Below are 72,089 nucleotides of genomic sequence, written 5' to 3'. Positions count from 1 at the left end.
TCCCTGTGGAATGAGACAAGATAAAGTTTTAGGGGCTAGTGATTAAATATGATTATGAAGATGATGATAAAAAAGGTGATTTCCAAATGAAAATTCAAGCAGACCAAGGGAAATATCCAATGACTTCACTAATTTGTGGTCCATGAGGAATAGCATGGACTTGAGTTATAGTAAGGTAAAATGGAAGGAGAAGAAGTCAGACAGGGAGACGCACCCGGACAGACACAGGAATTTGGGGACCAAGCTGAGGGATAGAGGAGGATAAGATATGCCATAAAGAGGGAACTGGTTCATTGGTATGGAGGTGGTGTGGCATTATATGAGGATGAGCACTTGGTAGTATATGCAATTAAAGAATCAGGGAACACTCTGTCAAAAAACGTAGGATGGATGAAAGACTGGCTTGCCGAATAAAAGAAAAAATAGTGAATAGAAAGCAAAACAGGCCGTTTCACATGGAGTTGAAGAAAAGAGAAGACAAATGAATTCTAGTTTTATTATCTTACTGATTAGAATTGCATGCAATTGGTTTCCTCTAAGGTCCTTATATGAATTGTGTCTTTGGACATTGTAAATTAGAGTCTTCCTTCTTCCTACATTTTGGGAATAGATGAGATAAGCCCGCATTACTATTAATGTCTCGAATTGTGGACCTGGGAATTGATTTGAACCTGGCTTTCTGTGTGTTGGGAGATGTTTGAGGACTGCTTCAAAAGCCACAAAAGCTGTTTCAAAAGGCATTACCTGAGTCTTCAGATATGTATGTCTTATGATCTTGTCATGGTAGTGCGTGTGTGTCTTGGAATTTATCCTTTTCTTTCCAATATTGGATTTGCTGGCATACTAGAGTGGAGGGGACAACGTGAGACAGGAATCCATCAGAATCCTAGAGGAGAACATAGGCAGTAATCTCTTCGATATCAGCCACAGCAACTTCTTTCAAGATATGTCTCCAAAGGCCAAGGAAACAAAAGCAAAAATGAACTTTTGGGACGTCATCAAGATCAAAAGTTTCTGCACAGCAAAGGAAACAGTCAACAAAACAAAAAAGGCAACCCACGGAACGGTAGAAGATATTTGCAAATGACAGTACAGACAAAAGGTTGATATCCAGGATCTATAAAGAACTTCTCAAACTCAACACACACAAAACAGATAATCCTATCAAAAAATGGGCAGAAGATATGAACAGACACTTCTCCAACGAAGACATACAAATGGCTATCAAACAGATGAAAAAATGTTCATCATCACTAGCCATCAGGGAGATTCAAATTAAAACCACATTGAGATACCACCTGACACCAGTTAGAATGGCCAAAATTAGCAAGACAGGAAACAACGTGTTTTGGAGAGGATGTGGAGAAAGGGGAATCCTCTTACACTGTTGGTGGGAATGCAAGTTAGTGCAGCCACTTTGGAGAACAGTGTGGAGATTCCTGAAAAAATTAAGAATAGAGCTTCCCTATGACCCTGCAATTGCACTGCTGGGTATTTACCCAAAGATACAGATGTAGTGAAAAGAAGGGCCATCTATACCCCAATGTATATTGCAGCAATGGCTATGGTCACCAAACTGTGGAAAGAACCAAGATGCCCGTCAACGGATGAATGGATAAGGAAGATGTGGTACATATACACAATGGAGTATTATGCCTCCATCAGAAAGGATGAATACCCAACTTTTGTAGCAACATGGACGGGACTGGAAGAAATTATGCTGAGCGAAATAAGTCAAGCAGAGAGATTCAAGTATCATATGGTCTCACTTATTTGTGGAGCATAACAAATACCATGGAGGATATGGGGAGATGGAGAGGAGAGGGAGTTGAGGGAAACTGGAAAGGGAGATGAACCATGAGAGACTATGGACTCTGAAAAACAACCAGATTGTTTTGAAGGGGCGGGGGGGGGGGGTGGTAGGTTGAGGAACCCGGTGGTGTATAATAGGGAGGGCACGTACTGCATGGAGAACTGGGTGTGATGCCAAAACAATGAACACTGTTATTCTGTAAATAAACAAATAAACGAATAAAAAAAAAGCGTCAAAAGCTGCTTCAAAGTCAATAACTGAGACGTCAGATATGTATGACTCATGATGTTGTCATGGTAGTGGATATGTGTCTTGGAATTTATCCTTTTCTCTCCGGTATTGGATTTGCTGGCAGACTTCTGTGTAGGGGTCTTTTAGGTATGGTTGTTTAATTAATTAATTAGTTGATTAATTAATTAATTAATTCTTGATAGGTTAGGAGTTAACTTATCCTGATTCGACCGGTTGTTATTTTGATTCTCTAAGCTTTTTTTTTTTATGGTATTTTTTCTGAATTTTGCTTGCATGAGTGCTATTCCTAATTTGCTCCCTAAATTCTGTGCGACTATTTTATGTGTGTGTGTGTGTGTGTGTTTATGTGTCTGTGTGTTCTTAAAAACGCTAAGAATGATATTTTAAGCGATATGAAGCTGCTCTATTCCAAATCACAATTCACCTTAAAACACAGTGGAAACTCACGTTACTTCCGTTCGGCCACATTTCCTGCATTGAATGTCCTATTTGATCCACTTTCCAAAACGCAGATTCTGACTACCCTGCCTGGAACAAACACCAAATTTTTTGTGCCTGGTTAAAGTCTAATTGCCTGTTATTTTTCTTGCTTTTTCACATGTTTCTTTACTTCCATGAGCGAGGGAAATCGTATGGTAGTTGTCTTTCTGTGACTGACAGATATGACACAGCCCAATGCTCTTTCCCTTTCTGCCACATGTCACAAGGAGCAAGAATGCCTTCTTGCTTATGGCTCCATAAGAGTATACAGTGTATTTGCAGGACAGGGAGATGATAGTCATTTCTGGGAGCTCCAGGCTTGTCTTAGCCATCAGCACAACCGAAAGAAGAACACATCACTGTAAACAGGGCATAAATAGACCTGAAACCTAGAAATCACAGTCCACAGTGAAAGAGAGAAGTCACAGAGACCATGGGAGAAAGATGTAGACAGGGCTTATGGGAGAATTGGACGTTTGATGCTTCAGAGGCAGGGAGTCATGAACAAAGACAAAGGCCCAGGGGTGAGGAGCTCACTTAGAACCCACAATTTGAATGTTGACCCATAGTTGTTGGCTGAGTAAACGAGAGTGTCTGAAGGACACGAGTTCTTGAAACCCAAGGACTTGAGGCCTAGGGATTCCAGATCAGCATGCTTTGAAGACAGAAAATCCAGAGAACACTGTGTATCTCCTGGAGAGGTCACCAGCAAGCAACCAGGTGCAGACAGAATGGAAACCATGGTCAGACACCGTGTTACGATTCTTATTTCTTTGTGTGCATTCGCGATGGGAAGTTTTGGTTGAGATGACTCTATGGGCGCCTAAGACACTTGGGCTCTACGACCGCCAGCATCAAGACTGAGAAGTGGCTATAGCCAGGACTGTGAGGACATTAGCTACAATCACGGAACACCAAACCTGGAACACTTGTGACTATCTTCTTCAGGCCACTTTGCTTAATCCCTGGAGAACAGAAAATCCTGCAGGGGACTGGAAGAAAGCCCTGCTCACATATTCTCACCTAGCCACAGAATTCAGCAGGCCTTAAATTTTGTGGAATGTGTTTAAGTTCACGTCTCACAGGCAAAACACACCCACGAAGTTTAACCTCACCATATTTGGCCCAGACACCACACACTCTGAATGGAAGGCAATGAGAACCTCTGCAGAAGATGAGCCCACAGGAGTGTGGACAGCCACAACACAACCCAGAAGGCCTGTCACAAACACCTGAGACTCTCTCAAGTGCCAGCCCTTGGGCACTCCATGAGCTCTTCTTCCTAAAGAAATTATCTTCAGGGTAGATAACAGAATGCCCTCTTTGAATACACAGAAGACAGAGACCTTTTTTAGATTCATGATGTATTCCTAAAACTGGCCGAAAGCCTTTTCAGATGGCTTCACATGGGGATTGGTTCTCTTCCAACATGCTCCGTGCTTGCTCCTGTGAACTCCAAACAGATGAGTCTGTCCTGGGCCTAAGCTTCTAGGGTGTAAGGTCTGCCTTTAATGTTTCGGTCTGTGGGAGAATTGGGAGGCATTTGTGGCACGATTTCTGGAGATGCAAGAAGAACACCTGTCCTCACTGTTGAAGACTCCAGACATGTCTTTGGTATGCTTTCCGATGTTAACTCTGAGCTTTCCTCGGAGGGCGTGGGGCGCTTTTCCTGGTCAGAAGCATCCTGACTGGGGGGAGAATTCAAGATGACGGAGAAGTAGTAGGCTGAGACTACCTCAGGTAGCAGGTGATCACCTCAATAGCATTTCTAAACATTGCAAACACCTACAAATCCAATGGGAGTTCGAAGAGAAGAAGGACAGAAATTCTAGAAACTGAAAATCAACCATTTTCTGAAAGGTAGGACTCGCGTAGATGTGAATCTAAAATGACAGGAAGATAGTCTGCAGGGGAGGGGCCGGCTTCCGTCAAGTGCCAGAGCAACAGAGCACACAATCAGGACTTTTAAATGTCTGTTACACTGAGGGACATTGCTCCAGAGACTAAACAGGGGTGAAGCCCACTTGGGGTCAGCATGGCCCCAGGTCCTGCAGGGTCACACAAGGATCAGGGGTGTCGGAGTGTGGCAGAGCTCACAGGTATTAGAACAGAGCAGCCGGCTACAGAGACAGAGCCGAGGACTGAACTCTCAGGTCGGGGTTACCTTGAACTGGTCACCGGCTGGGTGAGCTCGTAGCACGGCTGGAGGCTGGGGATATGGGAGTCATTTAGTGCTGTCCTCTGGGGGTGCACTGAGGAGTGGGGCCCCTGGCTCTCGGCTCCTCTGCACTGGAGACTAGGAGGCCGCCATTTTCATTCCCCAGAACTCTACGGAAAGCGTTCAGAGAACAGAAGCTCCCAAAAAGGGAATCCGAGGGGATGACTTAATCTGGCCCACGGTAAGGGCAGTGCAATCCAGCCTCGGGCAAAGACAATTGAGAGTCACTACAACAGGCCCCTCTCCCAGAAGATCAACAAAATATCCAGCCAGGATGAAGTTCATCTATCAAGAAAAGCAGGTTCAATTCCTAAGACAGCAACGGAATTCCAGAGGAGGAGAAAGCAAAGCACGGAACTCATGGCTTTCTCCCCATGATTCTTTAGTCTTGTGGTTAATTCAATTTTTTTCTTTTTTCAATGTTTTTTCTTTCTTTTTTCTTCTTCTGCTAATTTTTAAAAAACTTTTACCCTTTTCTTAACGTTTTTTGACTAGTTTATCATCTATCTATCTACCTATATTTTTATCTTTCTTTTTTATACTTTTTCTATATTTGTTTTACTTTTTAAATTTTTTTCTTTTTTTCTCTGAACCTCTTTTTATCCCCTTTCTCCCCCTTCCCCACAATTTGGGGTCTCTTCTGATTTGGTTACAGAGATTTTTGGGGGGTCTTTGCCACCCTTTTTAGTATTTTATTTGATCCTTCATATCCCCTTATCTGAATAAAATGAAAAGGCGGAAAAAATCACCACAAACAAAAGAACAAGAGGCAGTACCAAGGCTAGGGACCTAATCAACACAGACATTGGTAATATGTCAGATCAAGAGTTCAGAATGACGATTCTGAACGTTCTGCCGGGCTTGAAAAAGGCATGAAAGATATTAGAGAAACCCTCTCTGGAGATATAAAAGCCCTTTCTGGAGAAATTAAAGAACTAAAATCTAACCAAGTAGAAATCAAAAAAGCTATTAATGAGGTGCAATAAAAAATGGAGGCTCTCACTGCTAGGACATTGAGGCAGAAGAAAGAATTAGTGATATAGAAGACCAAATGACAGAGAATAAAGCCGAGCAAAAGAGGGACAAACAGCTACTGGAACACGAGGGGAGAATTCAAGAGATAACTGACACCATAAGACGAAACAACATTAGAATAGTTGGGATTCCAGAAGAAGAAGAAACAGAGAGGGGAGCAGGAGGTCTATTGGAGAGAATTACTGGAGAGAATTTCCCTAATACGGCAAAGGGAACAAGCATCAAAATCCAGGAGATGAAGAGAACCCCCCTCAAAGTCAACAAGAATATGTCCACACCCGGTCAACTAATAGTAAAATTTACAAGTCTTAGTGCCAAAGAGAAAATCCTAAAAGCAGCCCGAGAAAAGAAGTCTGTAATATACAATGGTAAAAATATTAGATTGGCAGCAGACTTATCCACGGTGACCTGGCAGGCCAGAAAGAGCTGGCATGATAAATTCACAGCACTAAATGAGATATACATGCAGCCAAGAATACTCTATCCAGCTAGGCTATCATTGAAAATAGAAGGAGAGATAAAAAGTTTCCAGGACAAACAAAAACTGAAAGAATTTGCAAACACCAAACCAGCTCTACAGGAAATATTGAAAGGGGTCCTCTAAGCAAAGAGAGAGCCAAAAAGTAGTAGATCAGAAAGGTACAGAGACAATATACAGTAACAGTCACCTTACAGGCTAATAATGGCACTAAATTCATATCTCTCAATAGTTACCCTGAATGTTAATGGGCTAAACAGGGTATCAGAGTGGATAAAGAAACAAAACCCATCAGTATGTTCCCTACAAGAAACTCATTTTAGACGCGAAGACACCTCCAGATTTAAAGTGAGGGGGTGGAAAACAATTTACCATGCTAATGGGCATCAGAAGAAAGCTTAGATGGCAATCCTTATATCAGGTCAATTAGATTTTAAGCCAAAGACTATAATAAGAGATGAGGAAGGACACTATATCCTAAACAAAGGGTTTGTCCAACAAGAAGTTCTAACAATTTTAAATATCTATGCCCCTAATGTGGGAGCAGCCAACAATATCAACCAATTAATAACAAAATCAAAGAAACAACTCAATAATAATACAATAATAGTAGGGGACTTGAACACTCCCCTCACTGAAATGGACAGATCATCCAAGCAAAAGATCAACAAGGAAATAAAGGCCTTAAATGACACACTAGCCCAGATGGACATTACAGATATATTCAGAACATTTCATCCCAAAGCAACAGAATACACATTCTTCTCTATTGCACATGGAACCTTCTCCATGTGAATAGATCACATCTTGGGTCACAAATCAGGTCTCATCCAGTATCAAAATATTAGGATCATTCCCTGCATATTTTCAGACCACAATGCTCTGAAGCTAGAACTCAATCACAAGAGGAAAGCGGGAAAGAACCCAAATACATGGGGACTAAACAGCATCCTTCTAAAGAATGAATGGATCAACCAGGAAATTAAAGAAGAATGGAAAAAATTCATGTAAACAAATGATAATGAAAACACAACGGTTCTAAATCTGTGGGACAAAGCAAAGGCATTCCTGAGAGGATAATATATAGTGGTACAAGCCTTTCTCAAGAAACAAGAAAGGTCTCAAGTACACAACCTAACCCTCCACGTAAAGGAGCTGGAGAAAGAACAAGAAAGAAATTCTAAACCTAGCAGGAGAAGATAAATCATCAAGATCAGAACAGAAATGAATGAAATAGAAATGAAAAAATAAACAATAGAGAAAATCAATGAAACTAGGAGTTGGTTCTTTGAAAGAATCAATAAGATTGATAAACCCCTGGCCAGACTCATCGAAAAGAAAAGAGAAAGGACCGAAATCAATAAAATCATGAATGAAAGAGGAGAGATCACAACTAACACCAAAGAAATACAGACAATTATAAGAACATACTGTGAGCAACTCTACGGCAACAAATTTCACAATCTGGAAGAAATGGATGCATTCCTAGAGACATATAAACTACGTCAACTGAACCAGGAAGAAATAGAAAACCTGAATAGGCCCATAACCAGGAAGGATATTGAAACAGTCATCAAAAATCTCCAAACAAACAAAAGCCCAGGGCCAGACAGCTTCCCAGGGGAATTCTACCAAACATTTAAAGAAGAACGTATTCCTCTTCTTCTGAAACTGTTCCAAAAAATAGAAATGGAAGGAAACTTTCCAAACTCATTTTATGAGGAGAGCATCACCTTGAACCCAAAACAAGACAAGGATCCCACCAAAAAAGAGAACTAGAGACCAATATCCTTGATGAACACAGATGCAAAAATTCTCACCAAAATATTAACCAATAGGATTCAACAGTACATTAAAAGGATTATTCACCACGATCAAATGGGATTTATTCCAGGGCTAAAGGATTGGTTCAACATCGGCAAAACAATCAATGTGATAGAAACATTAATAAAAGAAAGAACAAGAACCATATGATACTCTCAATAGATGCTGAAAAAGCATTTGACAAAGTACAGCACCCCTTCCTGATCAAAACTCTTCAAAGTGTAGGGATAGAGGGCACATACCTCAATATTGTCAAAGACATCTATGAAAAACCCACCGCAAATATCATTCTCAATGGAGAAAAACTGAAAGCTTTTCCACTAAGGTCAGGAAAACGGCAGGGATGTCCATTATCACCACTGTTATTCAACATAGTACAAGAAGTCCTAGCCTGAGCAATCAGACAACAAAAGGAGATTAAAGGCATCCAAATTGGCAAAGAAGAAGTCAAACTATCACTCTTCACAGATGATATGATACTATATGTGGAAAACCCAAAAGACTCCACTCCAAAACTGCTAGAACTTGTACAGGAATTCAGTAAAGTGTCAGGATATAAAATCAATGCACAGAAATCAGTTGCATTTCTGTACACCAACAACAAGACAGAAGAAAGAGAAATTAAGGAGTCAGTCCCATTTACAATTGCACCCAAAACTATAAGATACCTACGAATAAACCTAACCAAAGAGACTACGAATCTATACATAGAAAATTATAAAGTACTCATGAAAGAAATTGAGGAAGACACAAACAAATGGAAAAATGTTCCATGCTCTTGGATTGGAAGAATAAATATTGTGAAAATGTCTATGCTACCTAAAGCAATCTACACATTTAATGCAATCCTTATCAAAATACCATCCATTTTTTTCAAAGAAAGGGAACAAATAATCCTAAAATTTATATGGAACCAGAAAAGACCTCGAATAGTAAAAGGAATATTGAAAAAGAAAGCCAAAGTTGGCAGCATCACAATTCCAGACTTCAAGCTCTATTACAAAGCTGTCATCATCAAGACAGCATGGTACTGACACAAAAACAGACACATAGATCAATGGAACAGATTAGAGAGCCCAGAAATAGACCCTCAACTCTATGGTCACCTAATCTTCGACAAAGCAGGAAAGAATGTCCAATGGAAAAAGACAGCCTCTTCAATAAATGGTGCTGGGAAAATTGGACAGCCACATGCAGAAAAATAAAATTGGACCACTTCCTTACACCACGCACAAAAATAGACTCAAAATGGATGAAGGACCTCAATGTGAGAAAGGAATCCATCAAAATCCTTGAGGAGAAAGCATGCATTAACCTCTTTGACCTCAACCGCAGCAACATCTTCCTAGGAACATCGGCAAAGGAAAGGGAAGCAAGGGCATAAATGAACTATTGGGATTTCTTCAAGATCAAAAGCTTTTGCAGAGCAAAGGAAACAGTTAACAAAACCAAAAGACAACTGACAGAATGGGAGAAAATATTTGAAAAACGACATATCAGATAAAGGGCTAGTGTACAAAATCTATAAGGAACATAAAAATCTCAACAGCCAAAGAACAAACAATCCAATCAAGAAATGGGCAGAGGACATGAACAGACATTTCTGCAAAGAAGACATCCAGAGGGCCAACAGACACATGAAAAAGTGCTCCACGTCACTCCGCATCAGGGAAATACAAATCAAAACCACAATGAGATATCACCTCACACCAGTCAGAATGGCTCAAATGAACAAGTCAGGAAATGACAGATGCTGGCGAGGATGCGAAGAAAGGGGAAACCTCCTCCACTATTGGTGGGAATGCAAGCTGGTGCAACCACTCTGGAAAACAGCATGGAGGTTCCTCAAAATGTTGAGAATAGAACTACCCTATGACCCAGCAATTGCACTACTGAGTATTTACCCTAAGGATACAAACGCAGTGATCCGAAGGGGCACATGTACCTGAATGTTTATAGCAGCAAAGTCTACAATAGCCAAACTATGGAAAGAACCTAGATGTCCATTAACAGATGAATGGATAAAGAAGAAGTGGTATATATACACTATGGAATACTATGCAGCCATCAAAAGAAATGAAATCTTGCCAATTTCGATGACATGGATGGAACTAGAGGGTATCATGCTTAGTGAAATAAGTCAATCGGAGAAAGACAACTATCATATGATATCCCTGATATGAGGACATGGAGATGCAATATGGGGGGTGAGGGGGGCAGGAGAAGAATAAATGAAACAAGATGGGATTTCGAGGGAGACAAATCATAAAAGACTCTTGATCTCACAGAACATTCTCGGTGTTGCTGGGGGGAGGTGGGATTGGGAGAGGGGTAGGGGTTATCCACATTGGGGAAGGTATGTGCTATATTGAGTGCTGTGAAGTGTGTAAACCTGGCGAATCACATACCTGTACCCCTGGGGATAAAAATACATTATATGTTTATTAAAAATAAACTGGAAGGGGAGACGAACCATAAGAGACTGTGGATTCTGAAAAACAACCTGAGGGTTTGAAGGGTCGGGGGTGGGAGGTAGGGGGAAGAGGAGGTGAGTAATATGGAGGGAACGTATTGCATGGAGCACTGGGTGTTGTGCAAAAACAATGAATACTGTTACACTAAAAAAATAAATTAAATAAATAAAAAAGTTTAAAAAAAGAAAAAAGAAAAGAAAAGAAGCATCCTGATAGGGTGTGAGGACCATGAACATGTGTATAAGGTGGAGTTCTCAGTGTGAGAGTGCTTGTACTCTTGACTAGTTCTTGGCCTTACATGGGTAAGATGGAATTGTGGACTCTTGCCCTTCTCAGGAGTCCAGAAGGGTGGTGGTGACAGTCACGGAAAAAGATTACTAATTCAGCCATGGAGAAGGTGACCCCAAATCGCTTCACAAACTGTCTTGCGGAAATCCCCAGGTGGCTCCAGCGAATTGGAGTGATTTTGATACTCCTGGCTGACCAGAACTACTCGACCCAGATGAAATGTTGAGGCGTGGTGTGGTGAGGAGTGGTTGCTAGGACCTCAGAGCTTTGTGACGTCACAGAAGCTGACTTCACTGAAGCACCATCCCATTCTCATGACATATGAGTCCTATGGTTTTAAGTAGAAAGACCTGGGAAGGAAAAAGGAAGAGCCCTGTTAGCCTGATCATGAAAAGAGGTGGTCTATTCTGTTTCTTTCCCACTTCCAATTTCTATACAAAGAGAAAAGAAAACGATGTTCTGTATACCATTCTTTAGACCAACATTTCTCCAGAGAGAGCAAGTTGTTCCTATTTCCACTGCAATTTCTACAAATCTCAATAAACAGAGAGGCCTCTAAGCTACCATTAGGTCCCCGGGAGGTTGGATATCCTTGAGTGAGAGGGTCCAATCCTACGTTCTGTTCCATATGTAAGGTCTGCCTTTGTTTCTTGGTCAGCTTGGAAGGTGAGGGAAGGAAGAAGGGAAGGAACGTCACAATTCCAGGAAAATTCCCAGGGCAAAGATGCATTGTGCTGTTCGTGTCCGTAACTGATAGTGCCTGAAACACCAGTCCCAACAGAATCACAGAAGGCTCTGTCTACCTGACATTACCTTAAACATCATTGCAAAGGCTTCATGGAGAGTGAAATTCTGCATGATTGCTACCCTTAAATAAAGAGCCCTGGTTAGCACACCTTGTCATCATTAGTTAACGCTACATGCCATAGTCATGGGGAGAGCCATGATGAGCAACTCAATTTATTCAGATGAAAATGAACGGCCAACATAGATGGCTTGCCTTGCCCACTATAGCATACCTGTGGAAGGAGCCAAGATACCTTTTAAGGGCTAGTGGATAAAGATGATTATGAAGATGATGATAAAGAAGATGATTTCCCAATGAAAATGTAAGCAGACCAAGGGAAATATCCTATGGCTGCACTCATATGTGGCAAGTGAGGGATATCATGGACAGGAGTAGTAGTAAGGGAAAACGGAAAGAGAAGAAGTCAGACAGGGAGATGCACCAGGAGAGGCTCAGGACTTTGGGGACTTAGCTGAGGGTTACAGGAGGATAAGTCCTGCCATAAAGAGGGAAGTTCTTAATGGGTATGGAGTTGGTGTGGCATTATATGAGGATGAGCACTTTGAGATTTATGCAATTAAAGAATCAGGGAACACTATGTCAAAAAACGTAGGATGGATGAAAGGCTGGCTTGCCGAATAAAAGAAAATACAGTGAATAAAAAGCAAACAGGTCATTTCACGTGGAGATGAAGAAACAAAGAGAAGAGAAAAGAATTCTAGTTTCACTATCTTACTGACTAAAATTGTATGCAATTGGTTTCCTATAAGGACCTTATGTGAATTGGGTCTTTGGACATTGTAAATTAGAGTCTTCCCTCATCCTATATTTTGGGAATAGATGAGAAAAGCCGTCATGACTTTAAAATGTCTCCAATTGTGGACCAGGGAATTGATTTGAACCTGGCTTTCTGTGTGTTGGGACATGTTTGAGGACTGCTTCAAAAGTCTCAAAAGCTGCTTCACAAGTCATTACCTGAGACATCAGATATGTATGACTCATGATCTTCTCATGGTAGTGCGTATGTGTCTTGGAATTTATCCTTTTCTATCCGGTATTGGATTTGCTGGTAGATTTCGCTGTAGGGGTCTTTTAGGTAATGTTGTTTATATAATTAGATAATTAATTAACTAATTCTTGATAGGTCAGGAGTTAACTTATCCAGTTTGGACGGTTTGTTACTTTGATTCTGTAAGCTTGTTTTTTATGCGACATTTTCTGAATTTTGATTCCATGAGTGCTATTTCTCACTTGCTCCCTAACTTCTGAGGGACTCCTTTAAGAGCGTGTGTGGGGCGGGGGTGGGGGGTGGGGGCCGGGGTCTGTTTTACAAAAAGCTAAAAATGATATTTTAAGAGACATGAAGCTGCTCTAATCCAAATCAGAATTCACCTTCTAAAACAGTGGAAACTCACGTTACATCCCGTTCGGCCAAATTTCCTGCATTGAATGTCCCATTTGATCCACTTTCAGAAAGGCAGATTCTGAATACCCTGCCTGGAACAAACACCAAATTCTGTGTGCCTGGTTATAGTCTAATTGCCTGTCCCTCTTTCTTGATTTTTCACATGTTTCTTTGCTTCCATGAGTGAGTGAAATCGTATGGGAGTTGTCTTTTTGTGACTGACAGATATGACACAGCCCAATGCTCTCTCCCGTTCTGCCACAAGTCACAAGGAGCAAGAATGCCTCCGTGCTTATGGCTCCATAAGGGTCCGCAGTGCATTTGGAGTACAGGGAGATGGTAGAAGTGTCTGGGAGCTCCAGGCCTGTCTTCAGCCATCAGCATAACCAGAAGTTGACCATATCAATGTAAACATGGCATAAATGGACCTGACCCTAGAAATCACACTCCACAGCGAAAGAGAGAAGAAGTCACAGAGACCATTTGAGATGGGTGTAGACAGGGCTGATGGGAGAATTGGACGGTTGGTGCTTCAGAGGGCATGGAGTCATGCCCGAAGCCCAAGGCCCAGGGGAGAGGAGCACACTTAGAACCCGCAATTTGAATGTTGACCCATAGCTGTTGGTGGAGTAAAGGAGAGTGTCTGAAAGACACAAGTTCTTGCAACCCAAGGACTTGAGGCCCGGGGATTCCAGATCAGCATGCTTTTCAGACATAGACTCCAGAGAACACTGTATATCTCCTGGAGAGGACACCAGCAAGCAACCAGGGGCAGACAGCCCGGAACCATGATCAGAGACAATAACTGTTGACACCGTGGTAAGATTATTATTTCTTTGGGTGCATTGGTGATGGGCAGTGTTGGTGGAGGTGCCTCGAAGGGCGCCAAAGATACTTGGTCTCTACCACCGCCAGTCTAAAGAGTGAGAAGTGGCCACAGGCAGGACGGTGAGGACATTAGATGTCCAAACTGCAATCACGGATCCCAAACTTGGAACACTGTAGGGACTGCCTTCTTCAGGCCATGTTGCTTAGTCCCAGAAGAACAGAAAATCCTGCAGGAGACTAGAAGAAAGCCCTGCCACATCTTCTCATCTTGGCCACAGAATTCAGCAGGCCTTAATTTTTGGGGAGTGGGTTGAAAATCACGTTTCACAGGCACACCAGACCAACGAAGCTAAACCTCACCATTTTTGTCCCAGACACCACACACTCTGAATGGAAGGCAAGGAGAGCATCCACAGGGGACGAGCTCACAGGAGAGTGGACAGCCAGAACACAACCCCAGAGGGCATGTCACACACACCTGAGACTCTCTCAAGGGCCAGCGCTGGGCACTCCATGAGCTCTTCTTTCTAAGAAACTAACTTCAGTGTAGATAACAGAAGGCGCGTTTCAAATACAGAGAAGACGGAGACCTTTTTTAGATTCACGTTGTATTCCTGAAACTGGCCTGAAAGCCTTTTCAGATGGCCTCACATGGGGATTGGTTCTATTCCAACATGCTCTGTGCTTCCTCCTGTGAGCTCCAAACAGATAAATCCGTCCTGGGCCTGAGCTTTTAGGGTGTAGGGTCTGCGTTTAATGTTTGGTCAGCTGGGAAAATACGGAGGAATTTATGGCACGATTTCTGGAGATGCAAGAAGAACTCGTGTCGTCACTGTTGAACACTCCAGACAGGTCTTTGGTAAGGTTGCGGGTGTTAACTCTGAGCTTTCCTCGGAGGGCGGGGGGCGCTTTTCCTGGTCAGACACATCCTGATAGGGTTTGAGGACCATGAACATGTGTATGTCATGGAGTTCCCCGTGTGAGATTGCTTGTACTCCTGACTCTTTCATGACGTTCCGTGGGTAACATGGAATTATGGATTCTTGCCCCTCTCAGGTGTCCAGAGGTGTCGTGGTGAAAGTCCCGGCCAAAGACTACAAATTTGGCCATGGAGAAGATGACCCTAAATCGTTTCACACACTGTCTTGGGGAAATACCCAGGCGACTCCAGCAGTTTGGAGTGATTTTGATACTCCAGAACTACTCCGGCCAGGTGAAGTGATGAAAAATGGTTTTGTGAGGAGGGGTTTCTAGGACATAAGAGCTTTGTGACATCACAGAAGCTGACTGCACTGAAGCAGCAATCCCATTCTCATGACTTATGAGTCCTATGGCTTTAAGTAGAAAGACCTGGGAAGGAACAAGAAAGAGCCCTATTAGCCTGATCATGAACTCAGGTGGTTTTTTTCTGTTTCTTTCCCACTTTCTCTTTCTATACAAAGAGAAAAGAAAACGATGTTCTGTATACCATTCTTTAGACCAACATTTTTCCAGGGAGAGCAAGGCGTTCCTATTCCCACTGCAATTTCTAGAGTTCTCAATCAACCGCGAGTCCTCTGGCTACCATCAGGTCTCTGGGAGGTTTGATAACCTTGGGTGAGACTGTGCATTCTTAGCTTCTGTTCCCTAAGGTTTCTGTGTGTAAGATTTGCCTTTGGTGCTTGGTCAGCTTTAAATTTGAGGGAAGGAAGAAGGGAAGTATAGTCACAATTCCAGGAAAATTGCCATTGAAGGGATGCATTGTGCTGTCTATGTCCTTATCTGCTAGTGTCCTGAAACACCAGTCGTAGGGATGAAGGCTCTGTCTACCTGACATTACCTTATACACCGTTGCAAAGGCTTCATGGAGAGTGAAACTCTGCATGATTGCTACCCCGAAAGAAAGAGCCCTCGGCAGCACTCCTTATCATCATTAATTAATGCTACATGCCATAGTCATGGGGAGAGCCATGTCTAGCAATGCTCTTTATTCAGAGGAAAATGATCGGCCAACATCGATGGCCTGCCTTGCCCACTCTAGCATCACTGTGGAAGGAGCCGAGATACCCTTTTAAGGGCTAGTGGATAAAGATGTTTATGAAGATGATGATAAAGAAGATGATTTCCAAATGAAAATGCAAGCCGACCAAGGGAAATATCCTATGGCTTCACTCCTATGTGGCCCATGAGCAATATCATGGACATGAGTAGTAGTAAGGGAAAACGGAAGGAGAAGAAGTCAGACACGAAGACACACAAGGAGAGACTCAGGACTTGGGGACCAAGCTTAGGGTTACAGGAGATAAGTCCTGCCATAAGGAGGGAACTGGGTCATGGGTATGGAGGTGGTGTGGCATTATATGAGGATGAGCACTTGGTGGTATATGCAATAAAAGAATCAGGGAACACTATGTCAAAAAACGTAGGATGGATGAAAGACTGGCTTGCCGAATATCAGAAAAAAAATAGCGAATAGAAAGCAAAACAGGCCATTTCACATGGAGATGAAGAAAGAATGAGAAGAGAAATGAATTTTAGTTTTATTATCTTACTGATTCAAATGGTGTGCAATTGGTTTCCTATAAGGTCCTTATGTGAATTGGGTCTTTGGACATTGTCAATTAGAGTCTTCCCTCTTCTTACATTTTGGAATAGGTGAGAAAAGCCAACATTACCCTTAAATGTCTCAAATTGTGGACCAGGGAACTGATTTGAACATGGCTTTCTGTCTGTTGGGATATCTTTAAGGACTACTTCTAAGCCTCAAAAGCTGCTTCAAAAGTCATTACCTGAGACGTCAGATATGTATGACTCATGATCTTGTCATGGTAGTGCGTATTTGTTTTGGAATTTATACTTTTCTCTCCGGTATTGGATTTATATCATACTTGTGTGGAGGGGTCTTTTAGGTAAGGTCGTTTAATAATTAATTAATGAATTAATTAATTCTTTATAGGTAAGGATTTAACTTATCCAGTTTGAATGGGTTGTTACTTTGATTCTCTAAGCTTTGTTTTTTTTATGGTATTTTCTCTGAATTTTCCTTCCATGAGTGCTATACCTCACTTCCTCCCTAACTTCTGTGCGACCCCTTTTCAGTGTGTGGTGTGTGTGTGTGTGTGTGTGTGTGTGTGTGTGTGTGTGTGTTTCACAAAACGCTGAAAATGATATTTTAAGAGATATGAAGCTGCTCTATTCCAGATCATAATTCACCTTCAAACACAGTGGAAACTCACTTTACACCACATTCGGCTATAATTCCTGCATTGAATGTCCCATTTGATTCACTTTTAGAAAGGCAATTTCTGACTAGCCTTTCTGGAACAAACACCAAATTTTGAGTGTCTGGTTAGTGTCGCATTGCATGTCCCTTTTTCTTGCTTTTTCACATGTTTCTTTACTTCCATGAGTGAGTGAAATTATATGGTTGTTGTCTTTCTGTAACTGACAGATATGACACAGCCCAATGCTCTCTCCCCTTCTGCCACATGTCACAAGGAACAAGAATGCCTTCTTTTATTATTTTTTTATTTGTTTATTTACAGCATAACAGTGTTCATTGTTTTGGCATCACACCCAGTGCTCCATGCAGTACGTGCCCTCCCTATTATACACCACCGGGTTCCTCAACCTACCACCCCCCCCGCCGCCCCTTCAAAACAATCTGGTTGTTTTTCAGAGTCCATAGTCTCTCATGGTTCATCTCCCCTTCCAGTTTCCCTCAATTCCCTCTCCTCTTCTTCTCCCCATATTCTCTATGTTATTTGTTATGCTCCACAAATAAATGAGACCATATGATACTTGACTCTCTCCTTGACTTATTTCGCTCAGCATAATTTCTTCCAGTCCCGTCCATGTTGCTACAAAAGTTGGGTATTCATCCTTTTGATGGAGGAATAATACTCCATTGTGTATATGTACCATATCTTCCTTATCCATTCATCTGTTGAAGGGCATCATGGTTCTTTCCACAGTTTGGTGACCATAGCCATTGCAGCAATAAACATTGGAGTAAAGAATGCCCGTCTTTTCACTACATCTGTATCTTTGGGGTAAATACCCAGCAGTGCAATTGCAGGGTCATAGGGAAGCTCTATTCTTAATTTTTTCAGGAATCTCCACACTGTTCTCCAAAGTGGCTGCACTAACTTGCATTCCCACCAACAGTGTAAGAGGGTTCCCCTTTCTCCACATCCTCTCCAAAACACGTTGTTTCCTGTCTTGCTAATTTTGGCCATTCTAACTGGTGTCAGGTGGTATTTCAGTGTGGTTTTAATTTGAAACTCCCTGTGGCTAGTGATGATGAACATTTTTCATGTGTCTGATAGCCATTTGTATGTCTTCGTTGGAGAAGTGTCTGTTCATATCTTCTGCCCATTTTTTGATATGATTATCTGTTTTGTGTGTGTTGAGTTTGAGAAGTTCTTTATATATCCTGGATATCAACCTTTAGTCTGTACTGTCATTTGCAAATACCTTCTCCCATTCCGTGGGTTGGTTTTTTTTTTTTTTTTTTTTGACTGTTTCCTTTGCTGTGCAGAAACTTTTGATCTTGATGAAGTCCCAAAAGTTCATTTTCGCTTTTGTTTCCTTGGCCTTTGGAGACATATCTTGAAAGAAGTTGCTGTGGCTGATATCGAAGAGGTTACTGCCTATGTTCTCCTCTAGGATTCCGATGGATTCCTGTCTCACGTTGAGGTCTTTTATCCATTTCGAGTTTATCTTTGTGAACGGTGTAAGAGAATGGTCGAGTTTCATTCTTCTACATAGAACTGTCCAGTTTTCCCAGCACCATTTATTGAAGAGACTGTCTTTTTTCCATTGAATATTTTTTTCCTGTTGTGTCGAAGATTATTTCACTATAGAGTTGAGGGTCCATATCTGGGCTCTCCACTCTGTTCCACTGGTCTATGTGTCTGTTTTTATGCCAGTCCCACGCTGTCTTGGTGATCACAGCTTTGTAGTAAAACTTGAAATCGGGTAACGTGATGCCGCCAGTTTTGTTTTTGTTTTTCAACATTTCCTTATCAATTCGGGGTCTCTTCTGATTCCATACAAATTTTAGGATTATTTGCGCCAGCACTTTGAAAAATATCAGTGGACTTTCGATCAGAATGGCATTAAAAGTATAGATTGCTCTAGGCAGTACAGACATTTTAACAATGATTATTCTTCCAATCCAAGAGCATGGAACAGTCTTCCATCTTTTTGTGTCTTCTTCAATTTCTTTCATGAGTGTTCTGTAGTTCCTCGAGTACAGGTCCTTTACCTCTTTGTTAGCTTTATTCCCAGGTATCTTATGGTTCTTGGTGCTATAGTAAATGGAATCGATTCTCTAATTTCCCTTTCTGTATTTTCATTGTTAGTGTATAAGAAAGCCACTGATTTCTGTACATTGACTTTTTATCCTGCCACGTTACTGAATTGCTGTATGAGTTCTAGTACTTTGGGGTGGAGTCTTTGGGTTTTTCCATATAAAGAATCATGTCATCTGTGAAGAGAGAGAGTTTGACTTCTTCCTTGCCAATTTGGATACCTTTTATTTCTCTTTGTTGTCTGATTGCCATTGCTATAACTTCTAATACTATGTTGAACAAGAGTGGTGAGAGTAGGCATCCTTGTCTTGTTCCTGATCTCAACGGGAAGGCTGCAAGCTTTTTCCCATTGAGGATGATATTTGCTGTTGGTCTTTCATAGATAGATATTATGAAGTTCAGGAATGTTCCCTCTATCCCTATACTTTGAAGCGTTTTCATCAAGAACGGATGCTGGATTTTGTCAAATGCTTTTTCTGCATCAATTGAGAGGACCATGTGGTTCTTCTCTCTTCTCTTATTGATTTGTTCTATCACATTGATTGATTTGCGAATGTTGAACCAACCCTGCAACCCAGAGATGAATCCCACATGGTCATGGTGGATAATCTTTTTAATGTGCTGCTGGATCCAGTTTGCTAGAATCTTGTTGAGAATCTGTGCATCCATATTCATCAGTGATATTGGTCTGAAATTCTCCATTTTGGTAGGGTCTTTGCCTGGTTTGGGGATCAGGGTAATGCTGGCTTCATAAAAAGAGTCTGGAAGTTTTCCTTCTACTTCAATTTTTTGGAACAGCTTCGGGAGAATTGGTGTTATTTCTTCTTTGAAAGTTTGGTAGAATTCCCCAGGGAATCCGTCAGGTTCTGGGTTCTTGTATTTTGCGAGGTTTTTGATCACTGCTTCAGTCTCGTTACGAGATATTGGTCTATTCAGGTTGTCAGTTTCTTCCTGGTTCAATTTTGGGAGTTTGTAGTTTTTCAGGAATGCATCCATTTCCTCTAATTTGCTTAGCTTATTGGCATATAACTGTTGGTAATAATTTCTGATGATTGTTTCTATTTCCTTGGTGTTAGTTGTGATCGCTCCTTATCATTCATAATTTTATTAATTTTGGCTTTCTCTCTTTTCTTTTGGATTAGTGTGGCCAATGGTTTATTGATCTTATTGATTCTTTCAAAAAACCAGCTTCTAGTTTCATTGATATGTTCTACTGTATCTCTGGTTTCTACCTCATTGATCTCTGCTCTAATCTTGATTATTTCCCTTCTTGCATGTGGAGTTGGTTTGATTTGTTGTTGATTCTCCATTTCTTTAAGGTGTAGAGACAGCTGGTGTATTCTGGATTTTTCAATTTTTTTGAGGGAGGCTTGGATGGCTATGTATTTCCCCCTTAGAACCATCTTTGCTCTATCCCATAGGTTTTGGACTGAAGTGTCTTCATTCTCATTGGTTTCCATGAATTGCTTAGGTTCATCTTTGATCTCCTGTTTGATCCAAGCATTCTTAAGCAAGGTGGTCTTTAGCTTCCAGTTGTTTGAGTTCCTTCTGAACTTTTCCTTGTGATTGAGTTCCAGTTTCAAAGCATTGGGATCTGAGAATATGCAGGAATAATGTCAGTCTTTTGGTATCGGTTGAGTCTTGCTTTGTGACCCAGTATGTGGTCTATTCTGGAGAAGGTTCCATGTGCACCTGAGAAGAATGAGTATTCTGTTGTTTTAGAGTGGAATGTTCTGTATATGTCTATGAGATCGATCTGGTCCAATGTTTCATTCAATGCTCTTATTTCTTTATTAATTTTCTGCTTTGATCATCTGTCTATTTCTGAGAGAGGCGTATTAAGATCTCCTTCTATTATTGTATTCATATCAACATGACTCTTTATCTTGATTAATAGTTTTCTTATGTAATTGGTTGCTCCCATATTGGTGGCATAGATATTCACAATTGTTAGATCATCTTGGCGGATAGTCCCTTTAAGAATTATGTAGTGTCCTTCTGTATCTCTGACTACAGTCTTTAGTTTAAAATCTAATTTATTTGATATGAGAATCGCTACCCAGGCCTTTCTTTTGAGGCCCATTGGCATGGAAGATGCTTCTCCATCCCTTCACTTTCAGTCTGGGTGTATCCTTAGGTTCAAAATGGGTCTCTTGTAGACAAAATATGGATGGGTCCTGTCGTTTTATCCAATCTCCAACCCTGTGTTGTTTTATGGGCGCATTTAAGCCATTCACCTTGAGAGTGATTATTGAGAGATAGGTTTTTATTGACATTGAGTTGCCTTTGAAGTCTTTCTGTCTGTAGATTGTTTCTATTTTTCTGTTCAATGATATTCTTAGGATTTTTTTCTCTTTTATAGGAACCCCCTTAATATTTCCTGCAGTGTCGGCTTGGTGGTTGCATAGTCTTTTAAGCCTTGCCAGTCTTGGAAACTCTTCATCTCTCCATCCATTTTAAATATCAGTCTTGCTGGATAGAGTATTCTCGGTTGCATGTTCTTCTCATTTAGTACTCTGGATATATTTTGCCAGCCCTTCCTGGCTTGCCAGGTCTCTGTGGAAAAGTCTGACTTTATTCTAATGGGCTTTCCTCTGTATGTAAGGAGCTTCTTTGTCCTAGCTGCTTTTAAGAGGGTCTCTCTTGAAACATAATTCCTCATTGTAACTATAAGTTGTCGTGAGGACTTTTGAGAATCTAAAATCTTGGGAGGAAATCTCTCTGCCTCTAGCACATGAATGTTGTTTCCATTCGTGAGACTGGGAAAATTTTCATAGACAACTTGTTCCACTCTATTTTCTAGATTTCTTTCTTTTTCCTCCCCTTCAGGGATTCCAATAATTCTGATGTTGGAACGTTTCATGGCATCGTTTATTTCCCTGATTCTGTTTTCGTGGCTTCTGAGCTGTTTGTTCCAGGCTTCCTCCTGATCCTTTCTCTCTATCTTTTTGTCCTCCAGATCACTAATTCTATCTTCTGTCTCAGTTACCCTAGCTTTTAGAGAATTTAGATTAGATTGGAATTCATTGAGAGCATTTGAACATCATCCCTGGTGGCTTTCAGTTCTACCCTAACATGTGAACATCATCCCTGGTGGCTTTCAGTTCTGCCCTAATCAATTCTGTTTGGTCATCCATGGCTTTCTCCAACCTAGCTATTGCCTGGATAATTGTTAGTCTGAATTCCTTTTCTGACACATTGTCTATGTCGATAACCATTAGCTCTGTTGCAGAAGGTTCATCCTCTGTATTTTTCTTCTGTTGGGTATTCCTCCTCCTAGTCATTTTGGTAAGATGACTGAACAGATGCAGCTGGACTTATCGATTGTGGTGCAGTCAATGTGCACCCTGGATCGGACTCCTCAAGAATGGGTTCTTAATTATGGCTCTATAAGAGTCCACAGTGCATCTGGAAGAGAGTGAGACAGTAGAAGTGTCTGCGAGCTCAGCCATGTCTTCAGCCATCAGCAAAACAAGAAGATGACCACATCAATGTAAACATGGCATAAATTGACCTGAAGCCTAGAAATCACACTCTAGAGTGAAAGAGAGAGGAAGTCACAGAGAACATAGGAGAAGTGTGTAGACAGGGCTTATGGGAGAATTGGACGGTTGGTGCATCAGAGGGCAGGGAGCCATGGCCAAAGACAAAGGCCCAGGGGAGAGGAGCACACTTAGAGCCCACAATTTGAATGTTGACCCATAGCTGTTGCGGGAGAAAAGGAGAGTGTCTGAATGACATTACCTCTTGCAACACAAGGGTCTTGAAGCCCAGGGATTCCAGATCAGCAAGCTTTGCAGACAAAGACTCCAGAACTGCAGAACACTGTGTATCTCCTGGAGAGGACAACAGCAAGCAACCAGGTACAGACATCTAAGAAATCATGATCACAGGCAATACGTTGACACCATGGTAAGATTATTATTTCTTTGTGTGCATTCATGATGGGCAGTGTTGGTAGAGATGCCTCGATGGGCGCAAAAGAAACTTGGACTATACGACCGCCAGCATTCAGACTGAGAAGTGGCCACAGTCAGGATGGTGAGGACATTAGCTGCCCAACCTGCAATCACGGATACCCAAACCTGGAAAACTGTTGGGACTGCCTTCTTCAGGCAACGTTGCTTAGTCCCAGGAGAACAGAAAATCCTCTAGGGGACTAGAAGAAAGCCCTGCCCACATCCTCTCACCTGGCCACAGAATTCAGAAGACCTTAAGTTTTGTGGAGTGGGTTGAAAGTAGGTTTCCAGACACACAAGACCGACGAAGCTTAACCTCGTATAGTTGGCCCAGACACCAAACACTCTGAATGGAAGGCAAGGAGAGCCTCTGCAGAGGACGAGCCCACAGGAGAGTGGACAGCCACAACACAATCCCAGAGGGCATGTCACACACACCTGAGACTCTTCCAAGTGCCAGCCCTTGGGTACTCCAGGAGGACTTCTTCCTAAGGAAATTATCTTCAGGGTAGATAACAGAATGCGGGTTTCGAATACAGGTAAGACAGAGACCTTTTGTAGATGCCACATTGTATTCCTGAAACTGGCCCAAAAGCCTTTTCCGATGGCTTCATATGGGTATTGGTTCTTTTCCAACAGGCCCTGTGCTTGCTCCTGTGAGCTCCAAACAGATGAGTACGTCCTGGGCCTAAGCGTCTAGGGTGTAGGGTCTGCCTTTAATGTTTGGTAGGCTGGGAAAATGGGAGGCATTTATGGCATTATTTCTGGACATGCAAGAAGAACTCTTGACCTCACTGTTGAAGACTCCAGGCATCTCTATTTTATGGTTGCGGGTGTTAACTCTGAGCTTTCCTCAGAGTTCAGGGGGTGCATTTCCTGGTCAGAAGCATCCTGATAGTGTGTGAGGGCCATGAACATGTGTATGGCGTGGAGTTCCACATGTGAGGCTGCTTGTACTCCTGACTCTTTCTTGACCTTACATGGGTAAGATGCAAATGTGGATTCTTGCCCTTCTGAGTAGTCCAGAGCGTCAGTGGTGACAATCACGGAAAAGTCTACAAAATCGGCCATGGAGAAAATGGCCCCAATACTCTCCACAAACTGTATTGGTGAAAAACCCATGCCGCTACAGCTGTTTGGAGTGGTTTTGATATTCCTGGCTGACCCAGAACTACTCCAGCCAGGTGAAGTGATGAGTCGTGGTTTGGTGAGGAGTGGTTTCTAGGCCCTCAGAGATTTGTGAAGTCACTGAAGCTGACTTCACTGAAGCAGCAATCCCATTCTCATGACATATGAGTCCTATGGCTTTAAGTAGAAAGACATGGGAAGGAATACGAAAGAGCCCTGTGAGCCTGATCATGAACTCAGGTGGCATTTTTTGTTTCTTTCCCTCTTCCACTTTCTATACAAAGAGAAAAGAAAATGATATTCTGTATACCATTCTTTAGACCAACATTTCTCCAGAGAGAGCAAGGTGTTCCTATTTCCACTGCCATTTCTAGAGATCTTAATCAACAGCGAGGCTCCAATTAGGTCTCTGTGAGGTTTGATATCCTTGGGTGAGAGGGTCCATTCTTAGCTTCTGTTCCCTATGGTTTCTCGGGTGTAAGTTCTGCCTTTGGTGCTTGGTCAGCTGGGAAGGTGAGGGAAGGAAGAAGGGAAGGAAAGTCACAATTCCAGGAAAATTGCCAGGGCAGGGAAACGTTATGCTGTCATTGTCCTTATCTGCTAGTGTCCTGAAACATCAGCCCTAAGGGATGAAGGCTCTGTCTACCTGACATTACCTTATATGTCATTCAAAATGTTTCATGGAGAGTGAAACTCTGCATGATCTCTACCCCAAAAGAAGGAGCCCTGGTCAGCACCCCGTGACAGCATTAGTTAATGTTACATGCCATAACCATGGGGAGAGCCATGTTGAGCACCTCTCTTTATTCAGATGAAAATGAACGGCCAACATCGATGGCCTGCCATGCCCACTCTAGCATCACTGTGGAAGGATCCGAGATACCCATTTAGGGGCTAGTGGATAAAGATGATTAAGAAGACGATGATAAAGAAGATGATTTCCAAATGAAAATGCAAGCAACCAAGGGAAATATCCTATGGCTTCACTCATATGTGGCCCATGAGGAATACCATGGACATGAGTAGTAGTAAGGGAAAGTGGAAGGAGAAGAAGTCAGAAAGGGAGACTCACTAGGAGACACTCAGGACTTTGGGGACCAGGCTGAGAGTTACAGGAGGATAAGACCTGCCACAAAGAGGGACCTGGTTAATGGGTATGGAGGTAGTGTGGCATTATATGAGGATGAGCACTTGGTGGTATATGCAATTAAAGAATCAGGGCACACTATGTCACAAAACATAGGATGGATGATAGGCTGGCTTGCCGAATATAAGAAAACATAGTGAATAGGAAGCAAAACAGGCCTTTTCACATGGAGATGAAGAAAGAAAGAGAAGAGAAATGAATTCTCGTTTTATTATCTTACTGATTAAAATTGTATTCAATTGGTTTCCTATAAGGTCCTTTTGTGAATTGGGTCTGTGGACATTGTAAATTAGAGTCTTCCCTCTTCCTACATTTTGGGTATAGATGAGGAAACCCGACATTACCATTAAATGTCTCGAATTGTGGAACAGGGAATTGATTTGAACCTTACTTTCTGTGTGTTGGGAGATGCTTGAAGACTGCTTAAAAAGCTTCCGTCTTTACCAGAGACGTCAAATATGTATGACTCATAATCTTTTCATGGTCGTGCGCATGTGTCTTGGAATTTATCCTTTTCTCTCCGGTATTGGTTTGCTGGCAGACTTGTGTGTGGGGGTCTTTTAGGTATGTTTGTTTAATTAATTAATTAAGTTAATTAATTAATTAATTACTTCTTGATAGGTAAGGAGTTAACTTATCCAGTTTGTAGGTTTTGTTACTTTGATTCTCTGAGCTTTTGTTTTTTATGTTCTGTATACCATTACTTAGATCAACATTTCTCCAGAGAGAGCAAGTTGTTCCTATTTCCACTGCAATTTCTAGAGATTTCAAGCAACAGCGAGGCCTCTTTACTACCATTAAGTCTCTGGGAGTTTTGATATCCTTGGGTGAGAGGGTCCATTCTTAGCTTCTGATCCCTATGGTTTCTCATGTGTAAGGTCTGCCTTTGGCCCTTGGTTAGCTTGGATGGCGAGGGAAGGAAGAAGGGAAGGAAAGTCACAATTCCAGGAAAATTGCCAGGGCAGGGATGCGTTGTGCTGTCTGTGTCCTTATCTGCTAGGTCATGAAACACCAATCTGAAGGGATGAAGGCTCGGTCTACTTGACATTAACTTAAACACCGATGCAAAGGCATTTGAGAGTGCATGATCGCTACCCTAAAGAAAGAGCCCTGGGGAGAGGAGTCAAATGGCGGAGAAGTAGCAGGCTGAGATTACATCAGGTAGCAGGAGATCAGCTCAATAGCTTTTCTAAGCATTGCAAACTCCTGCAAATCCAACGGGAGTTTGAAGAAAAGAAGAAGAGCAATTCTAGAAACAGAAAATCAACCACTTTCTGAAAGGTAGGTTTGGCGGAGAAGTGAATCTAAATCGATGGGAAGATAGACTGCGTGGGCAGGGGCTCCCTGCAATCGGTGGAACAACGGAGTACAAAATCAGGAATTTTAAAAGTCTGTTCCACTGAGAGACATTGCTCCAGAGGCTAAACCGGGGTGAAACCCATGCAGGGTCAGCGTGGCCCCAGGTCCCGCAGGGTCACAGAAGGATCGGGGGTGTCAGAGTGTCACAGAGCTCGCAGGTATTAGAAGAGAGAAGCCAGCTACAGAGACAGAGCCGAGGACTGAACTCTCAGCTTGGGGTTACCTTGAACTGGTCACGGGCTGGGTGATCTTGGAGCATGGCTAGAGGCTGGGGATACGTTAGTGATTGGATGCTGTCCTCTGGGGGCACACTGAGCAGTGGGGCCCCAGGCTCTCGGCTCCTCCGGGCCAGAGACTGGGAGGCCGCCATTTTCTTTCCCATCCTCCAGAACTCTACAGAAAGCGTTCTGGGTACAGAAGCTCCCAAAAGCGAACCCAAGCCTATTACTTAGTCTGGCCCCCAGTAAGGGCAGTGCAATCCCTCCTCAGGCAAAGACAATTGAGAGTCACTACAACAGGCTCCTCTCCCAGAAGATCAACAAAATATCCAACCAGGACGAAGTTCATCTATCAAGGAAAGCAGGATCAATTCCTAAGACAGAAGCGCAATTCCAGAGGAGAAGAAAGCAAAGCACGGAACTTATGGCTTTCTCACCATGATTCTTTAGTCTTGTGGTTAATTCAATTTATTTTCTTTTTTCAAATTTTTTTCTTTCTTTTTTCTTCTTCTGCTAAATTTTTTAAAACTTTTACCCTTCTCTTTTTTAACGTTTTTTGACCAGTTTATCTAAATGTATTTATATTTTCTTTCTTTTTTATACTTTTTCTTTATTGTTTAATTTTTTAAACTTTTTTCATTGTTTTCTGAACCTCTTTTTATACCCTTTCCCCCCACCACAATTTGGGGTCTCTTCTGATTTGGTTACAGCGCATTTTTCTGAGGTCTTTCCCACCCTATTAGTATTTTATTTGATCCTTCATATCCTCTTACCTGGACAAAAGGTCAAGGCGGAAAAAATGACCACAAACAAAAGAACAAGAGACAGTACCAAAGGCTAGGGACCTAATCAACACAGACATTGGTAATATGTCAGATCAAGAGTTCAGAATGACGATTCTGAACGTTCTAACCGGGCATGAAAAAGGCATGGAAGATATTAGAGAAACCCTCTCTGGAGATATAAAAGCCCTTTGTGGAGAAATTGAAGAACTAAAATCTAACCAAGTTGAAATCAAAAAAAGCTATTAATTAAGTGCAATAAAAAATGGAGGCTCTCACTGCTAGGATAAATGAGGCAGAAGAAAGAACTAGTGATATAGAAGATCAAATGACAGAGAATAAAGAAGCTGAGCAAAAGAGGAACAAACATCTACTGGACCATGAGAAGAGAATTCGAGAGATAAGTGACACCATAAGATGAAACAACATTAAAATAATTGGGATTCCAAAAGAAGAAGAAAGAGAGGGGAGCAGAAAGTCTATTGGAAAGAATTATTAGAGAGAATTTCCCTAATATGAAAACGGGAACAAGCATCAAAATCCAGGGGTGGGGCGCCTGGGTGTCTCAGCGGTTTAAGCCTCTGGCTTCGGCTCAGGTCATATCTCAAGGTCCTGGGATCGAGCCCCGCATAGGTCTCTCTGCTCAGTAGGGAGCCTGTTTCTCCCTCTCTCTCTGCCTGCCTCTCTGCCTACTGCGACTTCTCTCTGTCAAATAAATAAATAATATATTAAAAATCCAGGAGATGCAGAGAACCCCCCTCAAAGTTAACAAGAATAGGTCCACATCCCATCACCTAATAGTAAAATTTATAAGCCTTAGTGACAAAGAGAAAATCCTGAAAGCAGCCCGGGAAAAGAAGTCTGTAACATACAATGGTAAAAATATTAGATTGGCAGCAGACTTATCCAAAGAGACCTGGCAGGCCAGAAAGAGCTGGCATGATATATTCAGAGCACTAAATGAGAAAAATATGCAGCCAAGAATACTCTATCCAGCTAGGCTATCATTGAAAATAGGAGAGATGAAAAGCTTCCAGGACAAACACAAACTGAAAGAATTTGCAAACACCAAACCAGATCTACAGGAAATATTGAAAGGGGTCCTCTAAGCAAAGAGAGAGCCAAAATTATTAGATCAGAAAGGTACAGAGACAATATACAGGACAAGTCATCTTACAGACTAATAATGGCACTAAATTCATATCTCTCAATAGTTACCCTGAATGTTAATGGGCTAAATGCCCCAATCAAAAGACACAGGGTATCAGAATGGATAAAAAAACAAAACCCATCAGTATGTTGCCTACAAGAAGCTCATTTTAGACGCGAAGACACCTCCAGATTTAAATTAAGGGTTGGAAAAAAATTTATCATGCTAATGGGCATCAGAAAAAAAGCTGGGGTGGTGATTCTTATATCAGATCAATTAGATTTTAAGCCAAAGACTATAATAAGAGATGAGGAAGGACACTATATCCTACTCAAAGGGTCTGTCCAACAAGAAGATCTAACAATTTTAAATATCTATGCCCCTAACGTGGGAGCAGCCAACTATATCAACCAATTAATAACAAATAAAAGAAACACATCAATAATAATACAATAATATTAGGGGATTTTAACACCTCCCTCACTGAAATGGAGAGATCATCCAAGCAAAAGATCAACAAGGAAATAAAGGCCTTAAATGACACACGGAACCAGATGGACATCACAGATATATTCAGAACACTTCATCCCAAAGCAACAGAATACACATTCTTCTCTAGTGCACATGGAACCTTCTCCAGAATAAATCACATCCTGGGTCACAAATGAGGTCTCATCTGGTATCAAAAGATTAGGATCATTTCCTGCATATTTTCAGACCACAATGCTCTGAAGCTAGAACTCAATCACAAGAGGAAAGCTGGAAAGAACCCAAATACATGGAGACTAAACAGCATCCTTCTAAAGAATGAATGGGTCAACCAGGAAATTAATAAAGAATTGAAAAATTTCATGGAAACAGGTGATAATGAAAACACAACGGTTCTAAATCTGTGGGACACAGCAAAGGCAGTCCTGAGAGGAAAATATATAGCGATACAATCCTTTCTCAAGAAACAAGAAAGGTCTCAAGTACACAACCTAACCCTACACATAAAGGAGCTGGAGAAAGAACAGGAAAGAAACCCTAAACCCAGCAGGAGAAGAGAAATCATAAATATCAGAGCAGACATCTATGAAATAGAAACCAAAAAAACAATAGAAAAAATCAATGAAACTAAGAGCTGGTTCTTTGAAAGAATCAATAAGATTGATAATCCCCTGGCCAGGCTTATCAAAAAGAAGAGAAAGGACCCAAATCAATAAAATCATGAATGAAAGAGGAGAGATCAAAACTAACACCAAAGAAATACAGACAATTATAAGAACATATTATGAGCAACTCTACGCCAACAAATCTGACAATCTGGAAGAACTGGATGCATTCTTAGAGACATATAAACTACCTCAACTGAACCAGGAAGAAATAAAAAACCTGAACAGGCCCATAACCAGTAAGGAGATTGAAAAAGTCATCAAAAATCTCCAAACAAACAAAATCCCAGGGCCAGATGGCTTCCCAGGGAATTCTACCAAACATTTAAAGAAGAACGAATTCCTCTTCTCCTAAAACTGTTCCAAAAAAAGAGAAATGGAAGGAAAACTTCCAAACTCATTTTATGAGGAGAGCATCACCTTGATCCCAAAACCAGACAAGGATCCCACCAAAAAAGAGAACTACAGACCAATATCCTTGAAGAACACAGATGCAAAAATGCTCGCCAAAATACTAGCCAATAAGATTCAATAGTACATTAAAAGGATTATTCACCACGATCAAGTGGGATTTATTCCAGGGCTGCAGGGTTGGTTCAACATCCGCAAATCAATCAATGTGATAGAACACATTAATAAAAGAAAGAACAAGAACCATATGATATTCTCAATAGATGCTGAAAAAGCATTTGACAAAGTATAGCATCCCTTCCTGTTCAAAACTCTTCAAAGTGTAGGGATAGAGGGCATACACCGCAATATTGTCAGACATCTATGAAAAATCCACCGCAAATATCATTCCCAATGGAGAAAATTGGAAAACTTTTCCGCTAAGGTCAGGAACACAGCAGGGATTGCCATTATCACCACTGCTATTCAACATAGTACTAGAAGTCCTAGCACAGCAACCAGACAACAAATGAAGATTAAAGGCATCCAAATTGGCAAAGAAGAAGTCAAACTATCACTCTTCGCAGATGATATGATACTATATGTGGAAAATCCAAAAAACTCCACTGCCAAATTGCTAGAACTTTTACAGGAATTCAGTAAAGTGTCAGGATATAAAATCAATGCCCAGAAATCAGTTGCATTTCTGTACACCAAGAACAAGACAGAAAAAAGAGAAATTAAGGAGTCAGTCCCATTTACAATTGCACCCAAAACTATAAGATACCTACGAATAAACCTAACCAAAGACGCTAAGAATCTATATGCAGAAAGCTATAAAGTACTCATGAAAGAAATTGAGGAAGACACAAACATTTGGAAAAATGTTCCATGCTCCTGGATTGGAAGAATAAATATTGTGAAAATGTCTATGCTACCTAAAGCAATCTACACATTTAATGCAATCCCTATCAAAATACCATCCATTTTTTTTCAAAGAAATGGAACAAATAATCCTAAAATTTATATGGAACGAGAAAAGACCTTGAATAGCCAAAGGAATATTGAAAAAGAAAGCCAAAGTTGGTGGCTTCACAATTCCGGACTTCAAGCTCTATTACAAAGCTGTCATCATCAAGATAGCATGGTACTGGCACAAAAACATAGATCAATGGAACAGAATAGAGAGCCCAGAAATAGACCCTCAACTCTATGGTCCACTCATCTTCAACAAAGCCGAAAGAATGTCCAATGGTAAAAAGACAGTCTCTTCAATAAATGGTGCTGGGAAAATTGGACAGCCACATGCAGAAAAATGAAATTGGACCACTACCTTACATCACACACGAAAATAGACTCCAAATGGATGAAGGACCTCAATGTGAGAAAGGAATCCATCAAAATCCTTGAGGAGAATGCAGGCAGCAACCTCTTCGACCTCAACCGCAGCAACATCTTCCTAGGAACATCGGTAAAGGAAAGGGATGCAAGGGCATAAATGAACTATTGGGATTTCATCAAGATCAAAAGATTTTGCACAATAAAGGAAACAGTTAACAAAACCAAAAGACAACTGACAGAATGGGAGAAGATATTTGCAAACGACATATCAGATAAAGGGCTAGTGTCCAAAATCTATAAGGAACATAAAAATCAAAACACCCAAAGAACAAACAATCCAATCAAGAAATGGGCAGAGGACATGAACAGACATTTCTGCAAAGAAGACATCCAGAGGGCCAACAGACACATGACAAAGTGCTCCACGTCACTCGGCATCAGGGAAATACACATCAAAACCACAATGAGATACCACCTCACATCAGTCAGAATGGCTAAAATGAACAAGTCAGGAAATGACAGATGGTGGCGAGAATGCGGAGAAAGGGGAAGCCTCCTCCACTGTTGGTGGAATGCAAGCTAGTGAAACCACTCTGGAAAACAGCATGGAGGTTCCTCAACATGTTGAAAATAGAACTACGCTATGACCCAGCCATTGCAGTACTGGGTATTTACCCTAAAGATACAAACATAGTGATCTGAAGGGGCACGTGTACCCGAATGTTTGTAGCAGCAATGTCTACAATAGCCAAACTATGGAAAGAACCTAGATGTCCATCAACTGATGAATGGATAAAGATGATGTGGTATATATACACAATTGAATACTATGCAGCCATTAAAAGAAATGAAATCTTGCCAGTTGTGATGACATGGATGGAACTAGAGGGTATCATGCTTAGTGAAATAAGTCAATCAGAGAAAGACAACTATCATATGATATCCCTGATATGAGGACATGGAGATGCAACATGTGGAGTTAGGGGGACAGGAGACGAATAAATGAAACAAGATGGGATTGGGAGGAAGACAAACCATAAATGACTCTTAACCTCAGAAAACAAACTGGGGGTTGCTGGGGGGAGTGGGTTTGAGAGAGGGGGAGGCAGTTATGGACATTGGGGAGGGTATGTGCTATCGTGAGTGCTGTGAAGTATGTAAACCTGGGGATTCACAGACCTGTATAAAAATACATTATATGTTTATTTTAAAAAAAAGAAAAAAAGAAAGAGCCGTGGGCAGCACTCCTTTTCATCATTAGATAATGCTACATGCCATAGTCATAGGGAGAGACATGTAGGGCAACTCTCTTTATTCAGATGAAAATGAAGGGCCAACATCGATGGCCTGCCATGCCCAATCTATTATCACTGTGGAAGGAGCCAAGATACCCTTTTAAGGGCTAGTGGATAAAGATGATTATGAAGATGATGATAAAGAAGATGATTTCCAAATGAAAATGCAAGCAGACCAAGGGAAATATCCTATGGCTTCACTCCTATGTGGCCCATTAGGAATACCATGGACATGAGTAGTAGTTAGGGAAAACGGAAGGAGAAGAAGTCAGTAAGGGAGATGCATGGACATGAGTAGTAGTTAGGGAAAACGGAAGGAGAAGAAGTCAGTAAGGGAGATGCACCAGGAGAGACTCAGGACTTTTGGGACCAAGCTGAGGGTTACAGGAGGATAAGACATGCCATAAGGAGGGAACTGGTTAATGGGTATGGAGGTGGTGTGGCATTATATGAGGATGAGCACTTGGTGGTATATGCAATTAAAGAATCAGGGCACACTATGTCACAAAACATAGGATGGATGATAGGCTGGCTTGCCGAATATAAGAAAACATAGTGAATAGGAAGCAAAACAGGCCGTTTCACATGGAGACAAAGAAAGAAAGAGAAGAGAAATGAATGCTCGTTTTATTATCTTATTGATTAAAATTGTATGCAATTTGTTTCCTATAAGGTCCTTAACTGAATTGGGTCTTTGGACATTGTAAATTAGAGTCTTCTCTCTTCTTACATTTTGGGAATAGATGAGAAATGCTGACATTACCATTAAATGTCTCAAATTGTGGACCAGGGAATTGATTTGAACATGGCTTTCTGTGTTGGTAGATGTTTGAGGACTGCTTCAAAAGCCTCAAAAGCTGCTTCAAAAGTCATTACCTGGGACGTCCGAGATGTATGACTCATGATCTTGTCATGGTAGTGCGTATGTGTCTTGAAATTTATCCTTTTCTCTCCAGTATTGGATTTCCTGGCAGACTTCTGTGTAGGGGTCTTTTAAGTAAGGCTGTTTAATTAATTGTTTAATTAATTAATTAATTAATGTTTGATAGGTAAGGAGTTAACTTATCCAGTTTGGACGGTTTGTTATGTTGATTATCTAAGCTTTTGTTTCTAATGGTATTTTCTCTGAATTTTGCTTCCATGAGTGCAATTTCCTACATACTCCATAAATTCTGTGGGACACATTGAAGTGTGTGTTTGTGTGTGTGTGTGTGTGTGTGTGTTTCACAACATGCTAAAAATGATACTATAAGAGATATGAAGCTCCTTTATTCCAGATCACAATTCACCTTTAAACACAGTGGAAACTCACTTTACATCCCGTTCGGACATATTTCCTGCATTGAATGTCCCATTTGATCCACTTATAGAAAGGCAGATTCTGACTACCCTGCCTGGAACAAACACCAAATTTTGTGTGCCTGGTTAGAGTCTCATTGCCTGTCCCTCTTTCTTGATTTTTCACAGGTTTCTTTACTTCCATGAGTGTGTGAAATCGTATGGTAGTTGTGTTTCTGTGACTAACAGATAGGACACAGCCCAATGCTCTCTCCCTTTCTGCCACATGTCAAAAGGAGCAAGAATGCCTTCTTGCTTATGGCTCCATAAGAGTCCTCAGTGCACTTGGACGACAGGGAAATTGTAGAAGTGTCTGGGAACTCCAGGCATGTCTTCAGCCAGCAGCACAACCAGAGATGACCACATCAATGGAAACATGGCATAAATGGACCTGAAGTCTAGAAATCACACTCCACAGTGAAAGAGAGAAGAAGTTAAAAAGACCATGGGAGAAGGGTGTAGACAGGGCTTATGGGAGAATTGGACGGTTGGTGCTTCAGAGGGCAGGGACCCATTGCCAAGACAAGAGCCCAGGGGAGAGGAGCACATTTAGAACCCACAATTTGAATGTTGAACCATAGATGTTGGCGGAGAAAAGGAGAGTATTTGAATGACACGAGTTCTTGCAACCCAAGCGTCTTGAGGCCCGGGGATACCACATCAGCATGCTTTGTAGACATAGACTACAGACAACACTGTGTATATCCTGGAGAGGACACCAGCAAGCAACCAGGTGCAGACAGATCATCTGGAAACAATGATCAGAGACAATAGCTGTTGACACCGTGGTAAGATGATTATTTCTTTGTGTGCATGGTGATGGGCAGTGTTGGTGGACATGCCTCAATGGGCTCCAAAGATACCTGGGCTCTACGACCGCCAGCATCTAGACTGAGAAGTGGCCACAGGCAGGACTGTGAGGACATTAGCTGCCCAATCAACAATCACGGATTCCCAATCCTGGAACACTGTTGGGACTGCCTTCTTCAGTCCACGTGGCTTAGTCCCAGGGATCAGGAAATATTGCAGCGGACTAGAAGAAAGCCCTGCCCACATCCTCTCACCTGGCCACAGAATTCAGCAGGCATTAAGTTTTGGGGAGTGGTTTGAAAGTCACGGTTCACAGGCACACCTGACCCACGAGGCTTAACCTCACCATATTTGGCCCAGACATGAAACACTCTGAATCGAAGGCAAGGAGAGCCTCTGCAGAAGACGAGCCCACTGGAGAGTGGAAAGCAACAACCCATCCCCAGAGGGCATGTCACACACACCAGAGAATCTCTCAAGTGCCAGCCTTTGGTCACTCCGTGAGCTCTTATTCCTAAAGAAATTATCTTCAGAGTAGATAACAGAATGTGTGTTTCGAATACAGAGAAGACAGAGACCTTTTGTAGATTCACGTTGTATTCCTGAAACTGGCCCGAAAGCCTTTTCTGATGGCTTCCCGTGGGGATTGGTTCTCTTCCACCATGCTCCGTGCTTGTTCCTGTGAGCCCAAACAGAAGAGTCCGCCCTTGGCCTAAGCTTCTGGCGTGAAGGGTCTGATTTTAATGATTGGTAAGTTGGGAAAATTGGGAGGCATTTGTGGCACGATTTTTGAGAATGCAAGAAGAACTCGTGTCCTCACTGTGGAAGACTTCAGACATGTCTTTGGTATGGTTGTGGGTATTAACTCTGAGCTTTCTTCGGAGGGCGGGGGTGCTTATACTAGTCAGAAGTATCCTGATAGGGTGTGAGGACCATGAATATGTGTATGGCGTGGAGTTCCCCATGTGAGGCTATTTGTACTCCTGACTCATTCTTGACCTTACGTCGGTAAGATGGTAAGGGGTGTTGGTGAAGTCACGGCCAAAGACTACAAATTCGGCCATGGAGAAGGTGACCCCAAATCTTCACAAACTGTCTTGGGGAAATTCCCATTAGCTCAAGCAGTTTGGAGTGATTTTGATACACCTGGCTGATGCAGAACTACTCCAGTCAGGTGAAGTGATGAGGTGTGGTTTGGTGAGGAGTGGTCGCTAGGACCTCTGAGCTTTGTGTCCTCACAGCAGGTGAGTTCACTGAAGCAGCATTCCCATTCTCATGACATATGAGTCCTATGGCTGTAAGTAGAAAGACCTGGGGAGGAACAAGAAAGAGCCCTGTTAGCCTAATCCTGAACTCAGGTGGTCTTTTCTGTTTCTTTCCCACTTCCACTTTCTGGACAAAGAGAAAAGAAAGCGATGTTCTGTATAGGATTCTATAGATCAACATTTCTCCAGAGAGAGCAAGGTGTTCGTATTTCCACTGCAATTTCTAGAGATCTCAATCAACAGCGAGGACTCTTGACCACCATTAGGTCTCTGGCAGGTTGGATATCCTTGTGTCATAGGGTACAATCTTTGTTTCTCTTCCCTATCATTTCTCGGGGGTAAGGTCTGCCTTTGGTGCTGGGTTAGCTTGGAAGGTGAGGGAAGGAAGAAGGGAAGGAAAGTCACAATTCCAGGGAAATTGCTATGGCAGGGATGCTTTGTGCTGTCCTTGTCCGTATCTGCTAGTGTCCTGAAACACCAGTGCCAAGGGATGAAGGCTCTGTCTACCTGACATTACCTTAAACAACATTGCAAAGGCTTCCTGGATAGTGAAACTCTCCATGATCGCTACCTCTAAACAAGAGACCTGTTCAGCACTCCTTGTCATCCTTAGTTAATGCTACATGCCATGGTCATTGGGAGAGTCCTGTTGAGCAACTCTCTTTATTCAGATGATAATGAACATCCAACATCGATGGCCTGCCATGCCACTCTAGCATCTCTGTGTAAGGAGCCGAGAGACCCTTTCAAGGGCGACTGGATAAAGATGATTATGAAGATGATGATAAAGAAGATGATTTTCAAATGAAAATGCAAGGAGACCGAGGGAAATATCCTACGGCTACACTCATATGTGGCCCATGAATAATACCATGGACATTAGTAGTAGTAAGGGAAAACGGAAGCAGAAAAAGTCAGACAGGGAGACGAACCAGTAGAGGCTCAGGACTTTGGGGACCAAGCTGACGGTTACAGGAGGATAAGACCTGCCATAAAGATGGAAATGGATAACGGGTTTGGAGGTGGTGTGGCATTATGTGAGGATGAGTACTTTGTGATATACGCAATTAAAGAATCAGGGAACACTATGTCAAAAAACGTAGGATGGATAAATGGCTGGCTTGCCGAATATTAGAAAAAATAATGAATAGAAAGCAAAACAGGCCGTATCACGTGAAGATGAAGAAAGTGAAGAGAAATGAATTGTAGTTTTATTATCTTACTGATTAAAATTGTATGCCATTGGTTTCCTATGAGGTCCCTATGTGAATTAGGTCTTTGGACATTGTAAATTAGAGTCTTCTCTCTTCGTACATTTTGGGAATAGATGAGAAAAGTCGACATTACCATTAAATGTCTCGAATTGTTGACCAGGGAATTGATTTGAACCTGGCTTTCTGTGTGGGGGGAGATGTTTGTGGATGGCTTCAAAAGCCTCAAAAGCTGCTTCAAAAGTCATTACCTGAGACCTCAGATACGGATGACTCATGATCTTATCATGGTAATGCGTATGGGTCTTGGAATTTATCCTTTTCTCTAAGGTATTGGATTTGCTGGCATACTTGTGTTGAGGGGTCTTTTAGGCAAGGTTGTTTAATTAATTCTTGATATGTAAGGAGGTAACTTATCCAGTTTGGACGGTATGTGACTTTACTTCTCTAAGCTTTTGTTTTTTTGATATTTTCTCTGAATTTAATACCATGAGTGATATTACTCATTTGCTCCCTAACTTCAGTGAGATCCTTTTAAGTGTGTGTGTGTGTGTGTGTGTGTGTGTGTGTGTGTGTGTCTGTGTGTGTGGTTTCACAAAATGCTAAAAATGATATTTTAAGAGATATGAAGCTGCTCTATTCCAGATCACAATTCACCTTCAAACACAGTGGAAACTCATGTTCCATCCCGTCCATCCACATTTCCTGCATGGAATGTCCCATTTGATCCACTTTGAGACACGAAGATTCTGACTAGCTTGCCTGGAACAAACACCAAATTTAGTGTGCCTGGTTAGAGTCTCATTGCCTGTCCCTTTTTCTTCCTTTTTCACATGTTTCTTTACTTCCATAAGTGAGTGAAATCGTATCATCATTGTCTTTCTGTGAATGAGAGTTATGACGCAGCCCAATGCCCTCTCCTTTTCCGCCAATGTCTTAAGGAGCAAGAATCCTCTCTTACTTATGGCTCCATAAGAGTGGGCAGTGCATTTGGAGGACAGGGAGATGGAAGAAGTTTCTGGGAATTCCAGGCGTGTCTTCAGCCAGCAGCACAACCAGAAGATGAACACATCCATGTAAACATGGCATAAATGGACTTGAAGCTTAGAAATCACACTCCACAGCGAAAAGAGAAGAAGTCACAGAGACCATGGGAGAAGGGACTAGACAGGTCTTATGGGAGAATTGGACGGTTGGTGCTTCAGAGGGCAGGGATCCATGAACAAAGACAAAGGCCCAGTTGAGAGGAGCACACTTAGTACCCACAGTTTGAATGTTGACGCATAGCTGTTGGCAGAGAAAAGGAGAGTGTCTGAAGGACACGAGTTCTTGCAAACCAAGGGTTCTGAGGCCAAGGGATTCCAGATCAGCATGTTTTTCAGACATAGACTCCAGAGAACACTGTGTATCTCCTGGAGAGGACACCAGCAAGCAACCAGGAGCAGGCAGCCTGGAAACCATGATCAGAGACAATACCTGTTGACACCGTGGTAAGATTATTGTTTCTTTGTGTGCATTTTTGATGGGCAGTGTTGGTGGAGATACCTGGATGGGCGCCCAAGATTCTTGGGCTCTACGACCGCCAGCATCAAGAGTGAGAAGTGGCCAGAGGCAGGACAGTGAGCACATTAGCTGCCCAACCTGCATCACGGATTCCCAAACCTGGAACACTGTTGGAACTGCCTTAGTCAGGCCAAGATGCTTAGACCCAGGAGAACAGAAAACCCTGCATGGGGACTAGAAGAAAGCCCTGCCCACATCCTCTCACCTGGCCACAGAATTCAGCAGGCCTTAATTTTTGTGGAGTGGTTTGAAAGTCACATTTCACAGGAACACCATATTTGGCCCAGACACCAAACACCCTGAATGAAGGCAAGGAGAACCTCTGCAGGGGACGAGCCCACAGGACAGTGGACAGCCACAACACAACCCCAGAGGGCATGTCCCACACACCTGAGACTCTCTCAAGAGACAGCCCTTGGACCATCCATGAGCTCTTCTTCCTAAAGGAATTATCTTCAGGGTAGATAACAGAAGGCGCATATCGAATACAGAGAAGACAGAGACCTTTTGTAGATTCACGTTGTATTCTTGAAACCGGCCCGAAATCCTTTTCTGATGGCTTCCCATGGGGATTGGTTCTCTTCCAACATGCTCCGTGCTTGCTCCTGTGAGCTACAAACAGATAAGTCCTTCCTGGCCTAAGCGTCTAGGGTGTAGGGTCTGCCTTTAATGTTTGGTCAGCTGGGAAAATTGGGAGGCATTTATGGCACGATTTCTGGAGATGCAAGAGAACTCGTGTCCTCACTGTGGAAGACTCCAGACATGTCTTTGGTATGGTTGCGGTGTTAACTCGGAACTTTCCTCGGAGGGCAGGGGGCGCTTTTCCTGGTTAGCAGCATCCTGAGAGGGTGTGAGGACCATGAACATGTGCATGCCGTGGAGTTCTCCGTGTGTGGCTGCTTGTACTCCTGACTCTGTCTTGACCTTACGTCGGTAAGTTGGAATTGTGCATTCTTGCCCTTCTCAGGATTCCAGAGGGGTGGTGGTGACATTCATGGACAAAGACTCGAAATTCGGCCATGGTGAAGGTGACCCCAAATCGGTTCATAAACTGTCTTGGGGAAATTCCAAGGCGGCTCCAGCGTTTTGGAGTGATTTTGATACACCCGGCTGATGCAGAACTACTCCAGCCAGGTGAAGTGCTGAGGCGTGGTTTGGTGAGGAGTGGTGGCTAGGACCTCAGAGCTTTGCGATGTCAGAGAAGCTGACTGCACTGAAGCAGCAATCCCATTCTCATGACATATGAGTCCTATGGCTTTAAGTAGAAAGTCCTGGGGAGGAACAAGGAAGAGCCCTGTTAGCCTGATCATGAACTCAGGTGGTCTTTTCTGTTTCTTTCCTACTTCCACTTTCTATACAAAGAGAAAAGAAAACGATGTTCTGTATACCATTCTTTAGACCAACATTTCTCCAGGGGGAGCAAGTTGTTCCTATTTCTTCTGAAATTTCTGGAGATCCCAATCAACATCGAGGTCTCTTGGCTAAAAATAGGTATCTGGGGAGTTTGATATCCTTGGATGTGAGGGTGCATTTTTAGCTTCTGTTCCCTATGGTTTCTTGGGTGTAAGGTCTGCCTTAGATGCTTGCTCAGCTTGGAAGGGGAGGGAAGGAAGAAGGGAAGGAGAGTCACAATTCCAGGAAAATTGCCATGGCAGGGATGCGTTGTGCTGTCCGTGTCCTTATCTGCTAGTGTCTTGAAACACCAGTGCCAAGGGATGAAGGCTCTGTCTACCTTACATTACCTCAAACACGGTTGCAAAGGCTTCATGGAGAGTGAAAATCTTCATGATCGCTACCCCAAAAGAAAGAGCCCTGGTCAGCACTCCTTGTCATCATTAGTTAATGCTACATGCCATAGTCATGGGGAGAGCCATGTTGAGCAACTCTCTTTACTCAGATGAAAATGAACGGTCAGCATCGATGGCCTGCCTTGCCCACTCTAGCATCACTGTGGAAGGAACCGAGATACCCATTTAAGCGCTAGTGGATAAAGATGATTATGAAGATGATGATAAAGAAGATGATTTCCAAATAAAAATGCAAGCTGACCAAGGGAAATATCCTATGGCTTCACTCCTATGTGGCCCATGAGGAATACCATGGACATGAGTATTAGTAAGGGAAAATGGAAGGAGAAGTAGTCAGACAGGGAGATGCACCAGGAGAGACTCAGGAATTTGGGGACCACCTGTGGGTTACAGAAGCATAAGACCTGCCATAATGAGGGAATTGGATAATGGGTATGGAGGTGGTGTGGCATTTATTTGAGGATGAGCACTTGGTGGTATATGCAAATAAAGAATCAGGGAACACCATGTCACAAAACGTAGGATGGATGAAAGGTTGTCTTGACGAATATAAGAAAATATAGTGAATAGGAAGCAAAACAGGTCGTTTCACGTGGAGTCGAAGAAAGAAAGAGAAGAGAAATGAATACTAGTTTTATTATCGTAGTGATTAAAATGGTATGCAATTGGTTTTCCTATAAGGTCCTTATGTGAATTGGGTCTTTGGACATTGTAAGTTAGATTCTTCTCTCTTCCTACATTTTGGGAACAGATGAGAAAAGCCGACATTAATATTTACTGTCTCAAATTGTGGACCAGGGAATTGATTTGAACCGCGCTTTCTGTGTGTTGGGAGATGATTGCTGACTGCTTCAAAAGCCTCAAAATCGGCTTCAAATGTCAGTACCTGAGACATGAGATACGTGTGAGTCATGATCTTGTCATGGTACTGCATATGTGTCTTGGAATTTATCATTATCTCTCTGTTATTGGATTTGCTGGCAGATTTCTGTGTAAGGATGTTTTGGATAAGGTTGTTTCATTAATTAATTAATTAATTCTTGATAGGTAAGGAGTTACCTTATCCAGTTTGGACGGATTGGTACTTTGATTCTCTAAGCTTTTGTGTTTTATGGTATTTTCTCTGAATTTTGCTTCCATGAGTACTATTACTCACTTGCTCCCTAACTTCTGCGGGACTCTTTTAAGAGTGTGTGTGTGAGTGTGTGTCTGTATCACAAAACGCTAAAAATGATATTTTAAGAGTTATGAAGCTGTTCTATTCCAGATCACAATTCACCTTCAAATATAGTGGAGACTCACGTTACATCCCGTTTGGCCACATTTCCTACATTGAATGTCCTATTTGATCCACTTTCCGAAACGCAGATTCTGAAGAGCCTGTCTGGAACAAACACCAAATTTTGTGTGCCTGGTTAGAGTCTCATTGCCTGTCCCTTTTTCTTGCTTTTTCACATATTTCATTGCTTCTATGAGTGAGTGAAACCGTATGGTAGTTGTCTTTCTCTGACAGACAGATATGACACAGCCCAAAGCTCTCTCCCTTTCTGCCACGGGGCACAAGGATCAAAAATGGCTTCTTGCTTATGACTCCATAAGAGTCCGCAGAGCATTTGGAGGACAGGGAGATGGTAGAAGTGTCTCGGAACTCGAGGCTTGTCTTCAGCCATCAACACAACCAGAAGATGACCACATCAATGTAAACATGGCATAAATGGACTTGAAGCCTAGAAATCACACTCCACAGCAAAAAAGAGAAGAAGTCACAGAGACCATGGGAGAAGGGTGTAGACAGGGCTTATGGGAGAGTTGGACAGTTGGTGCTTTAGAGGGCAGGGAGCCCTGGCCAAAGACAAAGGCCCATTGGAGAGGAGCACACTTAGAACCCACAATGTGAGGGGTGCCTTGGTGGCTCTGTGGGTTAAGCCGCTGCCTTCGGCTCAGGTCATGATCTCAGGGACAGGGATTGAGTCTCACATCGTGCTCTCTGCTCAGTAGCGAGCTTGCTTCTCTCTCACTCTGCCTCCCTCTCTGTCGACTTGTGATCTCTCTCTGTCAAATAAATAAATAAAATATTTAAAAAAAATAAAAAGAACCCACAATGTGAATGTAGACCCAAAGCTGTTTGTGGAGAAAAGGAGAGTGTCTGAAGGACACGAGTACTTGCAACCCAAGGTTTGAGGCCCGGGGATTCCAGATCAGCATGTGTTTCAGACATAGACTCCAAACAACACTGAGTATCTCCTGGAGAGGACACCAGCAAGAAACCAGGTGCAGGCAGCCTGGAAACCATGATCATAGACAATACCTGTAGACACATTGGTAAGATTATTAATTGTTTGTGTATATTGGTGACGGGAAGTGTTGGTGGAGATGCCTCAATGGACACCAAAGATACTTAGGCTCTATGACGGCCAGCATCAAGACTGAGAAGTGGACAGAGGCAGGACGGTGAGCACACTAGCTGCCCAAACTGCATCACGGATTCCCAAACCTGGAACAATGTTGGAACTGCCTTAGTCAGGCCAAGATGCTTAGACCCAGGAGAACAGAAAATCCTGCATGGGGACTAGAAGAAAGCCCTGCCCACATCCCCTCACCAGTCCACAGAATTCAGCAGGCCTTAAGGTTTGTGGAGTCTTTTGAAAGTCACGTTTCACAGGAACACCATATTTGGCATAGACACCAAACACCCTGAATGAAGGCAAGGAGAACCTCTGCAGGGGACGAGCCCACAGGACAGTGGACAGCCAAAACACAACCCCAGAGGGCATGTCCCACACACCTGAGACTCTCTCAAGAGCCAGCCCTTGGACCCTGCATGAGCTCTTCTTCCTAAAGGAATTATCTTCAGGGTAGATAACAGAAGGCGCGTTTCGAATACAGAGAAGACAGAGACCTTTTGTAGACTCACGTTGTATTCCGGAAACTGGCCCGAAAGCATTTTCTGATGGCTTCCCATGGGGATTGGATCTCTTCCAACATGCTCTGTGCTTGCTCCTGTGAGCTCCAAGCAGATAAGTCCGTCCTGGGCCTAAACTTCTTTGGTGTAGGGTCTGCCGTTAATGTTTGGTCAGCTGGGAAAATTGGGAGGCATTTATGGCACGGTTTCTGGAGATGCAAGAAGAACTCGTGTCCTCAGTGTGGAAGACTCCAGATATGTCTTTGGTATGGTTGCGGTGTTAACTCGGAACTTTCCTCGGAGGGCAGGGGGCGCTTTTCCTGGTTAGCAGCATCCTGAGAGGGTGTGAGGACCATGAACATGAGTATGGCGTGGAGTTCTCCGTGTGTGGCTGCTTGTACTCCTGACTCTGTCTTGACCTTACGTCGGTAAGTTGGAATTGTGCATTCTTGCCCTTCTCAGGATTCCAGAGGGGTGGTGGTGACATTCATGGACAAAGACTCGAAATTCGGCCATGGAGAAGGTGACCCCAAATCGGTTCACAAACTGTCTTGGGGAAATTCTCAGGCGACTCCAGCGTTTTGGAGTGATTTTGATACACCCGGCTGATGCAGAACTACTCCAGCCAGGTGAAGTGATGAGGCGTGCTTTGGTGAGGAGTGTTGGCTAGGACCTGAGAGCTTTGAGATGGCACAGAAGCTGACTGCACTGAAGCAGCAATCCCAATCTCATGACATATGAGTCCTAAGGCTTTAAGTAGAAAGACCTGAGAGGAACAAGATAGACCCTTGTTAGCCTAATCCTGAATTCAGGTGGTATTTTCTGTTTCCTTCCCACTTCCACTTTCTATACAAAGAGACAAGAAAACGAAGTTCTGTATACCATTGTTTAGCAACATTTCTCCAGGGAGAGCAAGGGGTTCCTATTTCCACTGCAATTTCTAGAGATCTCAATCAACAGCGAGGCCTCTTGACTACCATTAGGTCTATGGGAGGTTTGATATCCTTGTGTCAGAGAGTCCAATCTTTGCTTCTGTTCTCAATGATTTCTCAGGTGTAAGGTCTGCCTTTGGTGCTGTGTTAGCTTGGAAGTTGAGGGAAGGAAGAAGGGAAGCAAAGTCACAATTCCAGGGAAATTGCCAGGGCAGGGATGCTTTGAGCTGCCCTTGTCCGTATCTGCTATTGTCCTGAAACACCAGTGCCAAGGGATGAAGGCTCTGTCTACCTGACATTACCTTAAACTACGTTGCAAAAGCTTCAAACTCTCCATGATCGCTACCTCTAAAAAAGAGCCCTGTTCAGCACTCCTTGTCATCTTTACTTAATGCTACATGCCAAAGTAATTGGGAGAGTCCTGTTGAGCAACTCTCTTTATTCAGATGAAAAGGAACGGCCAACTTCGATGGCCTGCCATGCCACTCTAGCATCTCTGTGGAAGGAGCTGAGAGAACCTTTCAAGGGCTCCTGGATAAAGATGATTATGAAGATGATGATAAAAAAGATGATTTTTGAATGAAAATGCAAGCAGACCAATGAAATATCCTACGGCTTCACTCATATGTGGCCCATGAGCAATATCATGGAAATGAGTATTAGCAAGGGAAAACGGAAGGAGAAGATGCCAGACAGGGAGTCACACCAGGAGAGACTCACGACTTTGGGGACCAAGCTGTGGGTTACAGGAGGATAAGTCCTGCCATAAGGTGGGAACTGGGTCATGGGTATGGAGATGGTGTGGCATTATATGAGGATGAGTACTTTGTGATATATGCAATTAAGGAATCAGGGAACACTATGTCAAATACGTAGGATGGATAAAAGGCTGGCTTGCCAAATATTAGAAAAAATAATGAATAGAAAGCAAAACAGGCCATATCACGTAAAGATGAAGAAAGAAATTGATGAGAAATGAATTGTAGTTTTATTATCTTACTGATCAAAATTGTACGCTATTGGTTTCCTATGAGATCAATATGTGAATTAGGTCTTTGGACATTGTAAATTAGAGTCTTCTCTCTTCGTACATTTTGGGAATACATGAGAAAATCCGACATTACCATTAAATGTCTCAAACTGTTGACCAGGGAATTGATTTGAACCTGGCTTTCTGTGTGGGGGGAGATATTTGTGGATGGCTTCAAAAGCCTCAAAAGCTGCTTCAAAAGTCATTACCTGAACCTCAGATAAGGATGACTCATGATCTTAACATGGTAATGCGTATTGCTCTTGGAATTTATTCTTCTCTCCGGTATTTGATTTCCTGGCATACTTGTGTGATTGGGACTTTTAGGTAAAGTTGTTTAATTAATTAATTAATTCATTCATTCATTCATTAAATATTGATAGGTAAGGAGTTCACTTATCCAGTTTGGACGGTTTGCTACTTTGATTCTCTAAGCTTTTGTTTCTTATGCTATTTTCTCTGAATTTTAATTCCATGAGTGCTATTCCTCACTTGCTCCTTAACTTCTGTGAGACTCTTTTAAGTGTGTGTGTGTGTATGTGTGTGTGTGTTGTACCAAACGCTAAAAATGCTATTTTATGAGATATGAAGCTGTTCTATTCCAGATCACAATTCACCTTCAAACACAGTGGAAAATCACGTTCCATCCCGTCTGGCCATATTTCCTGCATTGAATGTGCATTTGATCCACTTTTAGACACAAAAATTCTGTCTAGGCTGCCTGGAACAAACACCAAATTTTGTGTGCCTGGTTCGAGTCTCATTGCCTGTCCCTTTTTCTTGCTTTTTCACACGTTTCTCCAGGAGTGAGTGAAATCGTATGGTCGTTGTCTTTCTGTGACTGACAGATATGGTGCAGCCCAATGCGCTCTCCCATTCCGCCACATGTCACAAGGAGCAAGAATCCCTTCTTGCTTATGGCTCCATAAGAGTGGGCAGTGCATTTGGAGGACAGGGAGATGGTAGAAGTTTCTGGAAGCTTCAGGCTTCTCTTCAGCCATCAGCACAACCAGAAGATGACCACATCCATGTAAACATGACATAAATGCGCCAGAAGCCTAGAAATCACACTCCACAGCGAGAAGAGAAGAAGTCACAGAGACCATGGGAGATGGGAGTAGACAGGTCTTATGGGAGAATTGGTCGGTTGTTGCTTCAGGGGGCAGGGGTCCATGAACAAAGACAAAGGCCCAGTTGAGAGGAGCACACATAGAACCCACAGTTTGAATGTTGAACCATAGCTCTTGGCAAAGAAAGGAGAGTGTCTGAAGGACACGAGTTCTTGCAACCCAAGCGTCTTGAGGCCCGGGGATTCCAGATCAGCATGCTTTTCAGACATATACTCCAGAGAACACTCTGTATCACATGGAGAGGACACCAACAAGCAACCAGGTGCAGACAGCCTGGAAACCATGATCAGAGAAAATACCTGTTGACACCGTGGTAAGATTACTGTTTCTTTGCGTGTATTTTTGATGGGCAGTGTTGGTGGATATGCCTGGATGGGCGCCCAAGATACTTGGGCTCTACGACCTCCAGCATCAAGAGTGAGAAGTGGCAAAAGGCAAAAGTGCAAAAGGCAGAACGGTGAGCACATTAGCTGCCCAAACTGCATCACGGATACCCAAACCTGGAACACTGTTGGAACTGCCTTAGTTAGGCCAAGATGCTTAGTCCCAGGAGAACAGAAAATCCTGCATGGGGACTAGAAGAAAGCCCTGCCCACATCCTCTCACCTGGCCCCTGAATTCAGCAGGCCTTAATTTTTGTGGAGTGGCTTGAAAGTTACGTTTCATAGGAACACCATATTTGGCCCAGACACCAAACACCCTGAATGAAGGCAAGGAGAGCCTCTGCAGGGGACGAGCCCACAGGAGAGTGGACAGCCACAACACAACCCCAGAGGGCATGTCCCACACACCTGAGACTCTCTCAAGAGCCAGCCCTTGGACCCTGCATGAGCTCTTCTTCCTAAAGGAATTATCTTCAGGGTAGAAAACAGAAGGCGCATTTTGAATACAGAGAAGACAGAGACCTTTTGTAGACTCACGTTGTATTCCTGAAACTGGCCCGAAAGCCTTTTCTGATGGCTTCCCATGGGGATTGGTTCTCTTCCAACATTCTCCGTGCTTGCTCCTGTGAGCTTCAAACAGATAAGTCCGCCCTTGGCCTAAGTGTCTAGGGTGTAGGGTCTGCCTTTAATGTTTGGTCAGCTGGGAAAATTGGGAGGCATTTATGGCACGATTTCTGGAGATGCAAGAAGAACTCGTGTCCTCACTGTAGAAGACTCCAGACAGGTCTTTGGTGTAGTTGCGGTTGTTAACTCTGAGCTTTCCTCAGAGGGCGGGGGGCGCTTTTCCCTGGTCAGAAGCATCCTGATAGGGTGTGAGGATCATGAACATGTGTATGGCTTGGAGTTCTTCTTGTGAGGCTACTTGTACTCCTGAATCTGTCTTGACCTTACGTCGGTAAGATGGCATTGTGAATCTTGCCCTTCTCAGGAGTCCAGAGGTGTTGTGGTGACAGTCACGGCCAAAGACTAGAAATCCGGCCATGGAGAAGGTGACCCCAAGTCGCTTCACAAACTGTCTTGGGTTAATTCCAAGGCGCTCCAGCATTCTGTAGTTATTTTGATACACCTGGCTGATGCAGAACTACTCAAGCCAGGTGAAGTGATGAGGCGTGGTTTGGTGAGGAGTGGTGGCTAGGACCTGAGAGATTTGCGACATCACAGTAGCTGACTGAACTGAAGCAGCAATCCCATTCTTATGACTTATGAGTCTTATGGCTTTAAGTAGAAAGTCCTGGGGAGGAACAAGGAAGAGCCCTGTTAGCCTGATCATGAACTCACCTGCTCTTTTGTGTTTCTTTGTAACTTCCACATTCTATACAAAGAGAAAAGAAAACGATGTTCTGTATACCATTCTTTAGACCAATATTTCTCCAGAGAGAGCAAGTTGTTCCTATTTATTCTGAAATTTCTGGAGATCCCAATCAACATCGAGGCCTCTTGGCTAACAAAAGGTATCTGGGAGGTTTGATATCCTTGAGTGTGAGTGTGCATTTTTGGCTTCTGTTCCCTATGGTTTCTCGGGTGTAAGGTCTGCCTTTTGTGCTTGGTCAGTTTGGAAGGTGAATGAAGGAAGAAAGGAAGGAGAGTCACAATTCCAGGAAAATTGCCAGGGAAGGAAGTGTTGTGCTGTCCGTTTCCTTATCTGCTATGTCTTGAAACACCAGTCCCAAGGGATGAAGGCTCTGTCTACCTGACATTACCTGAAACACGGTGGCAAAGTCTTCCTGGATAGTGAAACTCTTCATGATCTCTACCCCTAAAGAAAGAGCCCTGGTCAGCAATCCTTGTCATCTTTAGTTATTGCTGCATGCCATAGTCATGGGAAGAGCCATGTTGAGCAACTCTCTTTACTCAGATGAAAATGAACGGTCAGCATTGATGGCCTGCCTTGCCCACTCTAGCATCACTGTGGAAGGAACCGAGATACCCATTTAAGCACTAGTGGATAAAGATGATTATGAAGATGATGATAAAGAAGATGATTTCCAAATGAAAATGCAAGCCGACCAAGGTTAATATCCTATGGCTTCACTCCTATGTGGCCCATGAGGAGTACCATGGACATGAGTATTAGTAAGGGAAAACGGAAGGAGAAGTTAGACAGCGAGATGCACCAGGAGAGACTCAGGAATTTGGGGACCAAGCGGAAGGATACAGGAGGATAAGTCCTGCCATAAAGAGGGAACTGGTTAATGGGTATGGAGTTGGTGTGGCATTATATGAGGATGAGCACTTGGTGGTATATGCAATAAAAGAATCAGGGAACACCATGTCACAAAATGTAGGATGGATGAAAGGTTGTCTTGACGAATATAAGAAAATATAATGAATAGGAAGCAAAACAGGTCGTTTCACGTGGAGTCGAAGAAAGAAAGAGAAGAGAAATGAATTCTAGTTTTATTATCTTAGTGATTAAAATGGTATTCAATTGGCTTTCCTATAAGGTCCTTATGTGAATTGGGTCTTTGGGCATTGTAAGTTAGAGTCTTCCCTCTTCCTACATTTTGGGAATAGATGAGAAAACCCGACATTAACATTTACTGTCTCAAATTGTGGACCAAGGACTTTATTTGAACCTGGATTTCTGTGTATTGGGAGATGGTTGCTGACTGCTTCAAATGCCTCAAAATCGGCTTCATATGTCAGTACCTGAGATGTCAGATATGTATGACTCATGATCTTGTCATGGTAGTGCATATGTTTCTTGGAATTTATCATTTTCTCTCTGGCATTGGATTTGCTGGCAGAATTCTGTGTAAGGGTCTTTTGGATAAGGTTGTTTCATTAATTAATTAATTAATTAATTAAATAATTAATTAATTCTTTATAGGTAAGGAGTTAACTTTTCCAGTTTGGACCGTTTGGTACTTTGATTCTTTAAGCTTTTTTGTTTTATGGTATATTTTCTGAATATTGCTTCCATCAGTGCTATTCCTCCCTTGCTCCCTAACTTCTGTGGACCCTTTTAAGAGTGTGTGTGTGAGTGCGTTGGTGTGTTTTACAAAACGCTAAAAATGATATTTTAATAGTTATGAAGCTGCTCTATTCTGGATCACAATTCCCCTTCAAACCGAGTGGAAACTCACGTTACATCCCGTGCAGCCACATTTCCTGCATTGAATGTTCTCTTTGATCCACTTGCCGAAACGCAGATTCTGACTAGCCTGCCTGGAGCGAACACCAAATTTTGTTTGCCTGGTTAGAATCTCATTGCCTGTCCCTTTTTCTTGCTTTTTCACATGTTTCATTACTTCTGTGAGTGAGTGAAATCGTATGGTAGTTGTCTTTCCCTGACTGACAGATATGATACAGCACAGAGCTCCCTCCCTTTCTGCCATGAGGCAGAAGGAGCAAAATGCCTTCTGGCTTACGGCTCCATAAGAGTCCGCAGAGCATTTGGAGGACAGGGAGATGGTAGAAGGGCCTGGGTACTCCAGGCTTGTCTTCAGCCATTAGCACAACCAGAAGATGATCACATCAATGTAAACATGGCAAAAATGGACCTGAAGCCTAGAAATCACACTCCACAGCGAAAAGAGAAGAAGTCACAGAGACCATGGGAGAAGGGCATAGACAGGGCTTATGGGAGAATTGGACAGTTGGATCTTCAGAGGGCAGGGAGGGATGGCCAAAGACAAAGGCCCATGGGAGAGGAGCACACTTAGAACCCACAATGTTAGGGGCACCTTGGTGGCTCTGTGGGCGCCTTGGTGGCTCAGCTGCCTTCGGCTCAGGTCATGATCTCAGGGTCCAGGGATCGAGTCTCACATCGGCTCTCTGCTCAGCAGCGAGCCTCCTTCCCTCTCACACTACCTGCCTCTCTGTCTACTTGTGATCTCTCACTTTCAAATAAATAAATAAAATCTATTAAAAAAATAAAAAGAACGCACAATGTGAATGTTGAACAAAGCTGTTGGCAGAGATAAGGAGAGTGTCTGATGGATACGAGTACTTGCAACCCAAGGGTCCTGAGGCCCCGGGGTTCCAGATCAGCATGCTTTTCAGACATAGACTCCAAAAAACACTGAGTATCTCCTGGAGAGGACACCAGCAAGAAACCAGGTGCAGGCAGCCTGGAAACCATGATCATAGACAATACCTGTTGACACATTGGTAAGATTATTAATTCTTTTTGTATATTGGTGATGGGAAGTGTTGGTGGAGATGTCTCAATGGACACCAAAGACACTTAGGCTCTATGACGGCCAGCATCAAGACTGAGAAGTGGACAGAGGCGGGACGGTGAGCACATTAGCTGCCCAACCTACATCACGGATTCCCAAACCTGGAATACTGTTGGAATTGCCTTAGTCAGGCCAAGATGCTTAGACCCAGGAGAACAGAAAATCCTGCATGGGGACTAGAAGAAAGCCCTGCCCACATCCTCTCACCTGGCCACAGAATTCAGCAGGCCTTAAGGTTTGTGGAGTGGTTTGAAAGTCACGTTTCACAGGAACACCATAATTGGCATAGACACCAAACACCCTGAATGAAGGCAAGGAGAGCCTCTGCAGGGGAAGAGCCCACGGAAGAGTGGAGAGCCACAACACAACCCCAGAGGGCATGTCACACCCACCTGAGTCCCTCTCAAGAGCCAACCCTTGGACACTCCATGAGCTCTTCTTCCTAAAGGAATTATCTTCAGGGTAGATAACAGAAGGCACGTTTCGAATACAGAGAAGACAGAGACCTTTTGTAGATTCACATTGTATTCCTGAAACTGGCCCGAAAGCCTTTTCTGATGGCTTCCCATGCAGATTGGTTCTCTTCCAACATGCTCCGTGCATGCTCCTGTGAGCTCCAAACAGATAAGTCCATCCTGGGCCTAAGCGTCTACAGTGTAGGGTCTGCATTTAATGTTTGGTCAGCTGGGAAAATGTGGAGGCATTTATGGCACGATTTTTGGAGATTCAAGAAGAACTCGTGTCCTCACTGTGGAATACTCCAGACATGTCTTTGGTATGGTTGTGGGTGTTATCTCGGAGCTTTCCTCGGAGGGCTGGGGGCGCTTTTCCTGGTTAGCAGCATCCTGAGAGGGTGTGAGGACCATGAAAATGTGTATGGCGTGACGTTCTCCGTGTGAGGCTGCTTGTACTCCTGACTCTGTGTTGACATTACGTCAGTAAGTTGGAATTGTGCATTCTTGCTCTTCTCAGGATTCCAGAGGGGTGGTGGTGACAGTCATGGATGAAGACTTGAAATTCGGCCATGGAGAAGGTGACCCCAAATTGGTTCACAAACTGTCTTGGGGAAATTCCCTGTCGGCTCCAGCATTTTGGAGTGATTGTGATACACCTGGCTGATGCAGAATTACTCCAGCCAGGTGAAGTGATGAGGCATGGTTTGGTGAGGAGTGGTGGCTAGGACCTCAGAGCTTTGCGACGTCACAGAAGCTGACTGCACTGAAGCAGCAATCCCATTCTCATGACATATCAGTCCTATGGCTTTAAGTTGAAAGACCTGGGAGGAACAAGAAAGAGCCCTGTTAGCCTAATCCTGAACTCAGGTGGTCTTTTCTGTTTCTTTCCCACTTCCACTTTCTATACAAAGAGTAAAGAAAACGAAGTTCTGTATACCATTCTTTAGACCAACATTTCTCCAGGGAGAGCAAGGTGTTCCTATTTCCACTGCAATTTCTAGAGATCTCAATCAACAGTGAGGCCTCATGACTACCATTAGGTCTATGGGAGGTTTGATATCCTTGGGTCAGAGGGTCCAATCTTGGCTTCTGTTCCCTATGATTTCTCGGGTGTAAGGTCTGCCTTTGGTGCTGGGTTAGCTTGGAAGTTGAGGGAAGGAAGAAGGGAAGGAAAGTCACAATTCCAGGGAAATTGCCAGGGCATGGATGCTTTGTGCTGTCCTTGTCCGTATCTGCTTGTTTCCTGAAACACCAGTGAAAAGGGATGAAGGCTCTGTCTACCTGACATTACCTTAAACAACGTTGCAAAGGCTTCATGGATAGTGAAACTCTCCATGATCGCTACCTCTAGAAAAGAGCCCTGTTCAGCACTCCTTGTCATCTTTACTTAATGCTACATGCCATAGCCTTTGGGAGAGTCCTGTTGAGCGACTCTCTTTATTCAGATGAAAAGGAACGGCCAACATCGATGGCCTGCCATGCCGCTCTAGCATCTCTGTGGAAGGAGCCGAGAGACCCATTTAAGCGCTAGTGGATAAAGATGATTACGAAGATAATGATAAGGAAGATGATTTCCAAATGAAAATGCAAGCAGACTAAGGGAAATATCCTACGGCTTCACTCATATGTGGCCCATGAATAATGCCATGGACATGAGTAGTAGTAAGGGAAAACGGAAGGAGAAGAAGTCAGACAGGGAGATCCACCAGGAGAGACTCAGGACTTTGGGGACCACGCTGTGTTTTACAGAAGCATAAGACCTGCCATAAAGTGGGAACTGGATAATGGGTATGGAGGTGGTGTGGCATTTATATGAGGATGAGCACTTTTTGGTATATGCAATTAAAGAATCAGGGAACACCATGTCACAAAACGGAGGATGGATGAAAGCCTGTCTTGACGAATATAGGAAAATATAGTGAATTGGAAGCAAAACAGGTCGTTTCACGTGGAGTCGAAGAAAGAAAGAGAAGATAAATGAATTCTAGTTTTATTATCTTAGTGATTAAAATGGTATGCAATTGGTTTTCCTATAAGGTCCTTATGTGAATTGGGGCTTCGGACATTGTCAGAGTCTTCTCTCTTCCTATATTTTGGGAATAGATGATGAAAACCCGACATTATCATTTAATGTCTCGAATTGTGGACCAGGGAAATGATTTGAACCTGGCTTTCTGTGTGTTTGGAGATGATTGCTTACTGCTTCAAAGGCCTTAAAATTGGCTCAAATGTCAGTACATGAAATGTCAGATATGTATGACTCATGATCTTGTCATGGTAGTGCATATGTGTGTTGGAATTTATCATTTCTCTTCGGTATTGGATTTGCAGGCAGACTTCTGGGTAGGGGTCTTTTGGTTAAGGTTGTTTCATTAATTAATTAATAATTAATTAATTAATTATTTCCTATTAGGTAAGGAGTTAACTTATCCAGTTTGGACGGATTGGTACTTTGATTCTCTAAGATTTTGTGTTTTATGATATTTTAACTGAATTTTGCTTCCATGAGTTCTATTCCTCATTTCCTCCCTAACTTCTGTGGGACTCTTTTAAGAGTGTGTGTGTGAGTGTGTGTGTGTATCACAAAACGCTAAAAATGATATTTTAAGCGATATGAAGCTGCTCTATTCCAGATCACAATTCACATTCAAAACAAGTGGAAACTCACGTTACATCCCATCCGGCACATTTCCTGCATTGAATGTCCTATTTGATCCACTTTCCAAAACGCAGATTCTGACTAGCCTGCCTGGAACAAACATCAAATTTTTTGTGCCTGGTTAGAGTCGAATTGCCTGCCCCTTTATCTTGCTTTTTCACATATTTAATTACTTCCATGAGTGAGTGAAATCGTATGGTAGTTGTCTTTCTATGACTAAAAGATATGATACAGCCCAATGCTCTCTCCTTTCTGCCATTGTCACAAGGGGAAAGAATCCCCTCTTGCTTATGGCTCCATAAGAATGGGCAGTGAATTTGGAGGACAGGGAGATGGTAGAAGTGTCTGGGAACTCCAGGCTTGTCTTCAGCCCTCAGAACAACCAGAAGATGACCACATCAATGTAAACATGGCAAAACTGGACCTGAAGCCTAGAAATCACACTCCACAGCGAAAAAGAGAAGAAGTCACAGAGACCATGGGAGAAGGGTGTAGATAGGGCTTCTGGGAGAATTGGACGGTTGGTTCTTCAGAAGGCAGGGAGCGATGGCCAAAGACAAAGCCCCAGGGGATAAGAGCACACTTAGAACCCACAATGTGTGGGGCGCCTTGGTGGCTCTGTGGGAAAAGCCGCTGCCTTCTGCTCAGGTCATGATCTCAGGGTCCAGGGATCAAGTCCCACATCGGGCTCTCTGCTCAGCAGTGACCCTGCTTCCCGCTAACTCTGCCTCCTTCCCTGTCTACTTGAGATCTCACTCTGTCAAATAAATAAATAAATTCTTAAAAAAAAAAAAGACCCACAATGTAAATGAAGACAATAAGGCTATTGGTGGAGAATAGGAGAGTGTCTGAAGGACACAAGTTCATGCAACCCAAGGGTCCTGAGGCCAAGGGATTCCAGATCAGCATGCTTTTCAGACATAGACTCCAGAGAACACTGAGTATCTCCTGGTGAGGACAACAACAAGCAACTAGGTGAAGACAGCCTGGAAACCATGATCAGATTCAATACCTGTTGACACCGTGGTAAGACTATTGTTTCTTTGTGTGCATTTTTGATGGGCAGTGTTGGTGGAGATGCCTGGGTGGGCGCCCAAGATACTTGGGCTCTACGACCGCCAGCATCAAGAGTGAGAAATGGCCAGAGGCAGGACGGCGAGCACATTAGCTGCCCAACCTCCATCACGGATTGCCAAACCTGGAACTCTGTTGGAACTGCCTTAGTCAGGCCAAGATGCTTAGTCCCAGGAGAACAGAAAATCCTGCATGGGGACTAGAAAAAAGCCCTGCCCACATCCTCCACCTGGCCACAGAATTCAGCAGGCCTTAAGGTTTGTGGAGTGGTTTGAAAGTCACGGTTCAAAGGAACACCATATTTGGCCCAGACACCAAACACACTGAATGAAGGCAAGGAGAGCCTCTGCAGGGGACGAGCCCACAGGAGAGTGGACAGCCACAACACAACCCCAGAGGGCATGTCCCACACACCTGAGATTCTCTCAAGAGCCAGCCCTTGGACACTCCATGAGCTCTTCTTCCTAAAGGAATTATCTTCAGGGTAGATAACAGAAGGCGCGTTTCGAATACAGAGAAGACAGAGACCTTTTGTAGACTCACGTTGTATTCCGGAAACTGGCCCGAAAGCCTTTTCTGATGGCTTCCCATGGGGATTGGATCTCTTCCAACATGCTCCGTGCTTGCTCCTGCCAGCTCCAAACAGATAAGTCCGTTTAGGCCTAAACTTCTTTGGTGTAGGGTCTGCCGTTAATGTTTGGTCAGCTGGGAAAATTGGGAGGCATTTATGGCACGATTTCTGGAGATGCAAGAAGAACTCGTGTCCTCACTGTGGAAGACTCCAGACATGTCTTTGGTATGGTTGCGGCTGTTAACTCGGAGCTTTCCTCGGAGGGCGGGGGACGCTTTTCCTGGTCAGAAGCATCCTGAGAGGGTGTGAGGACCATGAACATGTGTATGGCGTGGAGCTCTCCGTGTGAGGCTGCTTGTACTCCTGACTCTGTCTTGACCTTACGTCGGTAAGATGGAATTGTGCATTCTTGCCCTTCTCAGGATTCCAGAGGGGTGGTGGTGACAGTCAAGGACAAAGACTCGAAATTCGGCCATGGAGAAGGTGACCCCAAGTCGCTTCACAAACTGTCTTGGGGTAATTCCGAGGCGGCTCCAGCGTTTTGGGGTGATTTTGATACACCTGGCTGATGCAAAATTACTTCAGCCAGGTGAAGTGACGAGGCGTGGTTTGTTGAGGAGTGGTGGCTAGGACCTCAGAGCTTTGCGACATCAGAGAAGCTGACTGCACTGAAGCAGCAATCCCATTCTCATGACTTATGAGTACTATGTCTTTAAGTAGAAAGTCCTGGGGAGGAACAAGGAAGAGCCCTGTTAGCCTGATCATGAACTCACCTGCTCTTTTGTGTTTCTTTGTAACTTCCACATTCTATACAAAGAGAAAAGAAAACGATGTTCTGTATACCATTCTTTAGACCAATATTTCTCCAGAGAGAGCAAGTTGTTCCTATTTATTCTGAAATTTCTGGAGATCCCAATCAACATCGAGGCCTCTTGGCTAACAATACGTATCTGGGAGGTTTGATATCCTTGAGTGTGAGTGTGCACTTTTGGCTTCTGTTCCCTATGGTTTCTCGGGTGTAAGGTCTGCCTTTTGTGCTTGGTCATCTTGGAAGGTGAGAGAAGGAAGAAGGGAAGGAGAGTCACAATTCCAGGAAAATTGCCAGGGCAGGGAAGCGTTGTGCTGTCCGTGTCCTTATCTGCTAGTGTCTTGAAACACCAGTCCCAAGGGATGAAGGCTCTGTCTACCTGACTGTACCTGAAACACGGTGGCAAAGGCTTCTTGGATAGTGAAACTCTTCATGATATCTACCCCTAAAGAAAGAGCCCTGGTCAGCACTCCTTGTCATCTTTAGTTATTGCTACATGCCATAGTCATGGTAAGAGCCATGTTGATCAACTCTATTTACTCAGATGAAAATGAACGGTCAGCATCGATGGCCTGCCTTGCCCACTCTAGCATCACTGTGGAAGGAACCGAGATACCCATTTAGCGCTAGTGGGTAAAGATGATTATGAAGATGATGATAAAGAAGATGATTTCCAAATGAAAATGCAAGCCGACCAAGGGAAATATCCTATAGTTTCACTCCTATGTGGCCCATGAGGAATATCAGGGACATGAGTATTAGTAAGGGAAAATGGAAGGAGAAGTAGTCAGACAGCGAGATGCACCAGGAGAGACTCAGGAATTTGGGGACCACCTGTGGGTTACAGAAGCATAAGACCTGCCATAATGAGGGAATTGGATAATGGGTATGGAGGTGGTGTGGCATTTATTTGAGGATGAGCACTTGGTGGTATATGCAAATAAAGAATCAGGGAACACCATGTCACAAAACGTAGGATGGATGAAAGGTTGTCTTGACGAATATAAGAAAATATAGTGAATAGGAAGCAAAACAGGTCGTTTCACGAGGAGTCAAAGAAAGAAAGAGAAGAGAAATGAATTCTAGTTTTATTATCTTAGTGATTAAAATGGTATGCAATTGGCTTTCCTATAAGGTCCTTATGTGAATTGGGTCTTTGGACATTGTAAGTTAGATTCTTCTCTCTTCTTACATTTTGGGAATAAATGAGAAAACCCGACATTTTTACTGTCTCAAATTGTGGACCAGGGAATTGATTTGAACCTGGCTTTCTGTGTGTTGGGAGATTGTTGCTTACTGCTTCAAAAGCCTCAAAATCGGCTTCAAATGTCAGTACCTGAGAAGTCAGATATGTATGACTCATGATCTTGTCATGGTACTGCATATGTGTCTTGGAATTTATCATTTTCTCTCTGGTATTGCATTTGCTGGCAGATTTCTGTGTAGGGGTGTTTTGGATAAGGTTGTTTCATTAATTAATTAATTAATTCTTGATAGGTAAGGCATTAACTTATCCAGTTTGGACGGTTTAGTACTTTGATTCTCTAAGGTTTTTTGTTTTATGGTATTTTCTCTGAATTTTGCTTCCATGAGTGCTATTCCTCACTTGCTCCCTAAGTTCTGTGGGACTCTTAAGAGTGTGTGAGTGAGCTCACAAAACGCTAAAAATTATATTTTAAGAGTTAGGAAGCTGCTCTATTTCAGATCATAATTCACTTTCAAACACAGTGGTGACTCACGTTCCATCCCGTCCGGCCACATTTCCTATATTGAATGTCCCATTTGATCCACTTTTAGAAAGGCAGATTCTGACTAGCCTGCCTGGAACAAACACCAAATTTTGTGTGCCTGGTTCGAGTCTAATTTGTCACTTTTTCTTGTTTTTTAAAAGTTTCTTTACTTCTATGAGTGAGTGATATTGTATGGTAGTCATCTTTCTGTGACTGACAGATATGACACAGCCCAATGCTCTCTCCCTTTCTGCCACATGTCACAAGGAGCAAGAATGCCTTCTTGCTTATAGCTCCAGAAGAGTCCGCAGTGCATCTGGAAGACAGGGAGACCATAGCGGTGTCTGCGATCTCAGGCTTGTCATAGCCATCAGCATAAACAAAGATGACCACATCAATGGAAACATGGCATAAATGGAACTGAAGCCTAGAAATCGCACTCCACAGTGAAAGAGAGAAGAAGTCACAGATTCCAGGGGAGAAGGGTGTAGACAGAGCTTATGGGAGAATTGGACAGTTGTTGCTTCAGGGGGCAGGGAGCGATGGCCTAGGAAAAAGGCCCAGTTGAGAGGAGCACACTTAGAACCCACAGTTTGAATGTTGACCCATAGCTGTTGGCAGAGAAAAGGAGAGTGTCTGAAGGACACGAGTTCCTGCAAACCCAAGCGTCTTGAGGCCCGGGGATTCCAGATCAGCATGCTTTTCAGACATAGACTCCAGAGAACACGGTGTATCTCCTGGAGAGGATACCAGCAAACAACAAGTTGCAGACAGCCTGGAAAACATGATCAGAGACAATACCTGTTGACACCGTGGTAAGATAATTGTTTCTTTGTGTGTATTATTTATGGGCAGTGTTGGTGGAGATGCCTGGGTGGGTGCCCAAGATACTAGGGCTCTACAACAGCTAGCATCAAGACTGAGAAGTGGCCAGATGCAGGACCGTGAGCACATTAGCTGCCCAAACTGCATCACGGATGCCCAACCGTGGAACACTGTAGGAACTCCCTTCGTCAGGCCAAGATGATTAGGCCGAGGAGAACAAAATCCTGCAGGGAACTAGAACAAAGCCCTGCCCACATCCTCTCACCTGGCCACAGAATTCAGCAGGCCTTAAGGTTTGTGGAGTGGTTTGAAAGTCACGTTTCACAGGAACAACATATTTGGCCCAGACACCAAACTCCCTGAATGAAGGCAAGGAGAGCCTCTGCAGGGGACGAGCCCACAGGAGAGTGGACAGCCACAACACAACCGCAGAGGGCATGTCCCACACACCTGAGATTCTCTAAGAGCCAGCCCTTGGACACTCCATGAGCTCTTCTTCCTAAAGGAATTATCTACAGGGTAGATAACAGAAGGCGCGTTTCGAATACAGAGAAGACAGAGACCTTTTGTAGATTCACATTATATTCCAGAAACTGGCCCTAGAGCCTTTTCTGATGGCTTCCCATGGGGATGGGCTCTCTTCCAACATGCTCGTGCTTGCTCCTGCTAACTCCAAACAGATAAGTCCGTCGCGGGCCTAAGCGTCTAGGGTGTAGGGTCTGCCTTTAATGTTTGGTCAGCTGGGAAAATTGGGAGGCATTTCTGGCACGATTTCTGGAGATGCAAGTAGAACTCGTGTCCTACTGTGGAAGACTCCAGACATGTCTTTGGTATGGGTGCGGGTGTTAAGTCGGAGCTTTCCTCGGAGGGCGGGGGGCTCTTTTCCTGGTCAGAAGCATCCTGAGAGGGTGTGAGGACCATGAACATGTGTATGGCATGGAGCTCTCCGCGTGAGGCTGCTTGTACTCCTGACTCTGTCTTGACCTTACGTCGGTAAGATGGAATTGTGCATTCTTTTCCTTCTCAGGATTCCAGAGGGGTGGTGGTGACAGTCATGGACGAAGACTCGAAATTCGGCCATGGAGAAGGTGACGCCGAATCGGTTCACAAGATGTCTTGGGGAAATTCCCTGGCGTCTCCAGGGTTTTGGAGTGATTGTGATACACCTGGCTGATGCAGAATTACTCCAGCCAGGTGAAGTGATGAGGCGTGCTTTGGTGAGGAGTGGTGGCTAGGACCTCAGAGCTTTGCGATGTCAGAGAAGCTGACTGCGTTGAAGCAGCAATCCCATTCTCATGACATATGAGTCCTATGGCTTTAAGTAGAAAGACCTGGGAGGAACAAGAAAGAGCCCTGTTAGCCTAATCCTGAACTCAGGTGGTCTTTTCTGTTTCTTTCCCACTTCCACGTTCTGGACAAAGAGAAAAGAAAATGATGTTCTGTATACCATTCTTTAGACCAACATTTCTCCAGGGAGAGCAAGGGGTTCCTATTTCCACTCAATTTCTAGAGATCACAATCAACAGCGAGGCCTCTTGACTACCATTAGGTCTATGGGATGTTTGATATCCTTGGGTCAGAGGGTCCAATCTTGGCTTCTGTTCCCTATGATTTCTCGGGTGTAAGGTCTGCCTTTGGTGCTGGGTTAGCTTGGAAGTTGAGGGAAGGAAGAAGGGAAGGAAAGTCACAATTCCAGGGAAATTGCCAGGGCATGGATGCTTTGTGCTGTCCTTGTCCGTATCTGCTTGTTTCCTGAAACACCAGTGAAAAGGGATGAAGGCTCTGTCTACCTGACATTACCTTAAACAACGTTGCAAAGGCTTCATGGATAGTGAAACTCTCCATGATCGCTACCTCTAGAAAAGAGCCCTGTTCAGCACTCCTTGTCATCTTTACTTAATGCTACATGCCATAGCCTTTGGGAGAGTCCTGTTGAGCGACTCTCTTTATTCAGATGAAAAGGAACGGCCAACATCGATGGCCTGCCATGCCACTCTAGCGTCTCTGCGGAAGGAGCCGAGAGACCCTTTCAAGGGCTACCGGAGAAAGATGATTATGAAGATGATGATAAAGAAGATGACTTCAAATGAAAATGCAAGCAGACCGAGGGAACTATCCTACGGCTTCACTCATATGTGGCTCATGAATAATACCATGGACGTGAGTACTAGTCAGGGAAAACGGACGCAGAATATGTCAGACAGGGAGACGCTCCAGTAGAGAATCAGGACTTTGGGGACCAAGCTGAGGGTTACAGGACGATAAGACCTGCCATAAAGAGGGAACTGGATAATGGGTATGGAGCTGGTGTGGCATTATATGAGGATGAGCCCTTTGTGATGTACGCAATTAAAGAATCAGGGAACACTATGTCAAAAAACGTAGGAGGGATAAAAGGCTGGCTTGCCGAATATTAGGAAAAATAATGAATAGAAAGCAAAACAGGCCGTATCACGTGAAGATGAAGAAAGAAAGTGAAGAGAAATGAATTGTTGTTTCATTATCTTACTGATTAAAATTGTATGCCATTGGTTTCCTATGAGGTCCCTATGTGAATTAGGTCTTTGGACATTGTAAATTAGAGTCTTCTCTCTTCGTACATTTTGGGAATAGATGACAAAATCCGACATTGCCATTAAATGTCTCGAACTGTTGACCAGGGAATTGATTTGAACCTGGCTTTCTGTGTGGGGCGAGATGTTTGTGGATGGCTTGAAAAGCCTCAAAAGCTGCTTCAAAAGTCATTACTTGAGACCTCAGGTACGGATGTCTCATGATCTTATCATGGTAATACGTATCGGTCTTGGAATTTATTCTTCTCTCCGGTATTTGATATGCTGGCATACATGTGTGGAGGGGTCTTTTAGGTACGTTGTTTAATAAATAAATTAATTAATTACTTAATTAATTAATCAATTAATTAATTCTTGATGGGTAAGGAGTTCACTTATCCAGTTTGGACGGTTTGTTACTTTGATTCTCTAAGCTTTTTTTTTTCTATGCTATTTTCTCTGAATTTTAATTCCATGAGTGCTATTCCTCACTTGCACCCTAACTTCTGTGAGACCCTTTTAAGTGTGTGTGTGTGTGTGTGTGTGTGTGTGTGTGTGTGTGTGTTGTACCAAACGCAAAAAATGATATTTTAAGAGATATGAAGCTGCTCTATTCCAGATCACAATTCACCTTCAAACACAGTGGAAACTCACGTTCCATCCCTTCCGGCCACATTTCCTGCATTGAATGTCCCATTTGATCCACTTTAGAATGCAGATTCTGACTATCCTGCCTGGAACAAACACCAAATTTTCTGTGCCTGGTTCGAGTCTCATTCCTGTCCCTTTTTCTTGCTTTTTCACACGTTTCTTTACTTCCAGGGGTGAGTGAAATCGTATGGTCGTTGTCTTTCTGTGACTGACAGATATGGTGCAGCCCAATGCGCTCTCCCATTCCGCCACATGTCACAAGGAGCAAGAATCCCTTCTTGCTTATGGCTCCATAAGAGTGGGCAGTGCATTTGGAGGACAGGGAGATGGTAGAAGTTTCTGGAAGCTTCAGGCTTCTCTTCAGCCATCAGCACAACCAGAAGATGACCACATACATGTAAACATGACATAAATGGACCGGAAGCCTAGAAATCAAACTCCACAGCGAAAAGAGAAGAAGTCACAGAGACCATGGGAGAAGTGAGTAGACAGGTCTTATGGGAGAATTCGACGGTTGGTGCTTCAGGGGGCAGGGGTCCATGAACAAAGACAAAGGCCCAGGTGAGAAGAGCACACGTAGAACCCACAGTTAGAATGTTGACGCATAGCTGTTGGCAGAGAAAAGGAGAGTGTCTGAAGGACACGAGTTCTTGCAACCCAAGCGTCTTGAGGCCCGGGGATTCCAGATCAGCATGCTTTTCAGACATAGACTCCAGAGAACACTGTGTATCTCCTGGAGAGGACACCAGCAAGCAACCAGGTGCAGACAGCCTGGAAACCATGACACCATGGAAACGGTTGACACCGTGGTAAGACTATTGTTTCTTTGTGTGCATTTTTGATGGGCAGTGTTGGTGGAGATGCCTGGGCGGGCGCCCAAGATACTTGGGCTCTACGACCGCCAGCATCAAGAGTGAGAAGTGGCCAGAGGCAGGACGGTGAGCACATTAGCTGCCCAACCTGCATCACGGATTCCCAAACCTGGAACACTGTTGGAACTGCCTTAGTCAGGCCAAGATGCTTAGTCCCAGGAGAACAGAAAACCCTGCATGGGGACTAGAAGAAAGCCCTGCCCACATCCTCTCACCCGGCCACAGAATTCAGCAGGCCTTAAGGTTTGTGGAGTGGTTTGAAAGTCACGTTTCACAGGAACACCATATTTGGCCCAGACACCAAACACCCTGAATGAAGGCAAGGAGAGCCTCTGCAGGGGACGAGCCCACAGGAGAGTGGGCAGCCACAATACAACCGCAGAGGGCATGTCCCACACACCTGAGATTCTCCCAAGAGCCAGCCCTTGGACACTCCATGAGCTCTTCTTCCTAAAGGAATTATCTACAGGGTAGATAACAGAAGGCGCGTTTCGAATACAGAGAAGACAGAGACCTTTTGTAGATTCACATTGTATTCCAGAAACTGGCCCGAAAGCTTTTTCTGATGGCTTCCCATGGGGATGGGCTCTCTTCCAACATGCTCGTGCTTGCTCCTGCGAGCTCCAAACAGATAAGTCCGTCGCGGGCCTAAGCGTCTAGGGTGTAGGGTCTGCCTTTAATGTTTGGTCAGCTGGGAAAATTGGGAGGCATTTCTGGCACGATTTCTGGAGATGCAAGTAGAACTCGTGTCCTACTGTGGAAGACTCCAGACATGTCTTTGGTATGGGTGCGGGTGTTAAGTCGGAGCTTTCCTCGGAGGGCGGGGGGCGCTTTTCCTGGTCAGAAGCATCCTGAGAGGGTGTGAGGACCATGAACATGTGTATGGCATGGAGCTCTCCGCGTGAGGCTGCTTGTACTCCTGACTCTGTCTTGACCTTACGTCGGTAAGATGGAATTGTGCATTCTTTTCCTTCTCAGGATTCCAGAGGGGTGGTGGTGACAGTCATGGACGAAGACTCGAAATTCGGCCATGGAGAAGGTGACCCCGAATCGGTTCACAAGATGTCTTGGGGAAATTCCCTGGCGTCTCCAGGGTTTTGGAGTGATTGTGATACACCTGGCTGATGCAGAATTACTCCAGCCAGGTGAAGTGATGAGGCGTGCTTTGGTGAGGAGTGGTGGCTAGGACCTCAGAGCTTTGCGATGTCAGAGAAGCTGACTGCGTTGAAGCAGCAATCCCATTCTCATGACATATGAGTCCTATGGCTTTAAGTAGAAAGTCCTGGGGAGGAACAAGAAAGAGCCCTGTTAGCCTAATCCTGAACTCAGGTGGTCTTTTCTGTTTCTTTCCCACTTCCACGTTCTGGACAAAGAGAAAAGAAAATGATGTTCTGTATACCATTCTTTAGACCAACATTTCTCCAGGGAGAGCAAGGGGTTCCTATTTCCACTCAATTTCTAGAGATCACAATCAACAGCGAGGCCTCTTGACTACCATTAGGTCTATGGGATGTTTGATATCCTTGGGTCAGAGGGTCCAATCTTGGCTTCTGTTCCCTATGATTTCTCGGGTGTAAGGTCTGCCTTTGGTGCTGGGTTAGCTTGGAAGTTGAGGGAAGGAAGAAGGGAAGGAAAGTCACAATTCCAGGGAAATTGCCAGGGCATGGATGCTTTGTGCTGTCCTTGTCCGTATCTGCTTGTTTCCTGAAACACCAGTGAAAAGGGATGAAGGCTCTGTCTACCTGACATTACCTTAAACAACGTTGCAAAGGCTTCATGGATAGTGAAACTCTCCATGATCGCTACCTCTAGAAAAGAGCCCTGTTCAGCACTCCTTGTCATCTTTACTTAATGCTACATGCCATAGCCTTTGGGAGAGTCCTGTTGAGCGACTCTCTTTATTCAGATGAAAAGGAACGGCCAACATCGATGGCCTGCCATGCCACTCTAGCGTCTCTGCGGAAGGAGCCGAGAGACCCTTTCAAGGGCTACCGGAGAAAGATGATTATGAAGATGATGATAAAGAAGATGACTTCAAATGAAAATGCAAGCAGACCGAGGGAACTATCCTACGGCTTCACTCATATGTGGCTCATGAATAATACCATGGACGTGAGTACTAGTCAGGGAAAACGGACGCAGAATATGTCAGACAGGGAGACGCTCCAGTAGAGAATCAGGACTTTGGGGACCAAGCTGAGGGTTACAGGACGATAAGACCTGCCATAAAGAGGGAACTGGATAATGGGTATGGAGCTGGTGTGGCATTATATGAGGATGAGCCCTTTGTGATGTACGCAATTAAAGAATCAGGGAACACTATGTCAAAAAACGTAGGAGGGATAAAAGGCTGGCTTGCCGAATATTAGGAAAAATAATGAATAGAAAGCAAAACAGGCCGTATCACGTGAAGATGAAGAAAGAAAGTGAAGAGAAATGAATTGTTGTTTCATTATCTTACTGATTAAAATTGTATGCCATTGGTTTCCTATGAGGTCCCTATGTGAATTAGGTCTTTGGACATTGTAAATTAGAGTCTTCTCTCTTCGTACATTTTGGGAATAGATGACAAAATCCGACATTGCCATTAAATGTCTCGAACTGTTGACCAGGGAATTGATTTGAACCTGGCTTTCTGTGTGGGGCGAGATGTTTGTGGATGGCTTGAAAAGCCTCAAAAGCTGCTTCAAAAGTCATTACTTGAGACCTCAGGTACGGATGTCTCATGATCTTATCATGGTAATACGTATCGGTCTTGGAATTTATTCTTCTCTCCGGTATTTGATATGCTGGCATACATGTGTGGAGGGGTCTTTTAGGTACGTTGTTTAATAAATAAATTAATTAATTACTTAATTAATTAATCAATTAATTAATTCTTGATGGGTAAGGAGTTCACTTATCCAGTTTGGACGGTTTGTTACTTTGATTCTCTAAGCTTTTTTTTTTCTATGCTATTTTCTCTGAATTTTAATTCCATGAGTGCTATTCCTCACTTGCACCCTAACTTCTGTGAGACCCTTTTAAGTGTGTGTGTGTGTGTGTGTGTGTGTGTGTGTGTGTGTGTGTTGTACCAAACGCAAAAAATGATATTTTAAGAGATATGAAGCTGCTCTATTCCAGATCACAATTCACCTTCAAACACAGTGGAAACTCACGTTCCATCCCTTCCGGCCACATTTCCTGCATTGAATGTCCCATTTGATCCACTTTAGAATGCAGATTCTGACTATCCTGCCTGGAACAAACACCAAATTTTCTGTGCCTGGTTCGAGTCTCATTCCTGTCCCTTTTTCTTGCTTTTTCACACGTTTCTTTACTTCCAGGGGTGAGTGAAATCGTATGGTCGTTGTCTTTCTGTGACTGACAGATATGGTGCAGCCCAATGCGCTCTCCCATTCCGCCACATGTCACAAGGAGCAAGAATCCCTTCTTGCTTATGGCTCCATAAGAGTGGGCAGTGCATTTGGAGGACAGGGAGATGGTAGAAGTTTCTGGAAGCTTCAGGCTTCTCTTCAGCCATCAGCACAACCAGAAGATGACCACATACATGTAAACATGACATAAATGGACCGGAAGCCTAGAAATCAAACTCCACAGCGAAAAGAGAAGAAGTCACAGAGACCATGGGAGAAGTGAGTAGACAGGTCTTATGGGAGAATTCGACGGTTGGTGCTTCAGGGGGCAGGGGTCCATGAACAAAGACAAAGGCCCAGGTGAGAAGAGCACACGTAGAACCCACAGTTAGAATGTTGACGCATAGCTGTTGGCAGAGAAAAGGAGAGTGTCTGAAGGACACGAGTTCTTGCAACCCAAGCGTCTTGAGGCCCGGGGATTCCAGATCAGCATGCTTTTCAGACATAGACTCCAGAGAACACTGTGTATCTCCTGGAGAGGACACCAGCAAGCAACCAGGTGCAGACAGCCTGGAAACCATGACACCATGGAAACGGTTGACACCGTGGTAAGACTATTGTTTCTTTGTGTGCATTTTTGATGGGCAGTGTTGGTGGAGATGCCTGGGCGGGCGCCCAAGATACTTGGGCTCTACGACCGCCAGCATCAAGAGTGAGAAGTGGCCAGAGGCAGGACGGTGAGCACATTAGCTGCCCAACCTGCATCACGGATTCCCAAACCTGGAACACTGTTGGAACTGCCTTAGTCAGGCCAAGATGCTTAGTCCCAGGAGAACAGAAAACCCTGCATGGGGACTAGAAGAAAGCCCTGCCCACATCCTCTCACCCGGCCACAGAATTCAGCAGGCCTTAAGGTTTGTGGAGTGGTTTGAAAGTCACGTTTCACAGGAACACCATATTTGGCCCAGACACCAAACACCCTGAATGAAGGCAAGGAGAGCCTCTGCAGGGGACGAGCCCACAGGAGAGTGGGCAGCCACAATACAACCGCAGAGGGCATGTCCCACACACCTGAGATTCTCCCAAGAGCCAGCCCTTGGACACTCCATGAGCTCTTCTTCCTAAAGGAATTATCTACAGGGTAGATAACAGAAGGCGCGTTTCGAATACAGAGAAGACAGAGACCTTTTGTAGATTCACATTGTATTCCAGAAACTGGCCCGAAAGCTTTTTCTGATGGCTTCCCATGGGGATGGGCTCTCTTCCAACATGCTCGTGCTTGCTCCTGCGAGCTCCAAACAGATAAGTCCGTCGCGGGCCTAAGCGTCTAGGGTGTAGGGTCTGCCTTTAATGTTTGGTCAGCTGGGAAAATTGGGAGGCATTTCTGGCACGATTTCTGGAGATGCAAGTAGAACTCGTGTCCTACTGTGGAAGACTCCAGACATGTCTTTGGTATGGGTGCGGGTGTTAAGTCGGAGCTTTCCTCGGAGGGCGGGGGGCGCTTTTCCTGGTCAGAAGCATCCTGAGAGGGTGTGAGGACCATGAACATGTGTATGGCATGGAGCTCTCCGCGTGAGGCTGCTTGTACTCCTGACTCTGTCTTGACCTTACGTCGGTAAGATGGAATTGTGCATTCTTTTCCTTCTCAGGATTCCAGAGGGGTGGTGGTGACAGTCATGGACGAAGACTCGAAATTCGGCCATGGAGAAGGTGACCCCGAATCGGTTCACAAGATGTCTTGGGGAAATTCCCTGGCGTCTCCAGGGTTTTGGAGTGATTGTGATACACCTGGCTGATGCAGAATTACTCCAGCCAGGTGAAGTGATGAGGCGTGCTTTGGTGAGGAGTGGTGGCTAGGACCTCAGAGCTTTGCGATGTCAGAGAAGCTGACTGCGTTGAAGCAGCAATCCCATTCTCATGACATATGAGTCCTATGGCTTTAAGTAGAAAGTCCTGGGGAGGAACAAGAAAGAGCCCTGTTAGCCTAATCCTGAACTCAGGTGGTCTTTTCTGTTTCTTTCCCACTTCCACGTTCTGGACAAAGAGAAAAGAAAATGATGTTCTGTATACCATTCTTTAGACCAACATTTCTCCAGGGAGAGCAAGGGGTTCCTATTTCCACTCAATTTCTAGAGATCACAATCAACAGCGAGGCCTCTTGACTACCATTAGGTCTATGGGATGTTTGATATCCTTGGGTCAGAGGGTCCAATCTTGGCTTCTGTTCCCTATGATTTCTCGGGTGTAAGGTCTGCCTTTGGTGCTGGGTTAGCTTGGAAGTTGAGGGAAGGAAGAAGGGAAGGAAAGTCACAATTCCAGGGAAATTGCCAGGGCATGGATGCTTTGTGCTGTCCTTGTCCGTATCTGCTTGTTTCCTGAAACACCAGTGAAAAGGGATGAAGGCTCTGTCTACCTGACATTACCTTAAACAACGTTGCAAAGGCTTCATGGATAGTGAAACTCTCCATGATCGCTACCTCTAGAAAAGAGCCCTGTTCAGCACTCCTTGTCATCTTTACTTAATGCTACATGCCATAGCCTTTGGGAGAGTCCTGTTGAGCGACTCTCTTTATTCAGATGAAAAGGAACGGCCAACATCGATGGCCTGCCATGCCACTCTAGCGTCTCTGCGGAAGGAGCCGAGAGACCCTTTCAAGGGCTACCGGAGAAAGATGATTATGAAGATGATGATAAAGAAGATGACTTCAAATGAAAATGCAAGCAGACCGAGGGAACTATCCTACGGCTTCACTCATATGTGGCTCATGAATAATACCATGGACGTGAGTACTAGTCAGGGAAAACGGACGCAGAATATGTCAGACAGGGAGACGCTCCAGTAGAGAATCAGGACTTTGGGGACCAAGCTGAGGGTTACAGGACGATAAGACCTGCCATAAAGAGGGAACTGGATAATGGGTATGGAGCTGGTGTGGCATTATATGAGGATGAGCCCTTTGTGATGTACGCAATTAAAGAATCAGGGAACACTATGTCAAAAAACGTAGGAGGGATAAAAGGCTGGCTTGCCGAATATTAGGAAAAATAATGAATAGAAAGCAAAACAGGCCGTATCACGTGAAGATGAAGAAAGAAAGTGAAGAGAAATGAATTGTTGTTTCATTATCTTACTGATTAAAATTGTATGCCATTGGTTTCCTATGAGGTCCCTATGTGAATTAGGTCTTTGGACATTGTAAATTAGAGTCTTCTCTCTTCGTACATTTTGGGAATAGATGACAAAATCCGACATTGCCATTAAATGTCTCGAACTGTTGACCAGGGAATTGATTTGAACCTGGCTTTCTGTGTGGGGCGAGATGTTTGTGGATGGCTTGAAAAGCCTCAAAAGCTGCTTCAAAAGTCATTACTTGAGACCTCAGGTACGGATGTCTCATGATCTTATCATGGTAATACGTATCGGTCTTGGAATTTATTCTTCTCTCCGGTATTTGATATGCTGGCATACATGTGTGGAGGGGTCTTTTAGGTACGTTGTTTAATAAATAAATTAATTAATTACTTAATTAATTAATCAATTAATTAATTCTTGATGGGTAAGGAGTTCACTTATCCAGTTTGGACGGTTTGTTACTTTGATTCTCTAAGCTTTTTTTTTTCTATGCTATTTTCTCTGAATTTTAATTCCATGAGTGCTATTCCTCACTTGCACCCTAACTTCTGTGAGACCCTTTTAAGTGTGTGTGTGTGTGTGTGTGTGTGTGTGTGTGTGTGTGTGTGTGTTGTACCAAACGCAAAAAATGATATTTTAAGAGATATGAAGCTGCTCTATTCCAGATCACAATTCACCTTCAAACACAGTGGAAACTCACGTTCCATCCCTTCCGGCCACATTTCCTGCATTGAATGTCCCATTTGATCCACTTTAGAATGCAGATTCTGACTATCCTGCCTGGAACAAACACCAAATTTTCTGTGCCTGGTTCGAGTCTCATTCCTGTCCCTTTTTCTTGCTTTTTCACACGTTTCTTTACTTCCAGGGGTGAGTGAAATCGTATGGTCGTTGTCTTTCTGTGACTGACAGATATGGTGCAGCCCAATGCGCTCTCCCATTCCGCCACATGTCACAAGGAGCAAGAATCCCTTCTTGCTTATGGCTCCATAAGAGTGGGCAGTGCATTTGGAGGACAGGGAGATGGTAGAAGTTTCTGGAAGCTTCAGGCTTCTCTTCAGCCATCAGCACAACCAGAAGATGACCACATACATGTAAACATGACATAAATGGACCGGAAGCCTAGAAATCAAACTCCACAGCGAAAAGAGAAGAAGTCACAGAGACCATGGGAGAAGTGAGTAGACAGGTCTTATGGGAGAATTCGACGGTTGGTGCTTCAGGGGGCAGGGGTCCATGAACAAAGACAAAGGCCCAGGTGAGAAGAGCACACGTAGAACCCACAGTTAGAATGTTGACGCATAGCTGTTGGCAGAGAAAAGGAGAGTGTCTGAAGGACACGAGTTCTTGCAACCCAAGCGTCTTGAGGCCCGGGGATTCCAGATCAGCATGCTTTTCAGACATAGACTCCAGAGAACACTGTGTATCTCCTGGAGAGGACACCAGCAAGCAACCAGGTGCAGACAGCCTGGAAACCATGACACCATGGAAACGGTTGACACCGTGGTAAGACTATTGTTTCTTTGTGTGCATTTTTGATGGGCAGTGTTGGTGGAGATGCCTGGGCGGGCGCCCAAGATACTTGGGCTCTACGACCGCCAGCATCAAGAGTGAGAAGTGGCCAGAGGCAGGACGGTGAGCACATTAGCTGCCCAACCTGCATCACGGATTCCCAAACCTGGAACACT

The sequence above is a fragment of the Meles meles genome, chromosome Y (genome assembly GCF_922984935.1).
Source record: "Meles meles chromosome Y, mMelMel3.1 paternal haplotype, whole genome shotgun sequence".
Lineage (NCBI taxonomy): Eukaryota > Metazoa > Chordata > Mammalia > Carnivora > Mustelidae > Meles > Meles meles.
The sequence above is the reverse complement of the archived record's forward strand: the minus strand, read 5'-3'. Positions refer to the sequence as shown.